This window comes from Ziziphus jujuba, chromosome 8, assembly GCF_031755915.1.
Source record: "Ziziphus jujuba cultivar Dongzao chromosome 8, ASM3175591v1".
Lineage (NCBI taxonomy): Eukaryota > Viridiplantae > Streptophyta > Magnoliopsida > Rosales > Rhamnaceae > Ziziphus > Ziziphus jujuba.
In genome coordinates this window covers 6083790-6141013 of record NC_083386.1, presented here as the reverse complement: position 1 = coordinate 6141013, position 57224 = coordinate 6083790, and the positions used below count along the sequence as shown (strand labels likewise).

At 31.7% G+C, this 57224-nt stretch overlaps 7 protein-coding genes across 11 annotated transcripts; 4 read left to right on the top strand and 3 right to left on the bottom strand.

Moving 5' to 3' along the window:
• Window positions 1–6983: 6983 nt before the first annotated feature.
• LOC107412925 (putative calcium-transporting ATPase 13, plasma membrane-type) lies at window positions 6984–10282 on the top strand. Its single transcript, XM_025071478.3, has one exon. The coding sequence runs from the start codon at window positions 7141–7143 to the stop codon at window positions 10162–10164; it is 3024 nt and encodes a 1007-aa protein (XP_024927246.3). The 5' UTR covers window positions 6984–7140; the 3' UTR covers window positions 10165–10282.
• A 517-nt stretch (window positions 10283–10799) lies between these two features.
• LOC107412939 (peptide-N4-(N-acetyl-beta-glucosaminyl)asparagine amidase A) lies at window positions 10800–13205 on the bottom strand. The gene has a single exon (XM_048470236.2). It carries the CDS (start codon window positions 12830–12832, stop codon window positions 11006–11008), a length of 1827 nt encoding a protein of 608 aa, XP_048326193.2. The 5' UTR covers window positions 12833–13205; the 3' UTR covers window positions 10800–11005.
• Window positions 13206–16814: 3609 nt separating this feature from the next.
• Window positions 16815–19622, bottom strand: LOC107412924 (peptide-N4-(N-acetyl-beta-glucosaminyl)asparagine amidase A-like). The gene has a single exon (XM_016020753.4). The coding sequence runs from the start codon at window positions 18743–18745 to the stop codon at window positions 16955–16957; it is 1791 nt and encodes a 596-aa protein (XP_015876239.3). The 5' UTR covers window positions 18746–19622; the 3' UTR covers window positions 16815–16954.
• A 126-nt stretch (window positions 19623–19748) lies between these two features.
• LOC107412934 (uncharacterized) lies at window positions 19749–23281 on the bottom strand. The gene is made up of 8 exons (XM_016020773.4): window positions 22767–23281; window positions 22346–22480; window positions 21820–22011; window positions 21510–21571; window positions 21233–21390; window positions 20750–20898; window positions 20419–20562; window positions 19749–20030 (listed from the first exon to the last, which is right to left on the bottom strand). Exons 1-8 carry the CDS (start codon window positions 23109–23111, stop codon window positions 19836–19838), a joined length of 1380 nt encoding a protein of 459 aa, XP_015876259.3. The 5' UTR covers window positions 23112–23281; the 3' UTR covers window positions 19749–19835.
• A 2314-nt stretch (window positions 23282–25595) lies between these two features.
• On the top strand, window positions 25596–29505 carry LOC107412931 (uncharacterized). The gene is made up of 3 exons (XM_016020768.4): window positions 25596–25856; window positions 25968–26116; window positions 27425–29505. The coding sequence occupies exons 1-3, from the start codon at window positions 25756–25758 to the stop codon at window positions 29059–29061; spliced, it is 1887 nt and encodes a 628-aa protein (XP_015876254.2). The 5' UTR covers window positions 25596–25755; the 3' UTR covers window positions 29062–29505.
• Window positions 29506–32578: 3073 nt separating this feature from the next.
• LOC107412942 (ABSCISIC ACID-INSENSITIVE 5-like protein 2) lies at window positions 32579–38850 on the top strand. Of its 4 annotated transcripts, none has more exons than XM_048470273.2 (5): window positions 32600–32736; window positions 33247–33335; window positions 33661–34734; window positions 34824–34895; window positions 38483–38850. In XM_048470273.2, the coding sequence occupies exons 3-5, from the start codon at window positions 33922–33924 to the stop codon at window positions 38561–38563; spliced, it is 966 nt and encodes a 321-aa protein (XP_048326230.1). In that variant the 5' UTR covers window positions 32600–32736; window positions 33247–33335; window positions 33661–33921; the 3' UTR covers window positions 38564–38850. The 4 variants fall into 4 exon arrangements, with proteins under 4 accessions (XP_048326228.1, XP_048326229.1, XP_048326230.1 ...); XM_048470274.2 differs by having other exon boundaries at window positions 33656–34734; XM_048470271.2 differs by lacking the exon at window positions 33247–33335 and having other exon boundaries at window positions 32579–32736; window positions 33656–34734.
• Window positions 38851–49625: 10775 nt separating this feature from the next.
• Window positions 49626–56060, top strand: LOC107412930 (protein ZINC INDUCED FACILITATOR-LIKE 1-like). Of its 2 annotated transcripts, XM_025072119.3 has the most exons (17): window positions 49629–50023; window positions 50746–50786; window positions 51594–51654; window positions 51768–51870; window positions 51965–52067; window positions 52167–52220; window positions 52304–52366; window positions 53008–53057; window positions 53219–53294; window positions 53484–53693; window positions 53790–53877; window positions 54052–54137; window positions 54228–54335; window positions 54570–54614; window positions 54701–54789; window positions 55078–55121; window positions 55682–56060. In XM_025072119.3, exons 1-17 carry the CDS (start codon window positions 49876–49878, stop codon window positions 55765–55767), a joined length of 1455 nt encoding a protein of 484 aa, XP_024927887.3. In that variant the 5' UTR covers window positions 49629–49875; the 3' UTR covers window positions 55768–56060. The 2 variants fall into 2 exon arrangements, with proteins under 2 accessions (XP_048326211.2, XP_024927887.3); XM_048470254.2 differs by lacking the exons at window positions 53008–53057; window positions 53219–53294 and having other exon boundaries at window positions 49626–50023.
• Window positions 56061–57224: the final 1164 nt, after the last annotated feature.

Below are 57224 nucleotides of genomic sequence, written 5' to 3'. Positions count from 1 at the left end.
TTTTAGAAAAAAATTATCAATTCATAATTTCTAGATCCTCAAAAGTAAGCATTTCAATAATGAATATTGTTAAAATTGTGTTTATTATTTAACAAATTCTAATTATTATTGTTATTATTCTTATTAATATTCTTATTATTTATATTATTATTAATATTGTTATTATTATTATAATTAATATTATTATTATTGTTATTTTTTTTCTAATTTATTATTGTTATTATATTTATTATCGTTATTAGTATTAATTTTGTTATTATTATTATTAATATTGTTATTATGGTTATTATTTTTCTTCTTATTATTGTTATTATTATTATTATCATGTTGTCATTATTTATATTATTATTAATATTGTTATTATTTATATTATTTTTAATATTGTTATTATTGTTATTATTATCATGATTGTTATGAATATTGTTATTATTGTTGATGTTATTATTTTTATTAATGTAGTCATTATTATTTCTATTATTAATATTATTATTAATCTTGTTATGATTGTTGTTTATTATTATTATTAATATTATTATTATTGTTATTTTTCTTCTAATTATTATTCTTATTATATTTATTATCGTTATTAGTATTAATGTTGTTATTATTGTTATTAATATTGTTATTATGGTTATTATTATTCTTCTTACTATTGTTATTATTATTACTATCATGTTGTCATTATTTATATTATTATTAATATTGTTATTATTATCATGATTATTATTAATGTTGTTATTATTGTTGATGTTATTATTTTTATTAATGTAGTCATTATTATTTCTATTATTAATATTATTATTAATCTTGTTATGATTGTTGTTTATTATTATTATTGTTATTTTTCTTCTAAATATTATTCTTATTATATTTATTATCGTTATTAGTATTAATGTTGATATTATTGTTATTAATATTGTTATTATGGTTATTATTATTCTTCTTACTATTGTTATTATTATTATTATCATGTTGTTATTATTTATATTATTATTAATATTGTTATTATTATCATGATTATTATTAATGTTGTTATTATTGTTGATGTTATTATTTTTATTAATGTGCTTATTATTATTTCTATTATTAATATTATTATTAACGTTGTTATTATTGTTGTTTATTATTATTATTAATATTATTATTATTATTATTTTTCTTCTAATTATTATTCTTATTATATTTATTATCGTTATTAGTATTAATATTGTTATTATTGTTATTCTTATTATTATTGAAATTATTATTACTTTTATTATTTTTTTACTTGTTATTATTATTATTATTTTTCTTATTCCTATTGTTGTTCTTAATATTATTATTAACTTAATAATTATGTATGATTATTAAAAGTAAAAATGGAAAGTAGTAGCGGAAAACCAGATCCAGCTTGGTCACATTGTATTCCAATTGAAGGTAACAAGTATGGTACAATTTGCAAATATTGTAACCATAAAATGCAAAGTGGTGGAATAACAAGATTAAAGTATCATTTAGCACATTCCGATCCAAAAAGTAATGTCAAGAAGTGCCCCAATGTACCTCCAGAAGTGAAGAAAGAGATTTACCATTATTTGAGGAAGAAAGAACATGCAAAATTGAAGAAAAAGACAATGGAGGAAGACATTCGTAATGAATTACGGGGTAACTTAGCTCTATATCGAAGTAATTATGATGATGGTGACGATGATGATGATGATGATAATGATGATATATGTATATATCCAGCAGATATGCATCCTGATGAAAGAGACTCATATAAAGCTGCAGTCCGTGCATCTAAACAAGATAGATGGGAAGAAGAACAACGAAGGAACTTTGTTAAGCCTAGAGGTCAAGGATCAGGATCTTCTCGAAAGGGTGGTAGTCAACCATGTGCTCAATTTCGTCGTGCAACAAGTGTGAGGGAGCCCATTCGTAGACAACAATCTCAACAATTTTCTCCAGTTGCACTTGCACCTTCGTTGTATAAGTCATCCGGTGCAAAACAAAAAAATATAAAAGATGTGTTGACAAAAAGTGGTATGAAAAACACATTGGGAAGGCTAGTAGCAAAGTTCTTTATTTATGATAATGTCTCACCTGCAAAGGCAAAATCGCACCATTTCAAAAACATGATCGTTGGTGCTCAACAATCAGGTATGGGAGTTCAAATTCCATCTCCATATGAAATTAAGGAAAAATATCTAGACATGGAATATAAAGAGATGCAACAGCATATTGAAAAGTTTAAAGAAAGCTGGAAGACATATGGTTGTACAATTATGTGCGATGGATGGACAGGACCAACTAAGCTGTCAATATTGAATTTTATGGTCGATTGCAAAGGGTCATCAGTGTTTCTTAAGTCAGTTGATGCCTCAGATAAAATAAAAAACTATAAGTATATATACAAACTTTTGGAGAATGTTATCAATGAAGTGGGCAAGAACAATGTTGTGCAGGTAGTCACGAATAACGGTTCTGCATTCATAAAGGCTGGTAAGAAATTGATGACACAGTACAACTTGTATTGGACACCATGTGCTGCGCATTGTATTGATCTTATATTTGAGGATATTGGAAAGCATGAAAGTATTGCAAGGATCATTCAGCATGCAAGAATGATAACCAATTATATTTATAATCATAATTGGTTACTTTCTTTAATGCGAGATATATGCAAAGGAGACATCGTTCGACCAGGAGCAACAAGGTTTGCAACAAACTATATTGCTTTAAATAGTCTCCTTAAAAAGAAAGCTTCTCTAAAACAAGTCTTTACAAGCGATGCATGGGCTGAGCATCAATTGAGTCGAACAAAAGCAGGTAAAGAAGTGGAGAAACCTATCCTTGATAATCATTTTTGGGATTCTGTTACTCACGTTGTTAATTTGTATGGGCCATTATATAATATTTTGCAAATTGTTGATGCTGAGTTCATACCTACGATGCCAATATTGTATGATTGTTTTCAAAAAATGAGATATGCAATCAATAACCAAAGAGGAATTCAGTGGGTGATGGGCATCATAAATGCTCGATGGGATAATACACTTTCTCATCCTCTCCATATGGCTAGTAATTTTATGTCAATTACTTATTATTAATTAATATTTTGTCTTATAATTTATATATTAGATTTACTTTTTATTATTATTTTGTAGCATACTTTCTGAATCCACGGTTCCAGTATAAAGAATGAATTGGCACTGATTCAGATCTTGTACAAGCTGTTCATGATGTCGTTGCAGCATTATATACAAATTCGGATCGTATATCTCAATTTGAAAATGAAGTAAGATTTTGTTTATTATTATTTTTTAACTAACATACTAATAATATTTTTTATAATTTTTTTCATTTTTACATATAGATAATATGCTTTAGAGATGCACGAAAAGGGTTTGGTGATCGTGCAGCAATTGCCACCCGGGCAAAAATGATACCTGGTATGTGCATTTCAATTACTTGTTATAAAAAAATGTGCTTAATATCAAAAATTTTATTAATAATTAAAATTTTTTTAAAATTTAATATATTTTGATTTATAATGTTGAAATATACAGCTGAATGGTAGATAATGTATGGTAATAGCACCCCAACACTCAGAAAATTGGCAATGCATATTTTGTCACAAACTGTATCATCATCCGCATGCGAGCGTAATTGGAGCACCTTCGCTTTAATATACACAAAACAACGAAATAGACTCGCATATGAAAAACTTCAGAAATTGGTTTTTTGCTACTATAATATGAAATTGCGGATACGTGATATGGAATTAGCAAATCCGCAATTAGATTCTGATTATTTGGATCTTCTTGAAATTGGAGCTGACCCTGGTGAAGATGAAGATAATCCTATTATCCAATGGGTTAAGAATTCACACTTAGATGGTGAGGAAGGCAATCCAGATCCTCGAGTCGCAATGCATGCTTCACAATTAGGGATAAATGTTGAGAATGTTATTGCTGAAGAAGTTATGAGCAGTGATAGTAGAGGAAATTATTCGTTTGAAGTAGTGACAAGGCCTTCAACTAGACGATTTAGTCCTCATGTAGAAACATTTGGTGGTAGTTATTCTCAACGAAATGAATATGAGGATGAAGATGATGATGATGTTGTTGATCTTGATGATGATGATGATGATGACGACGACGACAACGATGACGGTGGCAGTGGTGGTGGTGGTGGCAATAGAGGAGGAGGATATAATATAGGTGGAGGTGGGAGTGGAACATACTATCGAGAACCAAGCCAACAACCATTAAGCTCATTTACTGGTGAAGATCAATATACACATGCAACACAGGATTTTGATCATGGAGCTCGAACAGCAGGCACTGGTTCAAGAAGGCATTATGGCACTTCGATGATGAATCAACATAATGAAGATTATCTTTCTAACTCTTTGGATGCAATGAGTTTAAATACACAAGTTAATTCTCAATCTGGAAATTCTGAGATTCCAATTGTGTATCCAATTGGTCAAATGAGCTCACATAATCCTCATAGAGATTACGATGTTGATATCTTCAATCATCCCATGTCTCAAAATGAATGTTACACTCCTCATTGGATAAATCCACACTATCCTCCACTTGGACAATTGGTTGGGATTGATAGAGAAAGATATACTTGGCACATCTACAATTACATGGAAAATTTCTCTAATATGATGAGTTGGAATGCCTATTGTTATACACGTGAAACATCAAGATATGATCATCAATTTGAAGAACCAAGGAATTCTTTTTGGTATTAATAATATATTAGGGATTATATTTGAGAATTTCTTGTATCTTACTATTATCTGTTAAATTTTCTATATTTTGGTGTGAATTAACTTTATATTTTATTCACTTATAAATAATTTATTATATTTATAGAATATTTTATGATTATTGTATTCTAATTATTGTATTCTTATATAATTTTATTATATTAATTATCTCATATAAAAAAAAATTATTTTCTAAATTAAAAATTTACAGTTTCCGTAACTTTACCGATATTTCCATTGATATCGACATTTTTATCAATATTTCCGTAAAATCATACCCTCGACATTTCCATCAACATCGATATTTTCTTCACTGCCAATAACTTTGGAAAAAGGTAATGGAGAGAAAGGAGACTGACCAAATATCGGAGTTGCCTGATCATCTCCTATGTCACATCCTCTCATTCAGACCAAAAAACGACGCCCTTTGGATGGGGCCTCTTCTCCAAAAAGTTGATGATACATGTAGTGTGGGTTCAGATTCAACCACCATTTATGTTTCTCAAAAAGTCTTTCCTTAGGTTCACTGGAGATTAGTGGCCAATAATGGTTGAAACACGTGGTTTTGGGACTTCTTTCATGGAGGTTCATTGAATGTTTTATCTTATTCATGAAGCTACCTTAATTTGTTACATCCAATTTAGTCTAAGCTCGGAATGAAGGCAGTCAATCGTCCATAATTTCCATGCAGTCTCCTAATTATTTATAAAATAAATAGCTTAATTTATACCCATAGCAACTTTACGATGAAAACTAGCCAAGAAAGAAAATGCAAAAATACAATGAAACCTATAATCCTTGAAATAACCAAAACTGGCGATTATTTTTAAAAATACACAATTTTCATTATGTTCCCTTGCAAAATGCAATATGGTGGAAATCTTAAATAGTTCTCTAAATCACTGCTTTTCAGTTTTTGTAAAGTGTAACTAAATCTTTTTGAGGCCGAAAATTTGGCAAAACCTTGCTTGCTTTCACAACTTAAATATAATACACTGAAATTAAAATTTTTTTCTTAAAAAAATAAAAGACAAAGGAACGTCCCAAACGAGGAAATTCAAAGGAATGAATTGTTTTAATATTAACGGGGTATGTAACAAATGTTCGGTACTCATCTATTATCTAACACTTTCATTCTATTTAATTTAGTTTGTTTTCTATTTGATACATTTCCAATGTTGCTCTACAACTTTGATAATAAAAAAATATGATGCTTATATGATAATATGTTAAAAGGCAAGGGTTTACGACCTCTAATCCTTTATTTGCATAAGAAAAAAACGACAAAATCAATAGCACAAAAACCATTCCTTTGCTTTTTTTTTTTTTTTTTCTTTTTCATGTTCTTTTTGTTTCTCTATTTGTTTTTTTTTTTCAATAATGCAATAAATACTACTGATAAATTTATTTATCAAATAACATTTATTAAAATATTATTATTTGATATATTTATATAATTAAATTTGAAAAAAAAATGATATAATTCGTGGACCACCTATCTTTATATGGTCATTCCACAAATTTTTAACATATGGTAAAAATTAATTGATATAATTTTAAAATAATTTATACGATTTAATGTTTTGATCTTTTATTATTTTTGGCATACGTGAAAAGTTTGTGAAAGAACAATATAGAAATAAATAGTTTAAAATCTATCTGATTTTATATAAGATAGATGAACTAAAAAGATTAGCATATTATTTATTATATTATTTAATAAATAAATTTTATGAATATTTTTGTAATTTAAATATTATTATTTTTAATTTTTTTTTATGACATGTATGATAATTAAGAAATTAAAGGATGAGATAACTCTTATGCAAGTGAACAACACCTATCGTTTTTGCTAAAAAAGTGTTAATAGCCTGGAAATTTTTTCAGAGGGAAAAAAAAACCTGGAATTAACGGTGTCACCTCGGTTCCAAACCGCGTGAGGCTGTGTAAAAAAGTTTTTTATTTTTATTTTTTGCTGGAAACGACTGGGTCAAAAAGTTTTTTTTTTTTTTTCCCAAACAAAAAATATGCTTCAATTCTGTCGGACCCGCAGATGTGAAGTCAAACTTCTTTCCGCTAAACTTTCTTTTTACACTGCACAACAAATAAATATTACATTTTACTTTCCCTTTTTATTAAATTTTCTTCCTTTTCCGCTTGGGCAATACCTTCGAGGAGACTTCTCTTCACCCAAAAAAAAAAAAAAAGAAAAAAAAAAAGAAAAAAAAGCATAACATTTTCCCTATAAATATGCATGCCTGCATGGTAATCTTCCCCATATTCTCATCAAAGTTTCTGTGTTTGTTTTTCTTTTCTTTTGGCGCAAATTTTCCCTATCGTTCACGAATTCTTTTTGTGGTGTTGTTTTTGCAAGCATGCGTGCTGGTGTTTTGCAAACAAACATAGTCCCAAGCAGACGGGAGCTTGGTTCACAAATACAAAAATGGCGTCCTGCTTTTGTTGCCATCTATTGTTCGAGAGCCCTGTTGTCTCTTTACCAACATTCAGGAGAAAGGGGCTTCAGTGGAATCGATCGAACAAGACTTGTTCAGCTTGTGAGGGAGAAGAATCTCGATGAGCTTCAGAAATTGGGAGGTGTTGATGGAGTAGCATTGGCCCTCAAAACTAGTACTGAGCATGGGATTTACTCCTCCTCCACTGATGGCCGATGCAAAGCTTTCGGTTCAAACACTTACAAGAAACCTCCTACAAAAGGGTTTTTGTATTTTGCATGGGAAGCTTTCCAAGATAGATCCAGGATCATCGTTTTGGTCTGCGGTGCACTTGCTCTTGGTTTGGGAATGATAGTCTATGGAGCTCAAGACGGTTGGCAAGATGGTTTAAGCATATTATTCTCCCTTTTTCTTTCCATCATCGTCGATGCAATATTTAACTACGAATTAAACCGACGGTTTGATAAGATGTCCAAAGTCAGCAACAGTCTCTATGTCGATGCTATGAGAGACGGAAGAAGGAAAGAGATTTCTGTTTTCGAAACCTTAGTGGGAGATGTGATTCATTTAAACACTGGAGACCAAGTTCCAGCAGATGGATTGTTCTTGGAAGAGAATTGTTTTCTGCAAGTGGATGAATCAAGCATAACAGGGGAGAGTGACCATATAGAAGTTAACCATGACCAAAATCCCTTCTTGTTCTCTGGTACTAATGTGGTCGTTGGCAATGGTCGAATGCTCGTCACTTCGGTCGGAATGAACACGAATTGGGGACGAATGCTAAGTAAACTTAACCGCGAATCGCGAGAGAAAACCCCATTACAAAATCGGCTAGACAGGCTGACCTCTTCGATATGTACGATTGGTATGGCAGCAGACGCATTAGTTGTTGCTCTGTTGTTAATTGGATACTTCACCGGGAAAACCCAAATCATAGATGAGAATGGAAACCAGGCCAGAGGGTTGGATTTTGTACTGCAGATTTTGGAAATTGCAGTTACCATTTTTGTGGCTGCTCTTCCAGAGGGTTTGCCATTGGCTGTTACGCTAACTCTCGTTTATCCATTGAAAGGGTTGATGGCCCAAAAGGCAATGGTGAGGAAGCTCTCCGCTTGTGAAACCATGGGCTCTGCCACCACCATTTGCACGGACAAAACGGGCACTCTCACCATGAATCAGATGAAAGTGACCAAATTCTGGCTCGGCAAAGACATGTCTGTGGAAGAAGTTGATTGCTGTGATTCCATTGCTCCAGCTGTCATAGAATTGCTTCGAGAAGGCATTGCTGTGAATACCACTGCAAGTATAAACAGGACGACTGGTTCAGAGTATGAAATCAAAGGTAGTCCTACAGAGAAAGCAATTCTTTCCTGGGCAATTGAGAGCATGAATTTGAATATGGAGGAAGTGAAAATGAGATGTTCGGTTCTTCACCATGAGATGTTCAATTCTGAGAAGAAACGAAGCGGGGTTTTGATGAAGAGGAAGATCGCAGACGACGATGGTACAGACCATGTCCATTGGAAAGGAGCTGCAGAGAAGGTTTTGTCTATGTGTTGTTGCTACCGCGATGCTTATGGTGTAATCAAAGTCATGGATTATAATCAGAAGGTGCAGTTCCAGAAAATCATTGAAGGTATGGCTGCGAGCAGCCTCCGTTGCATAGCTTTTGCACACAGCCAAGTTCCAGCAGAGGATTCTGATATTGAGCATAAAATGATAAAAGAAGATGGTTTAGTCCTGTTAGGACTAGTTGGAATTAAAGATCCATGTCGTCCAGGAGTCAAGAAAGCCGTTGAAGATTGCCAAAACGCCGGAGTTAATGTGAAGATGATCACCGGAGACAATATTTTCACAGCAAAAGCCATAGCCACAGAGTGTGGAATACTTCGCCCTGAAGACGAGAACAGGGAAGGAGCAGTGATTGAAGGTGAGGAGTTCCGAAACTACACTCCGGAAGAAAGAACGGAGAAAGTTGAGAAAATCTGTGTGATGGCCAGATCATCTCCATCTGATAAACTCCTCATGGTTGAATGCCTTAAAGAGAAAGGCCACGTTGTCGCCATCACCGGAGATGGCACGAACGATGCGCCGGCATTGAAAGAAGCCGATATTGGACTCTGCATGGGGATCCAAGGCACTGAAGCTGCAAAGGAAAGCTCAGATATCATCATCTTGGATGACAATTTCTCGTCGGTAGTCACAGTTCTTAAATGGGGTCGAGGCGTTTACAACAACGTACAGAAATTCATTCAGTTTCAGCTCACCGTCAACATTTCCCTTTTGGTTTTCAGCTTCATCGCAGTCGTTTCTGGTGGATGCACGCCATTCACAACAGTCCAGGTATTATGGTTGAACTTGATAATGGAGACACTTGGTGCGCTGGCTCTAGCCACTGGGGATCCCACCAAAGAGCTTATGAACAAAATTCCGGTGGAACGGACCGACCCTTTTATAATTAACATCATGTGGAGGAACATCTTACCTCAAGCTGCGTATCAGATTTGTCTAGTTCTGGCATTCGTTTTCAAAGGTGAATCAATCTTTCATGCAGACAATGTGTTAAACACCACTTTGGTTTTCAACACTTTTGTACTCTACCAAGTTTTCAATGAATTCAATGCAAGGAAGATGGAGAAGAAGAATGTGTTCGAAGGGGTTCACAGGAACAAAATTTTTGTGGGAATCATTGCCATAACCATTGTTCTTCAGGTGGTTGTGGTGGAATTTCTGAATAACTTTGCATCCACAGAAAGGTTGAGCTTGCAGCAATGGGGGATATGTATTGGAATTGCTTCCATGACTTGGCCTATTGGTTGGGTTGTGAAGTGCCTTCCTGTTCCAGAGAAGCCATTTTTAAGCCATCTGATAACAGAAAAGATCGTCACATTAATGAAAAGAATAAGAATTGAGTCAATTAAGTGTTTAGCTTTTGTAAAACATTGATTTAGTCAACGGAGTTTGCTTTTCTTGTTCCACTTTATTTGACCATTTGTTTTATGTATACTGGGAAAAAATTTGCTAATGATTATACAAATAAACTAATGTCTTTTCATAGTTTCTATTTTCTTATCTTTTGAAGGTGAAAAAAAAAAAAAAAAAAAATTCTAGTTTCTGTTTCTTTTTCTGTTTTCTTATCTTGTGACTTTCTCGCTCCGTCATATTTCACTACGAACAAATTGTTCATTGATATTAGTTATCCAAAACATCTCAAGGACTTTTTTGCAGTTTTATGTTTTCAAAAGCAAAATTACTTGCTTTTCGAATTGTTTTAAAAAAACAACTACCAAACACCTTTATTGATCTTTTGAAAACAAAGTTTTTAGTTTTTTGTTTTTAATTTTTAATTTTTAATTTTTTGTTTTTTTTTTTTTTTTCCCCCGGGGGGGGGGGGGGGGTTGGGGGGAGGAAAAAAAAACTCTTTTTAAGTTATTTGGCCAAACGGCTTAGTTACTGTTTAATAATAAGAGTAATTAATTAAAAAGAAGCTAATTAGCTGCAAAATCACAGTGCAAATGAAAAGATCTCTTTTAATTCGAGGATTAATTATCTTGTTATGTAATAAGCAAACCAACAAGACACTACTCATCACCACTTCAAAAACGAACTAGAATTATTTGCACACATAAATAAAATTCTAAAACACTTTCCACAAAATAATCATCATACATTGTAAAAACACTTGCAATTATTTCTGGGCCACTGTTCACTTGCAGGAATCCTCTAGTAACATCTTAGAAATGGAGAAATTGTATAAAGCATATGGCAATCCAATCCAAGATGACTATTAATGATAAACTCCCTCATTATCTACTAAATCCAAAGAAGATTGTTTCCTTTTCTTGCAAGTATTTCTCACTTTATCATAAAGAATGGTGTAGTTTGAGCTGCTTATATCTCTAGAGTAACATAATCCATCTCCAGCATATTTATACACTTGTTGTGTACTCCCCAATCCACCAGCTAGAACATTATTTTTAATCACTATATAACCTTGGCCACTCTGCAGATTTTTCAAAGATGTCTTTGACTTTGAGAATCCAAAATCAGCATTATTTCTAGATTTCTCATTAAATCCCAAAGTAAGATTAGCAGCAGATAAAACAGTTCCATTTTCCTGACTCAGATAATTAGAATACAAGAAAAGAGAAAATATTTTGTCTGATTTCTTTGAGTGAAGATGTTCTGATGGAATCTTGGCTTGAACCAAGTCATTGAAATGGATAACCTGATTCACCATCTGTTCACTCCCATTGCTTTTCATCACCATTAAATTTCTGTAAGAAAAGTCTTGAACATATTTGGTTGTGATGTTTCCATAGGAGGACCTAACCCAACCGGTTGATAACACAGACCTGCTTACACTTGTTGAAAACTTTCCATCCAAACCATTGAATTTATAGTTCAGGGAAACAGCAAGGGGCAAAGTGGTGTGCTTTAATAGCTTTCCTTCAGTTTTTTCACTCTTTTTGTCCAACCAAAGATGCAAATTTGCATCAATATACCAAACATTCAAGGCATTTGTGACATGAAAACCAATGTTATGGATTTTCCCATCTAAAATCTTCTCCAAAAATGGTGTGATTTCTATGTCATAAGAAGGGAGATTGTATGAGCCAATAGCAGTAATGGGTCTCCATAAGAGGGGATTAACTCCTCCTGTGTAAATCACAGTAAAAGGCCAAATAGCACCAACGGTTTCACCATCAAGACTCACCGTAACCTCCCTATAAGGCCCATTTCCGGGCGTGTCAGTGAGGTTGTTTGCAGCAATGTACTCGTTCGGATAATTTGAATACCAAAACTCATCATTTTCATGAAATGAAACATAGACCTCCACAACAGCCCTATAGACATTCTTGGGAATTTTGAATTCATTCAATGGGGTATAACTTGCATTCTCAAGCTTAAACCATAAACCATCGTTCAATGGAAGTTTTCGAGAAATGGGCAGTATCAAATCGGCCCAGGAATTGTGTCCAGTAACCAATTTTTTCCCTTTTTTTTGGACATGATTATTGAAATGTTCTTCAGCAGGATAGAAATAAATAATTAAATCAACATGGTAAATCCCAGTATAAGTACTGTCCAAAAGATTTCCAAGATAAACAGCAAGTGTTTGATTCTTCAAAAGCAATGGATAATACCTTGTGATGTCCTTCTCAACACTCCAAACAATCCCAGTAGCTCTTGGTTCTGCAGTGCAGCTACGAAGAAGCTCAACCCCACCAAGCCAAATTCCAAAAATCCTATCAAATTGCTTGCCTTTACAAGTTGCTTTCCATTCAAGGACAATCTTGGAAAATTTTTTATGAGACGAACAATGTGAAGGAGGGGTGTAGTTTGCAAGAACTGGTGGCTTTCCATATGTGAATCCAAAATCATGGTGGAGAACAAGGTGGGAACAGCGTTTGGTTTTTGGAAGATTGATGGGTTTGGTTACTTCAAAGAAACGAGTTGGTGGGGTGTCATTGGTGGTAGGTGTTTGGTGGGCGAGAAAATGTGGCCTGAGGTGGTTGAGTTTGTGAAAATTGGCTGTGGAAAATGGAAGTTGATGAAGGAGGAGGGAGAAGAAGAACAACAACAACAACGGAGGGAAGGCAAAGGAATCCATGAATTGTTGTTCTGTTCTTGAAGCGTTTGTATGTTTCTTTGCTTTGCTATAAATTGAAGCTAACGAGGAAGATTTTGTTTATTGTTTCGTTGGCATAGAAACCAACGTTCATTTTCACACCTTTTTTTTTAATTTTTTATTTTTAAAAAAATTTTGATTAGGAATCTTTAATTTTGCATTTAAAATGCAAAATCTTTCTTTAAACAAATAGAGATAATTATTGTCTAGCAAAATATGTCTGTATGTGGTTGACCAAAAAGACAGACAACTGATGTATAGAGAAAATGTTCTTACCATTGGTAAAGTATGTAATTTTTTTTCCATTTTATGTGAACCAAGAAAAGAAAATTGCGGCCCCTATTAATTAGGATTAAAACTTATTTTGTTAATCCTTTTTTTTTTTTTTTTTTTGGGTACATATGCGTACTATATATAGTTTTTTTTTTTTTTTTTTTTTAACAAGCTTACCATATATAGTTAAACCCCATCCTCTTAGTTGGAACCAAATTAAATTCTTTATTCTCATTAAGGAAGTGAAATGTAAAATATGAAGTGAAAGCACAAAAGGGTGGGTGAGGGGAGAAGAGAGGGGGGCGGGGTAGGGATGTCAATTTGCCCGCCCATCCCCGAAACCGCGGTGCACCGCCCCTAACGAGGCAGTTTTTCCCCGTAAAAACGGGGTGACGGGGTGGGCTTGGGCTTACTCTCTTAGACCCGAAGGGGGGATGGGCCGAGATCGGGTATTAAAGACCCCGGCCCGAACCCGACCCGTATATATTACCTTTTTTTTTTTAATATTTTTTTTAATATTTTGAAAATTAAAATTAAACTTATTCGATTGGTTATGGGTTGAAATTAATGGTATGAAAAATTAAATTTTATATTTTTTTGTATTTAATAATTTTTATATTTATTGTTAACTAATTAATCTCATTTTTGTTAGCTTCATCTTCTTCACCGTATGTTGAAGTTTGTTCTTCTACTATGAGTGACATAGAAATTGATAAGGAGGTAAATTGAATTTATTTATAACAAAAAATGTTTATATTAAATTGTTTAAAATTTTTTGATATTATTTAATATTTTTGTCTATTTTTGTAGCAATCAACTCTTACGGAACATTCTTTTATGGAGACTTAAGGAAATGAGAAGTAAAACTTTATTATGTGTGCATGTGTATTTTTATAAATTTTATGTTTATGTATTTGGATTATATTATATTGTATTTTTTGAGAATGTATGTTATTAAAATTATAAATTTGAACTTTGATATCTTTTATTGTATTTTTATTATATTTTTGGTCATTTTATTTATATTTTGCTTATAGAAGAAATTTTTTTAATATAAATTTATCAAAAAAAATTATATTAATTATATGAAAAAATACAAATGGGGAAACCGTCCCCGCCCCGCTTCTAAAAAAACGGGAAAAATTGCGGGGATGGGATGAAAAATCCCATACGGGGATGGGGACGGGATTTTAAAAACCAGCCCCATCCCGCCCCGTTGACATCCCTAGGGCGCGGGGGGGGGGAGTGTTTTGGAAAGAAGGTGTTTCCAAATTGATTGATTTGCTCTCAAAATTTCATTGATATTGTTCCTTTCAAGAAAAATATATATATATATATATATATATCATTGATACTCTTATTGCAAAGACTAGCTAAAAAATAGTTGGAATTACTTTATTTTTTGGGGTCACAAGATGGAATTAATCTATTTTATTAATTGGAATTACCAATAAGACGTGGATGAAAACCGAACTGCATGAGTCCTGATACTGAGAGCTTAGATACTGTGAATGAGCTTTCAACTGTAGATTACTTGTACTGCAAGGCAAGCAAGTTTTCTTCATAGCAGACTTATTAAAACCAAAACAAACAATTAAAAAAAATTCAAAATTCAAAATTCAAAATTAAAAGATGGCCATCCTCTGCTCCACTTCCAATGTTTCACTTTTTTTTCTGATACATTTCAAAACAAAATATTTATTTTATTTTATAGTCATTTTTATAAATTTTATGTAACGATATAAATTATGATTATATTGATTTTATAATATTTAATTGAAATACCGAAATTATGCAATACTTGTCATAATTTTGTCAAAAATAAAAAGGAACCAAAAAGTTTATTAGATATGCAAGTCATCATTGAGGTGGTTCATTGTGTTTTATATTTTCTACACAATCATACAAATTCCTGGCAACCAAACAAACATGCCATAAGGCATAAACATTCTTGGAACAATCCTAAGTTTTTGTTTAAACTCTTTTTTTCTAATTCTTGTTGCTGTTGCAACCCAGAACTCAAAACAACAAACAGAAACACGAACATGCACACCCATTTCTTTCTGACTTAATCAAACAAGAAGAGAAGAGTGATGAACAAAAGCACCTGAACTAGCTAACAGAGTTTGAATTACAAGTAAAACAAAAATGTCCCACGTCAGAGAATCAAGGATACCACAAAATCTAAAATCCTAATGTCAAAATTAAAATGAGTCCAATCTACTATATCATAGCAAGATAATGAATTTAAAAAAAAGAATAGCATCAGGGTTTTAATTGCAGATAAATAAAATCTGAAAAGAACATAGAACATGAGCACCAAAGTTTTACCTCCTGCTTCTTATCTTTAGCTCTTTATATCCCCTTTTATGCCATAAAAAATGACATATACAAGTATGGTACACTCTGTTTATTATGCTTTCATCAATTAGCATCTGTCTTCTTCATTGTAAAACCTCTAGGTTCCATTAGAGCATCTGTATCATAATAGCTAAGCTTGATATAATAAAATGGTGACTATAGCAAAGACAGAGACAGAGGAAACAGAACACTTGAAAGAGTGGCTAGTTCATAATGGTCTGTTTCCTTCAATCTCAATCTCTACTAGCTTTGATCAGTGAAGAAGTAAAAGACAACCAAATACTTATTCATATCCTTGATCTGTTAGCCTTACATAGGCTCTTGTTCATAAAGAGAATCTTATTTAATATGTGCCTACTCAAGTGGATTGAATAGGATTTTGCATGTTAGACGAAACCTACCCACCATTACCATTTTCTTCCCTCAACAAAAGAACTAAAAGCCTATCATGTATTAGCTTAAGACAATAGGAGTTTTGGTAGGTTTAAAACTCTATAAGTTGGAGAAAGATGGCTGTCAATTTCATTTCTTTAATTCTGAACCCCAAAAAAAAAAAAAAAAAAAAAAAATCACTTCTTTAATGGGCTTTTGGTGATTAATTTGCTGAAAAAAAAAAAAAAAAAGAACAAAACAAAACTGACTCAGCTACATGCTTGCATAATGGTAATGAAGGGTATGTCTATTGGACATTCCAAATACATTAAATTTTATAAACCAAACAAGTTTTGGAAAAACAAAACAAAACGAAAAAAAAAAAAAAAAAAAAGAAAAAGAAAAAGAAAAAAGGAAACATTTAAATACATACCTTGTTCGTAACGCTAACACCTGTATTGGAGTTATTTACCAAAAAATACACCAGCATTGGAGTCTATGCAACACACCTTATAAAACACAAATCAACCTAGGCAAATTTGGCGCAATCCCACTTTTTGGGCCAAACCCAAATTAAAGAAAATATTTCGTGAATGGAGAAAATATTCTTACCATTGATAAAATAAGTGTTTTTTTTTTTTTTTTTTTTTGGTTTTATACAGATGGTTACTTTACCTAGTTAAATCCTCTCCATCATGTGGAATTACATTGAATTCGTTATTTCTTATTAAAGAAGTGAATTACATGTACATGATAGATGCTCTGTACATTGTAATTATTAGAGTAGGTTTCAAAATCACTTCAATATTTTGTATCTTTCACAATGATAATTCTTCTTCATATAGACACATTTAATTATTTATTTATAATATAAAATTATCTAAAAATAAGTCTCCACTTGTTTTTTTGTTATATAAAATTTACGAGGAAAAAAGAAGAGAAAGGGAATCAAACACAATAAAATTAAATTTATGTTTTATTCTTTTCTTTACATTGAAGTTCCCAAACTGGAAATTCTCTGGAAAAATCTAATTGTAAAACAGTTCCTCTAAAGAGAATATAAAGAAACAACCAAGATGCTAAAAACTTCAGCATGAACTACACAATCTCATTCAGCGTGGAAAGCCAAAGCCTACCTAATCCAGAACCCAAAACAGATACTGTTTTTATGCTGCATTTATTCCTCACATAATCATAAACTATTCTATAATTTGAGCTGCTAATATTTCTGAAATAACACAATTTTCCATCATCAAAATCATACACTTGCTGCGTATTCGCCCCTGCACCAACCACTGAACCACTCTTTACAGCTCTATAACCCAGGCCATTCTGCAAATTTTCCAGAGAGCTCTTCCATGGTCCATCAGACTTCTTCTCCTTCAATCCCAACGTAACTTTTACCACAGAGATATAAGCATCATCACCTTGATCCAAGACGCCCAAGGACAAGACAAGGAGAAAAGTCTTATGAGATTTGGTCAAGTAAAGGAATGAGGATGGGAAATGGGCATGAACAGCATCATTAAAATGAATGGTCTGATTCACTATCTGGGTATTACCATCACTACCCATCACCATTGAATTACTGTAGCATAGATTTTGAAATGAATGGGTCTTCATATTCCCATAGGAGGACTTAACCCATCCAGATGATGAAATGGACCTTCTTGCTTTTGTTAAAAATGTAGCATTTAAATCCTTGAAATCTGAAACCAAGGAAAGAACAAAGGGTAAACTGATGTGCCTCAAAAGCTTCCCCTGTGTTCTGGGGATCTGTTTGTCCAGCCAGAGATGCAGATTTGCATCTATGAACCACACATTCAATGCATTTGTAACATTGAACCCAAACTTATGGATCTTTCCATCTAAGATATTCCCCAAAAATGGAGTAATTTCAATGTCATAAGAAGGGAGGTTGAAAGACCCAATACCAGTAATGGGTCTCCACAAGAGGGGATCAACACCTCCAGTATAAATCACAGTAAATGGCCATATAGCACCAACTATTGCACCATCAAGACTGACCACAACCTCTCTAAAAGGACCATTCCCAGGTGTATCAGTAAGGTTATTTTCAACAATGTACTCGTTGGGTGGATTCGAATACCAGAATTCATCATTTTCATGGAAAGAAACATACACTTCCAGCACAGCCCTATAAGCATTTCTGGGAATTTTGAATTCCTTGAATTGGGTTTCATTGGAATTCTTAATTTCAAACCACAACCCATCATTCAAGGGAAGATTTTGAGAAATGGGCAAGATCAAATCTGCCCAGAAATTATACCCAGGTATCAAATTCTCCGGATTATTGACACCCTTTTCAGCAGGATAAAAATACATTGTTATATCCACATGGTAAACCCCAGTATACGTTCTATCCACAATATTTCCAAGAAATACAGCAAGTGTTTGATTGGTCATGAGCAAGGAGTAATACCTTGTAATGTCCTTCTCAACAGTCCAAACAATCCCACTAGCAGTCGGCTCTGCTGTGCAGCTCCGGAGAAGCTCGACCCCGCCCAGCCAAACTCCAAAAATTCGATCAAATTGCAATCCTTTGCAAGTTGCTTTCCACTCCAGCACAATTTTGGAGAAAACTTGAGATGGGCAGTGCAAAGGAGGGTTGTAGTTTGCAAAGACTGGTGGTTTGCCATATGTGAATCCGAAATCATGCCTGAGTATGAGGTATGAGCAAGGTTTAGATCTGGGTAGTTCAATGGGTTTGGTTACCTCAAAGAATGGAGTTGGTGCAGTGTAATTGAAAGTTCCTATGTGTTGAGAGAGAAGTTGTGGTCTTAAGAGTTTGATTTTATGGACATTGGCAATGGAAAAGGATGGATAGAGGAGAAAAATAGAGAGGACAAAGAAGATAGAACAAGCCATAAATGGTGGGTTATGTATGGCTTATTTTCAGGTTTGCTCTAAACAAAACTCTTTTATCATGTCCTTGGAGTAGAGAACAATGCTGATTTGGTAAAGAAATAGACAGATTCTAAATGAAATTCCGGAGAGAAAGAGATTCAGAACTTGTTTTCAAAGTGAAGGGTTAAAAGAAGCGAAGTGAGTAGGTGAAGGGAATTTGCCGGATTAGTTATCACATTTCATATTTAAGAAGAGGACAAAATATATGAGGAAATGGTTGCAATAATGACTTTAGAACTTCTAAATCGGGTACCAACTTAAATCAACAAATTTTAAATAATCTACTTGTTTTATTCTTCTTCAAATTAAATAAAGTTAAATCTTAATTTTGTGAGTAAGTGTTGTTTCAACATCCAACTGTAGTTATGCACCTTCAAAAATAATATTTTACCTGTTTACGGCTTCTAAGAGTAAGATTATATATGTGACAAACTTACCTCATATATAAAATATCAAAACGAAGTCAAGATTAAATTTTTAACTCCAGTTTTGACAAATAAGCTTGGGTAAGTTGAATCAAGACTGAGTATTTAAACACTAGATTGCCCAAATTATCTCATCATAGCTATAACTTAACCTTACCTCCTAATCAACCCATACATATCTAAGAAATAATTTACCTTTCATATTTTAATAATAATTTTTAATATAATGATTTAAAAAGTCCATTGAAGTGATCAAGTTGATTGCACCTCTCATCGAACTTCTACTACAAATCAAACAAGTCAGTTGTGGATTATTTTCTCCTAGAATGTGCCTTATCATCATTGGGACTGTACGCAATATTCAGACGTGAAAAATCCAAGCTGGGAAAAGATGAGATGGGCAAGATGGTTTGAGATAGAAAATGGATGCATCGAAAGGGGTTACATTGTTTGAACTCCATGTGATTTATAATAAAATAGGTCACCATAAGTTATATCTATTTTTACAATCTACAAATAAGATAAGGTACCATTAGCACTCCATCAGAAATATCATCAATTATCTTCAATCAATATTCAAGCAAAAAAATATAAATCTGTAATCAATGACAAATGTTACAAATGCTTTAATTTTTTACACCAGGATTCAGGGTTCGGTTTAAAATTGAAATTTGACCAGAGTCACCATTCAACAAGAATACCTCTAAAGGGACATATGGAGAGCCTACAGATGATCCAAACCTGTAAGTTGGTTGAACTATTTTGCTGCCTTTACTACATGGAATGGTCCGAAGCCGAGGTCCAGTTCTCATCTGCCAGATCTGCACCACATGATCAAGGGAGGAAACAAACTCAGTGGTGGCAGAGTGCAAACAGAGTGAGATCATGTACCAAGTGGTAAAATTATTCGCAAGAATTTGACAAAGTTCAGTTTCAAAAGGAAGGACAGGCTAGAGAAGAATCAGTCCATCAATAATGGACGGATTGAAACTTGTAGAAACCGAGGGGGAAAAAAAATATTTTCTTTCGTTAACTACTAAAAACTTTAAACTAAAAGATGGTCACTACCAGATGAGTACTTAGTTACTCAAATCAAGACATACCCTTAACTCAAGATCAATGTTGATGTAAGATCAGAGTAAAAATAACTTAAAATCCAGCTCAATCATCAGAAAATTAAGTACTTATGTTGAAAGAGCTTAAATATACCTCAAGAATTCCTTTTCGAGGAGCATGTATAACCAAACACAGGCAATAGTCACTCTTGAGAGGCTCATGAAAAGTAGAACTAGACCCTGCAGCATCTCTATTGACTAGCATCTCCATGAATAAGCAGCTAGCATCACGATATCCCTGCAAAACAATTTTAAGTTCACCATCACAAGAGAGAAAATGGACATGAGTCATCTAGGAAATAAAGGGGGGGTGGAAGGGGTTAAAGGAAAGGAACTTAAGAGGGGAAAAAAAAAAAAAAAAAAAAAGACACCCGGGGTCCGGGGTATGGGGGAGCAAACAAAATTTAGAGATTCTTGGACTAAACCTTCCATAACCGCACCACCACAAGTGCTTGAGTGTCTAAGAGCAATATACGACCTAGCGAATCTGTTATTGCTGCCAATGTACCACTAGGAGACAAGGTGAGCTTCTCACCCTTTCTTGGGTAATCCTTCAAAGATGTCAGTTGAGACGCTGTTGGAAATCATGATACAAGTCAACCAAGAGGATATCATTTTACAGTTAAGTAGGGTATATAACAACCCTAATGTAATCAAGGATATAATGACTTAGAAGTTATAAGCATTAAGTATGCAAGTTCATTAAATGTTTGCATATACGCTTTATTGTATGGGAAAATAAACATGCATCAAGGAGGTTTATAGAAGTATATATAATAAGAAATCAAAACTGACAAGTTATAATATAATTCATCAGCACTCCCCACTTTCTTTCTTGTGTTCTACCAAAGAATATCATATATCAGTTAGCAAGAAAATTATTGAAAACCAAAAAGCATGATAGTCACCTCGAGCAAATGGTTGAATCTTCACATCTGATTTTGTTGGTGATGTTTGTTCACTCCGCCATATCATTTTAGAAAAAGAAGCTATCGTTGAAAATGTTGCAGGAACAACTTTGGATAAGATAGCTCCCACTAGAGACCTACTTTTGTCCTCTGAAAGCCTATAGTATGAAGTAATTCAGTAAATAATATATCAAAACGAACAAAATACAGTAAATGACAACCCCATAAGAGGGACAAATAACACAAATCAGAAAGTATCCTTACACAGCAAACTAACCTGAAGGCTGAGATCACAGCATCCTGTCCAACAGTGATTGCACAATAATAGCGTTGACTTGACTGCCCAACAATAAAAGCAGCTGAATTCAAAACCAGAATACCTTCAGAAAACTACCATCATTTTATGTGAAAAAAGAATCAAAAGAATGACAAATAGAACCCACAAATGTTCAAAGCCAACATGAAAATGAGAAACATATGATAGCCGGAAAATTCAGGAGCATAATACCACCATCAGTTAACTAACATAATCTTTGTTAATCATACAAATCAATACTTCAACAAAATCAAGAAGCCCTTAAGCATACCTGGACTTCCATCAAAGGTGGAGGCATTATCCCACTAATTGCTGCATCAGCACAAGTCCCATGCTTGCTAACATTCCACAACTGGTAAGGCAATCTTCTATAAGAATTTCCCACATCATCTGAATCACGCTTTCTTGATTTTTGTTCCCAAAACCGAGAATATGATTCTTGGAACCATTGTTGCAACATGCTCTACATGCAAAGAATGTTAAGCATATCATTTAGATCAGAACCAAAATATATTTCTAACTCGCTCTAAGTAACACCTAAAAAGGAAACCTAAAGCAGAAAAGACCAAAAACTACTTAACTCTGGCAAACATGATATATTACCTACTAAAATTGATGAAAAAACATGCTATTTCAACATTAATTCTAAAACCTAGTAGCGAAAAATATAGCACATACCTTAAACCCACCAGCAACATAAAACATACTTACACTGATCATAAAGCATGGGCGGGTTTTGTAAAAAGACAAGGTTCCAACATAAACTCTCAAACCTAGCGGAAAACTATAACACATACCTTAATCTCAGAACCATCAAAACGGGCAATTACACCCAGCATAACAACGCAAACCTCCTCCGAGGATGTTTCTTGGATCAAATCTCTGTTTGTACCACGAACTCTCAACTTCAGAATCCTTCCAGGATGTATCATCTGTAAGGACAAAACATTATAAATTCCAAGCTATTTAATCATCTGATTTACAGACTTCAACTTAAAAGGAATACAAAATGTCAACATTGATCACAATGGTTAAACAAAAATGGAACCTTCAATCAATTTTTCAAACAGCATTACATAAAAATCATTTTTCCACCAAGAATTAAAAGCAAAAACAGAATTGCATAAACACATATAGCATAATTCAATTTTCAACCATATTCCAATAAGATTACCACAAATGAAACAGCATTACCAAATATGTGAAAAAAGGACGAACCTGTTTGTGAATCAATTCACCAGTCAAAGAGTAAATCAGCAAATACCCAGAAGAGGTCCCGACCACAATCACCCGAATATCATCGAACACCAACCACTCAATAGCTGAGATGTACTCGGCCTCGATCGGAGACAATTCGGGTCTGATTTTGACCCGGGAGCCATCCGAATCGGACCAGCCGATCATCAGAATTAGAATTCGGTTGGCGAGAGCGAGAGAGTGAGTGTCGAGGGCGCATATGAGGTTGGGATTGTCGACGAGCCAGCCTTCCTTCCCAGCGCCGAGTTCGCTCAGATCTTCGCAAGCTATGCAGCCCAACTCGGTCGTGTAAACTCGCTTCGCCATTTGGGTTTTTAGATAATTTTTTTCAATTGGCCATTCATAAAGATCGAAACTTTGTGGGAGACAGAGCGATCGGAGTACGTTAAATCAACGATGAAGAAGAAGAAGAAGAAGAAGAAGAACAGAAACATTAATCGAACGCCATCAAAAGCAAGTGCCTAACGCAACGTTTCGATCACGGTAAAAATATCAAGTGCCTTCTCTAAATTGCTGAAACGCATCGTTTCAGTTTAAGAAAAATTTAAAATACACACACACACACACATATATTTCTTTCTTTTTTAACCAATCAACGCAACACAATTTTCAAACTTACCATTCAAAGTTGAATAATGCTAGAGATGCCCATACCATACATCTAAGTGATGAAATGTCATATAAAGTGACAGTAATGTTGTTATTTTATTGGTAAAAAGAGCAACAGAGAGTTTTATTGTAAAAAACAATATGATAAGAATCTAATGTTAAATTTCATTTAAAATGAGCAGTTTTATATCGATACAAACAGATCCATTCTATAAATATATTTTGTGAAAAAATATCTGCGTCGAAGCAAAATTGACCTTTCAAAATAAAATTTGGCATTAGGTTTTCATTTTATGAAAAGAAATGAAAAGAATTTGATCCTTTCTGTAGCAAAACTGAAGCAATATAATTTAAATATATATAAGCAAAATTTTCAAACTATAACAATAATAAAGGATTTGATGTCTCTAATATTATTCTATATTTAATTAGACTTACATTTTTTTAAAATTCATTTATAATATATATAAGTTTTATTAGTTTAGTATGCTTTTGTCACACCATTTTTATTGACCTTTTAATATTTTTAATATTATTATAGAATTTTTTTCTGTTTTCAAAAATAGAAATTTGTTTTCTAAAACATTGACAAAGTGTTTGGTAAGTTTTTTTTTGAAACAATCTTCAACACAAAAAAAATTGAAAACAACAAAAATTGTCATAAATTGTTTTCAAAAAATAAAAATAATTGGATGAACAAGTTGTTGTACTTAAAATATTATACCAAATCTGGTCGAAGAAGCCTGAACAGATAATTGTTTTTAGGGACTTGATATTTATAAACATATGTATGGAAGAAATATAAATATCTGAGGATATAGAGTCAAATTAACAAGCATACTATATAAATTAAAAGCTACAAGGTACAAATACCCTGATTTGACTGCTATGTTATTTTGGGAGTCAATGATCCACTGACTTTAGTCCACTATTCACTAACTTTTATTATCAATTGTTGTCTTTCTTCTGCAGGTATGGAGTTGTAGATTCAAAAATTTAATCAAGTATTAAATGTTGAAGTTGCTCAGAATGATTATCAAGTTTTGCACTCCATAGGTAGGAACATGTAATAAAAACTATATTTGGAAGCTAACTAAAATAAAAACATCATACCAAACAATAAAAATATATTAGCATAAGAAAATAAAAATAAATGGTTGATTTTGTTTTTATTGGTTTTCTTTTTTTTTTTTGGGCTATGGAAAGGCTTTTTGTATGGCATGGATACTAAATAAATTGAAAATGTTTGATATTTGTTTTATAATTACAAAATTAAAAAAAAAATTCAAATATCTTCTATAATAATAGACGATTCTTGTAAATTATAACGAATTGATTTTAACCAACTTTATTAGACAATTCTCAATATTTATTTGGGGATCATGCTTTAGTACAGGTCCTTAGAAGAGGAATAAGAAGAAGAAGATGATGATGATGATGATGATGATGATTCGCGAATACTTTTACAATTCAGATTTTTCAAGGACAAACGTACAAAATTTAAGAAGAAGAGGAATTTTTTATTTTATTTAAAAAAAAAAAAAAAAAAAGAGAAGAAGAAGAAGATGATGATGATGATGATGATGATTGCTGAATACTTTTACAATTCAAGATTTTTCAAGGAAAAAAGTACAAAATTTATGATCAAGAATTTTTTTATTTTATTTTTTAACAAAAAAAAAGGAGAAGAAGAAGAAGATGATGATGATGATGATGATGATGATGATTGCTGAATACTTTTACAATTCAAGATTTTTCAAGGAAAAAAGTACAAAATTTATGATCAACTTGATAATAAAACCTAAAGATGAATACAATATAAATTACATAAATATGTTTCACCCTTTATTGAAAAATAGAAAATCAATTGACTATAAACTTTTAAGACATTTCTTCCCTTTTTGTTTTTTTTTTTTTTAAAATAATTTACTTTGGTCGGTTACTTTCTAACAAAATGGACTTTCTGTTTTTATCATTATTGTGAATGTCAAATCAAATTTTCCACAAAAGCATCGAAATTATATTTTTCTCTAAAAAAAGATTTAGCTTTACTTGGTTTACAAATATTTTAATTTATTGGACTATGTAAAATATAAAATATATATTTATATAATATAAAAAAGAAAAAGAAAAAGACCACCATATAATTTGCGTTCCCTCTTTCGTAATTATATGAGTTTCGCCATTTGTCATCGCAAAGATCGAAGCTTTGAGCTGTCAAGCTAAAGATGAAAAATCAGCTTCATAAGCCTGCCTTTTTTCTGTTTTCTAATAGTTAAACGCAACGTTTCGTATATCATCATCATCATTAATTATTATTATTATTATATGAACTATAAAAATGTTTAATACAAATACAAACCCATTTCCTTCCCTCTCTCTCTCTCTCTCTGCATCTCTCAACAAATCCCAAATGAGTCTCAGTCTGTCATCTCCAACTAGGCAAGTGCTCTCTCTCTCTCTCTCTCTCTTTCTCTCTCTCTCTCTTCCATTCTCTTCGGTGCTCCTTCTATAGTTGTTGTTTATGAATCTGAAATTTGGGTTTGTTTGCAGTGCGTGCATTTCTCTGGACTGGAAGTCTTCGAGCTTCTTCAGACCTCGGGAGCCAACTTCTACTGGTCTCCATGGATTCTTAGAGGTTTCTTCTAAATCCAAAACCGACCTCAAGAAATTCTCTCTATCATGCTTCTCATCAGCTTCCGGTATGTTTCTTTATCAAACTTGTATTTTTTTTTTTTTTTTAATTTGAAAATTTCGAAGACCCCTCTGTTAATTTTGCCCAGAAATTTTTTTTTTTTTTTCCCTCAGCAATGTCAAAGTTGAACTCGGTTTAAATGCCCAACTGCCCATTTTGTTTTTGTCAAAACGCTGTTAAAAATGGATGAAATTTTTATCATTTGCTTTTTAGTAAAGAATTTTTGGTTCCAAAAATCCATTCCTTAAAGCCGTGTATAGGAGGAATAAGAACGCCAATATCTTCTTTCATGCGGCCTTTGAGTAATTTATATCTATAAAATAATGATTCAGCAATATATGTATATATGAAAAAAATTGTTATGACTTTGAGATGCTGAGCCTTTTTTACTGAGTTTTCTATATTTTGATTTTGATATGCAAATATGAGAGAAGAATCCAAATTATTGCAAGCTTCTTTCTCCACAATATGTGTTCCACTTATTCCTCCTCTGCTCACAGGTCTGGCTTAGAGAATGAATCTTTGAAACCCAAACCAACTTTAGTGAATGGTACATGTGGTTGTCACGTGACAACTTCCATCCTTTTTGACAGTTTTGACATATAGAATGGGCAATGGGACAGTTACGAAGTTGAAGTTTGATATTGTTGAGGGAAAAATAAAATTAAGGGGGAACTTGATAAACAGATGAAAGTTCAAGGGGTATCTTTGTAATTTTGCCTAATTATTATATGAAAATTTTGAAACGGGCTCTCCATTTTTTTTGTTTTTTGGGTAATTTCGTGTAGTTTCTCAAGTTATGTTTTTATGATAATATTTGTAGTTTTTGGATAAAATGTGAATCAATATGTAAGATCACTATCCAGTTTTTTTTCATTTACTTTTAGTTTTGCGAGCAAAATATTGGACAGTAAATGAAAATGGATGGAAAAGCATTGGACTATAAAGTAAAGGAAGTTTGGAAGCTAGATTTTGAGCCACCTTAGGACGTATGAGGAAAAAAGCTGAATTTAGTGAAATGGTATGTGTAGAAGCTTAATATAGCTTCTTTGTATGTTAGAGAGTAAGAACGGTGGAAAATTTATGAACTTGAAGGTTACTTTATTGTTAGTAGTTGAGACCTATTTGCTACATGAATATGTTTCTCTGTGTTATTTGTGGTAGCAGTGTCTTGAGGCTGTGCTTGGAAGTGTCAATGTGTAATAAGAGTTGCCAATTTTTCTGGAACTGTAATGCTTTTTAATTTGCTGACTGATGCAGTTTACTTTTCGTGTTTGCATTCCATTTATTCTCATTTTATTTATTTATTGCTCAGGTCCATTCTTGGGTAGGGGAGTGAGAGACGCATCCCAACAGCGTGACCTCCGGACATATGCCGGCCGGAGCAAGAAGAAGGCAGGTGGCAGTTCTTCCTCAGGTCGTATTGAGGGAAATGCTGAGTTTCGGCGGGAGGTGAAGCGCAATGCTCGCCTGAAGAGCAAGAAGCTTGCTGAGTCCCTCTTCTACCGCCTCAAGAACCCAAATCGGAGCCATGCTGATAACTTCACTGAAGATGAGCTCCAGCAAATTGGTCTTGGATATGACCGATTGGTGCGGTTCATGGAAAAGGATGACCCCAATATACGCCACCCTTATGATTGGTACAAATATGGTGAATTTGGACCATACTCATGGCGTGGAGTGGTTCTTGGGGATCCAATTCGTGGTCGGTTCTCAGATGAGCGGGTGGCAATGATCAGTGAAGTTCGGGATGCTGAAGAGTGGGAAAAGATTGAGCAATTCGAAATGGCACAAAATTTTGGGAAGAGATTGCAACAATTAGATAGGAGTAAATTTAGGCACTTCTGGGTGTTTGTGAGGCACCCAAGGTGGAGAGTTTCAGAATTGCCATGGGAGCAGTGGACTTTGGTCTGTGAGGTGGTGTTGGAAGCTGGGAAACAGAGATTGGATAAATGGAATTTGATGGGTAGGCTTGGGAATCTGACAAGGTCATTGATAACTAAGTGTGCAGCATGGATGAGACCTGATATTATATATGTGAAACGTCCTGTTTATCAGTGTAGATTTGAGCCACAAGATAATTTTTTCAAGGTATTGATTCCATTTCTGGATCCAAGTACAGAGCAAGATTATCTGTTTGAGTTGGAGAATGATGATGGAAGTGTTGAATTGTGTACATATTTTGGTGGATTATGTAAGATTGTTAAGGTGAATCCCAAGGCGTTTGTGGATGATGTGGTTAAGGCTTACGAGAAGCTGAGTGATGAGAACAAGTCCAAGTGCTTGGGGTTCTTGCTGAAAAATCATCCTGTTCAGTTGTTGCATCCATATACCAAGGAGTGGAAGGCCAAGTTGGAGGAGTTGGAATTGGGTTGTGATGCCCCGGATAGTGATGAAGATCATGATGGCAATACTGAATTTGTGGATTGGATAGAGGAAGATGAGGACACTGGTGAGGATGATGAAGGTAATGATGATGAAGAGCAAGATGATGTGGTTATGGACATGGAAGATGATGAAGATGATGGATTAGGTGTACGAGAAGAAGATAGTGAAGAAGAAGATGAGAAATATTGGGAAGAGGAATTTCAAAAGGCACTGAGTAGCTCGGAAGCAATGGAAAAGCTAGTGAAACAGAGTGTAGATTTGTCTACAGAGCACTATAAAAAACAGCTGAGGACAATGGAAAAGGAAGTAGAAGAGAGAAAAACGTCACATGATGGGAATAAAACCACCATGAGAGGAAAGCGGGCAAAAGTGAGTCCTGAAGAGTGGAAGATAGCAGGTATTGGTCCATGGGGGAGAAGGATTAAGAAGAGTAGGATTCCTCCAGAGCTATTTTTACGAGCAGCAGTTAGACCTTTCACTTACAGAAATCTTGTGAAGGAAATTGTTTTGATGAGGCATGCAATTTTGGACGGTGATATTGCTAGGGATGATTTAAATAAATAGGTGTTTATAATAGAATTTGACATAGCACATGTTTGGTTTGGTCAAGTTCTCTCTCTGTCTTGCACCAAGATACCTATTACATGTGTCTAATTCACATTTCAGATACCTCAACTCTATTTTTATTATTTTATCAATAAGAAACCCCATAAAACCAAGAGTAAACAGCGATGGCAATTCAAAAATCAATAGATCATCACCAAACTGCAGAGTCTTTGGCGTGAAGCTGTGGGAAAGATGTGAACATGGTTGTCATTGCATCAAGAAGTTTTCAATTTTGTTTTTCCACATGTGTTTGGTCTTCTAAAAGTGATGGTACAGACAAATCCTTTTTTTGACAATTCTTATTGTTTGCCTGTACAAAGTGTTTTAGACTTGTATCATCATGACTACAAATCTTTTTGGTGTCTGCTTCTTATCCATCTATGATTTTCAATTTTCAGCTGATATAGTTATACTTTTAAGTACTAATGCGCTTTCCTTTCGGTGAGCCTTGAGTTACGCTGCTAACATTAATTTACAATACAGATTGACCTTAGGTGGGAAGGAGGGCTGGAGATCTTGCTTGTAAGAAATGCATATGTTCTTCCATATGAGATAATCTTTTAATTACTTGGTTGCAAATCGTCTCTTTTTTTTTTTTTCTCTTTTTTTTTTTTTTTTAATAAATTTCTTTGTCTCTTTTGCCTGTAAATTCCAAGGATATGGTTCATGATATGAATGGCATCAAGGAATATTTACAAAACCTTGTAATTTCACAGTTATGAAAGTCACAGGTTAGGCATATGTCATCAGTCGGATGTAAATTCCCTGGAATCTAAGCCTCTTTTCCAGTTTGGGAAGAAGGATGTTTATAAGTTCCACTGTTAGAGAGAATGTGCCTGCATGAGGTTGACATGAGAGAAATGCTGCCAAGCTCAGCTGCAGCCTTTAGAAAGGAGATGCCTTTCTTTTTCTTTTCCTTTCCTCAGGGTTGAAATATGCCTTTTATAGCCATAAGCATGCTTCAACAAAAATCGCTTGCTAGGTTTCTGCTGCCACTGAAGGATGAAACTGCAGCTTCATGTGACTGCTTAATTAATAAATTGATATTAGTACTGCCGACGTAAATAGTACAAACTTTTGAATTAATAGTACGACTTTTGCACTGCAATAAACCTCCTTAAACCAAGTGATTTTAGTTTTACAGTGTTATTCTTTTGTCTTATGACTTTAATTTGAAGTGCAGATTTGCAGGTTTGCACTATCTCCTTTTTTTATATATAATTTTTCGTTTTTAATTATTTTCACTTGGGTCTGTTTGGTTTATGGTAGTGGTAAAGTTTTGTGAGTTGGTTTCCATTGAAGTTTATTTAGGTAGAATTGGTTTTCCTTTTTTTTATTTCTTTACCTTACACTCGTTTGGTTTGTGATAAAGTAGTCAACTTTTGAAGGAATTAGTTTTACGAGAGTTCGTTGATTTTCAAAGAATTAGTTTTCCTTTTTAGTGTTTGTTTGAAAAAAAGATTGTCATTATGTGTTAATTCTGTCCAAATTGTACTTATGTGGGAATTAAAGGTTTTTTTTTTTTTTTTTTTTTTTTGGGGGGGGGGGGGGGGGGGGGGGGCATATGATAACTTGGGTAGCTCGAAGACAATTCAAGTGTTTATTGTCATCTAGATCATCATCAATACAAATTTTGAGTTTGTTTTTTGCTTCTTACAGAATTTGAATTTGTTGATGTGTTTAAATTAAAAGACACCAAATTCATGTTTATTAATTTTGATCATAGACTCGAACCATAATCATTTCGATTTTACAAGTTAAACTAATTTACAAAGGGCTTGAAAAAGTTTTAAGGCAGAGGTCTCTTCCATAGAAATGTGCTTCCAATAGTCCTGATAATATATATTTCATAATGGATAAAAGACTATTTTAGCAAACAAAGCACAATTTAATCGTCCTACCAACTTTTTTCTAAAAGGAAAAAAAAAATATTAAACTATTTTTTAACCTTACTTATACCAATTAATGTAGTTCTGATATGTATTAAAGAATCAATCATTAGACACACAGCCAAAAATAAAAATAAAAATCTGATATATGAGATTTTACTATAATTATACTGACATCATAATTATATTATATTTTGCTATGTCTTTTATATATTTAAAAAAAAAAAAATCACACCAACAAATATTGTTGGGACGGCATTCCATTCCCATCATAATGTATCCACCTTTTTCTCTTCCCTTTTTTATTTTTATTTTTTTATTTTTAAATTTCATGTCAAGTCGCTTTTGTCCTTGCAGAATTGAATATATAATAAATTGAAAGAACCCAAACCTACCTAGAGCTTGAGGGTGACAAGTGTCAAAATTTGAGGATGATTGAGAAAATATTTTCTCTGGGATATTTTGTAGGGTATATATCCCACTTCTAGAGGATCCCCCACCACTATTTGACAAAAGTCTGGTCAGTTAAGAGAGGTCTTGGTCCATGCAGACAAAACTTCCCTTGCTTTCCCTCCTTCATCACACAAAACACCCAATTTTTTTACGGTTTTTTTTTTTTTTTTAATACCCTTTCCATTTTTGATGCTATCTCCTTCCCAAAGTCAAAATTTTATTACTAACGAAATATTTTAATACATTTATTATAATATTACTCATAAAATTGAAATTTCCAAATCTTTGTATCACAACTTTAAATGTAAAGAAAAATTATTACTTTTTTCTATAGATGATAATTACAATTTTTTTATATTAAAATTTTAATTTAAAAATAATTAAATACAACCAATTAGTATTTATTGTATCATCAATGACTGCTACGATAATAAAAGATGATAACAAATAATAAAATTATGTGACAAAATAATATTATTTAAAAATCCAGATACACAATATTAATAATAATTATCATTATAATTATAAATTTTAGAGCTAGAGTTATTATAAGAATTGAATATTTCTCGCAATTTTATTTTGTGTTTTATTAAAAGAATTAAAAAAAATTTGAATTGATCCATGTGTGAAAACAATTTGTCCTTATTCCTTATGTAAAAACATTTTGAATTGTTTTCTCTCAATTAGATATGTTTTCAGTAGTACCTTGTATGTTAGAATTTTATTTTTAAAGTTTCAATTATTGAATGGTTATTTAAAAAATAGTACGGAAATAAAGTAATTTTAAATAAAAAGAAAAAAAAAATCATTAATTTTAAAATTTCATTTCAATAAAATAAAAAAGACAATGAGCATTGCTTGAACAAGACAATTTATAATATAATATATTTTACATTGATAATATATGACAAAGCCACATACCAAAACTTCGACAATTGGCCTATTACATTTTACAACATTTATAAATAAAATATATATATATATATATTATTATAATGAGTAAAGAATTCAAATTTAAACATATTAATATATTATGAAGTAGATATAATAAAAAATTAATTTTGGCATTTTTTGGACTTGTAGAAATTTCTTATTGAGTTACAACTTATATTATATACATCTATACATACACCACCATCTCTCTCTCTATATATATAAATACACGCTCGCTGCTGCTGATGATTTCCACCTGAGACAGTCTCTCTCTCTCCTCTCTAAGAACCAAACTCCCTACTTTTTAAGCTTAATCCTCCTCATGCGCCTGTAGATTCAGATCGGATTTTACCTCAAAGTGAGTGCCTTTACCCTCTTATTTTCTTTCTCTTCCATTTCTCTCACACACCCACTAACCTCTCACCCTGTTTTTCCCCTTTTTTTTTTTTTTTTAAAAAAAAAAAAAAAATCTCTCAATGTTTACCTGTTTTCTAATTTCCCACTGACGTTTGTCTATGAAGTGGGTTACTGATCTTTGCCTTCTTTTTTGAAGGAAAAGAATATATATATTATTTATTTGCTTTGGTTCTGGAATTAAAAAGATTGATTTTTTTTTTTTTTTTTTTTTTGGTTGCATGCAAATCTTCTTTTGATTGTTTTTGGTTCTGGTGAGGTAATGCCATGCGATTTTGTTTTGTTGATTTGTAAAGTGTAGCATTCATTTTTTTTTTTTTTTCATCTTTTGATACATTGCTCTAAATTTTATTGGAAAATGGGCTTTTTTTCTCTTATTTTATTTTTCTCAGTGGAAAAAGATTTAAAAGTGGGATTTTGATGGGGATTTTTGAGCATTCTTATTTGGGTTTAGGGTTTGGTGGCGTTTGCTCAATTGCGGGCTGAAGCTCTGTCCTGTGCACTTGCATGCAACAAACTGGAGCTTTTTAACCCTTGTTCATGGTCTGTTCTGACAACCAATGTCCTTCATCTTCCATTACCATTTTGTAATATGGCTCATTCGCCAGCCGTGTTGGGATATATTTTTGTTTCATTGGCTTTGAGGATCTGATTTATAATGGGTTTTATAATTTTGTTTTTAATATTTTTGAAATTAGTGAAGGTTGCTGGTTATTGGGTTCAGTTTGCAGATTGGTTTTATGGTGGCTCTTCTTCTCCACTATGTTCTAGCTTATGGCTTTCTTTTAGTTTTATGGGTTTTCATTGTGGAATTAAGTGGCAATTTTATGGGCATATTTAATAACTGTTTCTTTTTTAAATAGTGCAGGGATTTTAAATGTTCTACAACTGGAGGTTATCTGTTCATATTTCCTCTTTCTGCTTGGTCTTTATGTTATCTTGAGGAATAAGCAATTTGGGTTCCTTTAAAGTCCTGAGCATTTTAAGAGTCGCAGAACTTGAACTTTCAATTACACTTTCTTAGACTTCTTATTTTTGGGCTGAGTTAAAAGATTGTCTCTCGTGACTTTCAGCCTTATGTGATCAAAATAGTTAGTTTATCAATGAACATATCAAGTTCGAGTTGGTGATGGGGATTCCAACAATGGGGTCTCAAGGTGGGGATGGTAGTAATGGCAAACAATCACAATTCCAATCATTGGCACGGCAGAACTCAATGTACAGTCTCACACTTGATGAGGTTCAAAATCATTTGGGTGACTTGGGAAAGCCACTTAGCAGCATGAACCTGGATGAACTTCTTAAAAATGTATGGACTGCCGAAGCCAACCAATCCATTGGTATGGACGCTGAGAGCACAGCACTGGCCAATCAAACCGCTCTCCAGCGTCAGGCAAGCCTGTCATTAACTGGTGCATTAAGCAAGAAGACAGTCGATGAGGTTTGGAGAGATATCCAACAAAGCAAAAATAATGAGGAAAGGAAGTCTCGAGAAAGGCAGCCTACTCTGGGAGAGATGACTTTGGAGGATTTCTTGGTGAAAGCCGGAGTTGTTGCTGAAGCGTCTTCGGATAAAAAAGGAGCTGGTCCGGTTGTTGGAGTTGATGCAAATATAGCATCACAGTTCCCCCAGCAGGGACAATGGATGCAGTACTCACAACCACAATATCAGGTTCCACAACAAAGTATGATAGGGGTTTATATGCCAAGCCAGCCTATGCCACAACCGCTACATGTTGGGGGTGGGGCTGTAATGGATGTTACTTATGCAGACAACCAACTTGCACTGCCCTCTCCTCTAATGGGAGCTCTCTCAGATACACAAACACCTGGAAGGAAAAGGGGCCCTCCAGAGGATATTATTGAGAAGACTGTTGAGAGGAGGCAAAAGCGAATGATAAAGAACCGGGAATCTGCTGCGCGTTCACGAGCAAGGAAGCAGGTTAAGTTTCCGTCATTTTGGTTGTTTAGAATCTGCCATTTTTACCTCTTTATCTCTGAATCTGACAAGCTGCTTGGCTATATGAACAGGCTTATACAAATGAACTAGAAAACAAAGTTTCACGACTGGAAGAGGAAAATGAAAGGCTGAGGAAACAGAGGGTTAGGCTTTCTTTCCTGATGTTGTTATGATTTTTCTTCATTTCCTTTGATCTTCTTGAAAACACCTTTCAGTGTTTAAATTATAGCAGTAGTGGGTTTTCTTATGTGAGATTTTAATCAAAATTATAGAAACAAAAAAGCAAGTTCTGGAAGTGAACTTTTTTCTCTCATTGTATAGGGGAGTAAAGTAGGACAGGAATAATTTTTTGCTTTTTATTTTACATATTTCTTTTGCAATTTTCTCCCCTTCTCTTGGGTAATGGTGGGCTGCTATTTAGGTTTAAATGTTTCTGCCTTTTTAACCATCACTTTATATTTTTGAACCTGTATTAAGTTGATAGCCAGTGACTATCTAAGCATTTTCTGCATAACTGGGTGTTAATTTTAAAGTCTCCTAGCTTTTACTGCATGTTCTTTAGATAATTCCTTCCTCTTATGAGGACTCTATCCTACCCCTTTCGCTTTTGCTTTTTTGTCCAAAGGATCTTGTTACCTTCTGCTTCATTTTACGTTTATTTTTCCTTTATTTCTTTGTCTTTGAAATCTAACAATGCATGTATTTTTGTACTTGTGACCATACACATGTATTTTTACATATCAGTGTATGCATCTGTGGCACTGATCTGCTGATTATATTTCTTTTAGAATTTTGTTCTCACTTGCGCATTGAAGTTGGGATATGTCAACTAATTATTAGCTTTGTACATAATGTATATGTGGACTTTCTATGTTATTTTCTTTTAGATTTTGTAGTTGCATAACTGCTTGTTTATGTATTATAAGTTTTCAGTGTTGAGTTTTATAAATTTTCCAGTTTGGACATTTAGACACATCCAATTAATGCATAATAGCAATTTTCTAGTTGAATATCCTTTACCATTTCTCATTTGCCTTGAAAATTTGAAGATGCTTCTCTGAGAGTTCGCATTACCAATTTGTATATTTCTAGACACCTATCTAATATTGGTTATGGTGATTTATGCCATATGTATATGATGTAGCCATGAACCAGATATGAGATATGTTGGCATTAATGAGTTTGGTTTGTAATATTGCAACTTTTAACGTTAATTGTGGATGGTTATAATCAACTGTTGATCTCTTGAAGACTTCTGATGAGTCAGAAAAATCAATTGGAGTGTATCAATTTGTTATCTATAGGTTTTTTTGATTTAAGATAATTTTGTCCTTGTGAAAATTGTCAAAACTGAAGCCAACATATGAGAGCCAACAGCAGTGGTTGGGTATTGATGAAATTGATGCATAAAATGACTAATTCTGGGGATGCAATGTGATGTTTATCAGAAAAATAATATGTCTTAAAGGTTTTCAAAGCAATCTACCTTACATCAATATTCTTGTCCAAGATTGTACACCCGTGAAATAAGGGCAGTTTAAGTATTTTGCATACCTTAGTCTTAGATGCTAGTATATATTTATTGTATATCCATTTCATGAATAATATGTATATTGAACATTGTTTCTCTCTTTCTAAATGACATCAGTACCAGGGTTTCTGTTCTAAGCACTGCTGCCAGCAGTGTGCTTCCTTTCTCAGCCAGCCCTGCTGCAGCTTCTTTCCTTCTGCCCTCCATTCCTCAGCCAGCCCCTCCTGCAGCACTTTTATTTCTTCTCCACAAGCTAGTAGCCTTTTTGTTTTTGTTTGTTTATATTAGGTTTCCTTCTCCCTTGCATCCAGTCATCACCTTTTTTTCCTCAGCCAGCCCCTGCATCAACTGTTTTCCTTCGTCCTCACATCCCGCTGTGCCCCTTTTCCTTTGTATCTTTGCTTCTGTTAACTTTATGTGCTGCAAACCTGCCCTAGACCTTGCCTACTGTTATTTCTCTTCTGTACCTGTTGTTGATTCCACAATTGTCTGTTTCAAACTATGGCAGGTTTTATGTGGATTGTACATTTTTCAAGAATGATCTGTGTTCTACGAGCATGAATTTTGGTTTAGTTAGATGTGATTAAACAATTTAAAAAGCTTTGGAGATTAAACCTTTTACATTTAAGAAATATTATAATAATCAAGAATAGTTAGTCATTACTTTCTCATGAATCATTGACTTAATCTTTCAAAAACTGGATTATGTACAAGAATCTTTAGTTATAGGAATGATTGTTGCCTTGCAGTAAATATGATGGGATTGACTGTATTAGTTATGAAGTGTGATAGAGCTGTGTTTTCAGATAGAACTAGCAGTGGAATTATTGTTTTTAATAATGTTAGATTTAGACTTAATATCAAGAATCAGGTGTTTAGTTCTTAATTTTTGTGCACAATATAAGGTGTGGTATTCTTCCCTGAAAAAATTGTTGAAAGAAGTTGAGTTTGCTTTTGGCTTGATTTATAGTATGAAAAGTCATGCAGAGAAACATTATCTTTAGAGAGTTAGAGCTTTTTCTTATTGCTTGAATAAAGAGGCATTGATGTGCAATTTTAAGGTATTTCTGTACTGGAAGGTTAGAACTTTTGGCTATGATGATTCAGAGTTACCAAAAATAATCATTTTCATTGTCTATTTGATCATTCATTTGGGTGGAAACATCAAGGAAAGTGTAGTGGGCTAGATGAAGTAAAGAAAGTGAGTGGAATTGGAGCTTTATGTAGCTTATGCTGAAATTGAGATTTGAAGCTTGGGATTGTGACACTTAACATAGCTTCCTTTTTCAGATTGCAAGGCAAGCGAGATTAGTAAGATTCTAAAGTGCTGCCAGTCTTGCTAGTCTCTGCAGTATCTGGCTCTAAAGTTTGTCTGCTAGATTATTATATGCTACATGTAAAGTTTTGCATGTTAGATTATCCTTTCCCTATCCTGATATATAAGAACAGTGGAGGTGTTTTATTCTTGCTTAATATAGCAACCTGTTTGAAAGGAAATAAAGCTTGTGTGGTATAGGTGCAGTGGATCTTATTTTTCTAAAGTTTCTACAATATTATCAAGCAGGAAGTTTCTCTCCTTTTATTTGTCTGTTTAGACCAAAAACCTTACTCTCTTTTATACATAAACTATTTCTTGCAGGACTTCATTTGTTTGTGAAATAGGTAAAGAAGATGACTAAGTGTTTAAGTAGGACAGCGTCATACGTAAAAGTGTTGACCAGTTGCTTGTGAGTAAGGTTTCTGAGATTTAAATAGAGCACTGTTTAGTGGTTTGCCCTTGCTAAAAGTATTGGGAATGTAGGGGAGATAAGATTTTGGACTATTCTTAGTGTGTTGAAGATGCATCTATGTTATGCAGACTGCGTATCTGTTGCTGTACACATTTTCCAGTTAATTGAAATTCAGACTCAACTGTGGCATTAAGTTGATGTCTTTTTATTACCATTATCAGTGTTCTTGATGTTTATATTGGTGTTGTGCATGTTTTTTTCTGTCGATGTTTTTCCACATGTTTAGTTCATTATTCTGTATCATCATCTAGTCCCGAGTCGAAAACCTGTTTCATGTGTTTGAAAAAGTTATAATCTTGACACCATAATATGAAAGAAAAGAATACTGAGGAACTCTCTTTCCGTCTGTGAAAGGATTTCCGTTGTGTAATATGTTACTCATAATAACCATTTGCATTCTTATTTACAGGAGCTGGAGAAGATGTTGCCGTGTGCACCGCCTCCTGAGCCAAAGTATCAACTTCGCAGAACAACATCAGCTCCATTCTGACATCTTTGTATCTGTATTTGTGGGAATGAAATCTGTAGATAAGATGCTAACGGGGCTGCTGCATTTTTAGGTGGAAATGAGCGCTATCTGCCTCCATGGAAACAGTTGTATGTTGCAATTTGTTGCTGATAGTTGGCTTCTCCATGTCTTGCGATTTTGCTTGGTTCCCTTTTGCCGCAAAATGGTATTAGAAATTTTCAGTGGATAATTGTACTTCCTTGTTGCCTCTTTTTAAGATTTGTCCAAAAGGTCTTAGTTGAGTTTTTCTAATGATGTTTAGTAGGTAAGGCTGCTGTTTGTTCTTGGCTAATCATTTTGAATTCGGTTTTTAACCATCCAATCTCTATCACAAACCCATAAAAAAAAAAAAATTATATTTATATATGTATATATATATATAAATAAAAAAAAGGAAGAACATCTAAAATGCAAACCAAACCAGATACAGTAATAAGAAGAACAAGAAAAGAAAAGAAAGGAAAAAGAATTTGGAAATAACAAAACATTTATCATATAATTGTAAAACTTGGTGATGTGAAAACAATTAAGTGTAGTCCAATCACTTTTAAGTCAAGCCCAGTTTTATTAGAATTTAAAGTGGTCAAAACCAGCTAAACAAGCAAGCCCTGAACAATCGTCAAGAATGACAAGAAATATGGGTCGTGTTTAAAGCCTCTGGGGCAGTTGGGATGGAAAATGTCATACCCATATGTTGCCTCAGCCTAGGCGCCAGGGCAAAGGTTCCAGTCTGTGGGCCTCTGGCCAACTAAAGAATGAATAAATAAAGAAGTGAGGTTTTATTTATAAGGTTGCCTTTTACTCTTTGCTACTAATATTTTATTAAAATTCCAAAAATGTCCCTTATCGCACTCCTCCAAATCTCGTCAAACAATTGGTAGGGGGTTAAAAAATAAATGTGACCAAGAAAACTCAAATCCAATAGCTTCCATATAATCAAAGTTTGTAGATTATGAAAACAATAGAGGCATGGGTACATATAATAATGCACTTCATGATGGCTTTAACGGTTGGTTTTCAGATTTTTTTTTTTTTTTCGTTTTTGAGCAATTAAGCCACCCCACTAAGATATAATTAACTTTAAAATCCGTTTAATATAACTGCTAAAAGTAGAATTTAATATGTAGAGATTTATATAATAAATTTTTTTGAAAAAAATTTTTTATTAAAAAGTTAATAAGTGTTTAATTGTAAATAATAAGACTGTATTAAATGCTCAATGAGTTTTTATAAAAACTTAAAAAGCTATCTTACATGCTCATTGAATTTCCATATAAATTTAAAAAAAAAAATATTTTTAGAAAAGTATAAAATTTGAACTTCTTTAAAAGGGCTTAAAAAAGTTATTTTTTTGTTAATAAGTACTTGTTGACTTTTATCAAATATTTTTATTTTTTAATAAAAAAGTTTTTGATCTTTAAGTATAGCTTTTGCTTGAAAAAAAAAAACTTTGCCAAACAAACATTTAGAGTTATCAAATAAGGTTTATGGGTAAAATGATTATATTTGAGCATAATCAAACTTTTTGTTTAGGCATAAAAGTGAAATTGATTTTCAATGTCCAAGCCATGTTTACTTCTGGTTAGCCAAAACATAATTAGATAGTTTCGGTTGTATGAAAATAAACATTTTACTTTTGTTTGGTTTAGAGTCTTTTTTCTTTTCCTTTTTTTTTTTTTCGGGGTAAATTGTTAGGTTTTGTAGCTTTTTTTTTTTTTTTTTGGGGATAAATTGCTCGGTTGGAATCTATTAAACATTGAAAAATGTTTAATAATATAAAAATTTCAAAATTAGATAAGGATATTTTTGAAACTTCATATAAATGCAGTGTAAAAAGTAATAAGAGTGTGCAAGTAGAAACTCCCAAAAATATATATATATATATATATACATATATATACACACATATATAGGGGTAGTTTTTAGTTAAAACAGCTTTCCCTCTACAATTAAATTCACATTCACTCCTTTGCCCATAACAATCATCTTTTGAGTCGGAAAATTCAAGAACCAGGGGGGAATTTCCATATGCAAAAATTTGAATTTGGATATTAGAGGAAATAATAGGTGTAATATCAAGTGTGGGAACATTTTTCCCAACTTAAAGATATGCAAGTTTTTTTCCTGACTTGTAGTCAAGGCCCTCGACCTTGAGATAGAAAATTTTCCAAAACCATATTTGAGTCGTCTTCAACCTCTAGACGTATTGCGTTTCATAGTTTTTGTTATTTTTTTAAATTTCAACTATATTTAAGGTATGCAAAAATGCCTAACACACTAACATACACAAATTTCGTATGGTCATAACAAAGAAAAGTGAAATTATGTTGCTAGACCTCGGGGTTGAGTTTGGTGCTTTCTGTTGCTCAACACAAGTTCGAAAATAGAAGCCAAAATGAAAATCTACTTTGCTTTGTATTATTTAAGTTTTAAAGTGTTTAAGGGAGCCAACCACGAAGAAAATGATAATGGTAAGGTAAATGGAAGAGTGAATATTTGTTTTTGAATGGTGGGTATTATAAAGTTGAAAAAAATAAAAGGGTAATGCGAAAAGGTTTACAATTTTTCAAAAAAAAAAAAAAAAAAAAACTTTAATGCACTTTAAATTTTTTCCCAAAAAAATAAGATTGTACTTTAAATTTTGGGTCCACAATCCGATGCCAGAATGGTAGTCTCGATTAGGAAAACAGGTCCAGTACTTCCTGTGCTGGTCCAGTCTTTTTTCTTATTTTATTTTATTTATTTATTATTATTATTATTAGTTTATTTTATTTTATTTTTTTGTCAGAACATTGGTCCAGTCCTTTTCGACACTCCTGATTCACGAGGTCGAAGTCCAATCAAAACTAAAAAATGATAATAATAACAATAATAATACTAATACTAATAATAATAATAATAATAATAATATCCATCTGAATGTACAAAAAGTCAAACGTACATAGAAAAAGAAAAATTTATTGAAAAAATATTAGCTACCTCTTCGATAAACATAAGTTTTTTTTTTTTTTTTTTTTGTTATTATTATTTTTGTAATTGAAAAACGATAGCAAAGTCAATAAAATATACAGATCGTCCAACATGTCTAGAACACATAATCTCGAGTGATTGCGTATTATAAATCTGTGATTTTTTGTTTTAAATTCTTTTTTCCAACTACTGACTTAATAATCATAGACTTTGTATTTGTTTAATAGTTAATAGCCAGTCTCAATTAACAATTGAAGTGTCTTTGAGTACTCGAATGACGTTAGTTGAATAAATACATAATTTATTTTATATATATATATATAACTTTAATTAATTTTACTGTTCGTATTCTTCTTTTTATCAAAACTTTAATAGATTTTACTGTAGACCCACAATGCTCAACTGAATATATTCATACATTTCTCTGAATGACATTTAGTTCTTTTAAGTACATCGTTTCTCTGAACAACGTTCAGTTCATTGTCTTCTGAAAACAAGTGGAAATTGTTTTGGAATTATAAGGAGGCTAACGGTTTGGCAGACCGTATAGCCAAGAAAGCTCTTTATGTATTTTGATTGAAATAATTCCTGTTTTGTCTCCCTTCCAAGAATATTTTGAATATTTTGGCATATGAGATGCTTAGCACCAGCTTAGTTTTGTAATCCTCCTCTTTTATAGGTTTTTGCAATGAATTATGCTTTTCATATAATAAAAAAAAATGTACATCAAATTCGGTTCTTTGTTTAAAAAAAATAAATAAATAAAATAAAATTCAAACTCTACCTATATATATATATATATATATATATATATATATATATATATATATATATATATATATTTATTTATTTTTAAAACTCTATATTGGGTACAGCTAATCTTCTTCTTTTCAGCGAAAAAATAGCTAATCTTCTTCTATTCAAGTTGACTATAATATATAAACTGTCCAAAAAGTGAATGAAATCATGAATTTAACTAATTTTCAATTTTGCCTTCTACACTTTAAAAAATTAGTCCACGGCTGGCCTATTGTTTTCTAAATATTAATTATTAAATTTAACTATTTATCATCATTAATTATTATATTCAGTAGAATTTTTTCTTAATATGATAATTAGTAATTAGATGTATTTAATTTTTTAATACTAAAAATTCCATGTATAAATTAAACTTTAATGAGAACCAATTAAATAGCCATATAACATGTTAGTCCCATTGATAATCCAGCATGACAAAAGCATTTTTCATTTAAAAAAAAAAATTAAAATCATTAGGATGATTATGGAAAAGTTAATTAATAAATAAAAGCTAGTCATTTAAAATTTATTAAATAAAAGTTCATCAATTGTTAGAGATTTAAACAGAAATGAGTTTGACTCTAAACAATGTGGAAAAAGAGGTCCACTTTTTACGTTAATTTTTGAAATAAGAAAAGTTTTTATTTATTTATTTATTTTTTTGGAACAAAAATATATTAAGAGAAGGTTAACATTTTTTTCGGACGTTTATTTCTATATTAAAAAAGAGTAGGACAAATAAAAAAAACATAGTGGAAATGCTCTTAAAAGAGAAAATATATATATATATATATATATATATATATATATATAAAATTTGGAGTGGCAAAATTAAATTTTAATTTGTCATGTGTTTTTAAAGTTGGAATACAATTAATTGAAAAGACAATTATAATGTCAAGCCATGCCGCTTTCCCTCTCTGTAGCAAACATCCATATCATATTCGGAAACCAGACAATTAATTTTGGTCCATTCACCCCACAATTATTAATGTGATAGTATTCTAGATAACATAGCTGTGGAAAGAAATATTTAGCCAACCACCACGCAATTATTATTATTAGTAGTTAATATTTTGTCTATAATTCACAAAAGATATGATTGATCTTCATTAATGAGCTTCACCTATAAAATCTAGTTTGAGATATAAATTTTTAATAGGTTTGTATGCTAGTGATTCATTTCTAATATAGGGTTCTTGTTTTAAAAAGTTAATATTAATTTAAATGTAATTATACATGGTCATTAATAATAACAAATACCAATATCATTTTAAAACAAAGGTCAATAAGTAATCAATTTTTGTTTAGCCTAAATTTGGTAATGAATAAAAAAACTAATCAAACTTTTTGCATAAAATAAGTATTTTATTCATTTATTCAAAAAAAATAAATAAAAATAAAGCTTATTTACAGTGTGATCATTTTATGCATGCTGTAGAAAACACTTATAAGATAATTGGTCCAGTTAATTTCTGAGCTATATTTATAGTTGCACTTTCATTTTTAAATTTTTAGGGCACTTTAATTTTAAATTTTAATTTTTGATGTACTTTAGTTTCTAACCAATTTTTTTTATCTATTTTTTAACAGTTTTATAATATACAACGTATTTGGGCAACATGCAAGAATCTTATGGGAATTGATTTTCTAATTTTATTTTCTTGTTACACTTATGTTTTAAAACCACTAAAAAATAATGTCAACACCAAAATTATTACAGTAAATGTATTATATATTTTAAAACTGTTAAAAATTAAAATAAACAATAATTTAGAGATTAAAATGCATTAGAATATAAAGTTTATGAACTAAAATGCCAAAAAAAAAGTTCAAAAATTAAACTACAAATATAACTAATAATGCAATTACCCTGTATTATACGGTCCGTGTCTCAATTTGTTTACAGTAACTCGTGTTCAGTCCTCATCGCCAATTTTACCCAAAAAACAGACAATCCTCCCCATCAATGTCCCAAAAAACCAAAAAAGAAAAAGAAAAAGTGTATTCAATTATTTGAATTTATTATGAGCCACAAAAATTTTATACAAATTTTGTGACATAAAGCACGTGATTAAATAATATGTCAGCAGTCGACAGACTCTCTCTCTCTCTCTCTCTTTTTTTTTTTAATTATTATATATACAAATTTATTAGGAAAATACGTATTCTACCTTGTCAATATCATTCCAGTATAATATAAATACGTATTACATTTTTATATCCTAATTTATAAAGTTTTTCGACTTAGATTCTTAATTTTTAAAAGTTGCATCTAGATTTTTAATTTTTATATTTGTTATAAATTTATCTAATATCTAATTTTGATAAATATTAATGTAATTCTTATTTAAAAATATATTTTTTGTGTTAAAGCAATTAATTACATTTTTATATCCTGACTTATAAGGTTTTCAATTTAAATTTTTAATTTTAAAAAGTTGCATTTAGATTTTTAATTTTAAAATTTATTATAAATTGATTTAATATCTAAATTTAATCAAATAAATTGATAACAATTACATATATATTTATCAAGTCTTGTTTATAGAACGATTAACAAATTGTTTAATCAAAATTCAAAATTAGGTCAATTTGCAAATAAATTCAAAAAAAAAATTAAGGACTATTTTTTTTTTCCCGCTGAAAGGGCTAAAATTGTTATATATATATATATATACGGAAATTCTATGGTGAGGGTGGTCCGAATGCGGACCGCAATATTAGTGATGGTTTTTCATAATATTAACGACGGTTTTTTAGAAAATCATGCGGACCGCAATATTAGTGATGGTTTTTCATAATATTAACGACGATTTTTTAGAAAATCATCATCAATACTATGAAAAACCGTCACCAATACTGTAGTCTGCATAAGAACCATCCGCACCATAGACGGATTGTATATATATATATATATATGATATTGCATAAGAAATTAAATCTAAAAAGAAGTTTTAAATTTATGGGAAAAAAAAATGCAAAGACATATACACAAACTTTATGAATAAAAGTGGTGTTATGGTTTGGTGTAATTTATCCATATTATATATAAACAATCAAATGCTTTGTTTTATATTTAATTTAAATTTATGTATATGTGTATTTAAAAGTATAATTCCCAATTAAATGCTGCTTGCTTGTTGTTAATACAAAATTTAATAACTTTTAGACTTGCGGTTATGCCAATAATCTAGTTGATGATAATTTTCATATCCCAGATATGATAAAGCCTGAGCTAGAATTGCTTTCCTCATAAGCTAGATTTGCTTTCCTCAGTTTATAAAAAAAAACAAAAAATTGCTAGGCTGGCCTCGAGACTAAATGATTTAAGTCTTCCAGATGTACAAATTTCAACTTTTGAAAGAAAAAGTATGTGCTACTTTTTGTCATCTCAAAAACTAGCGACAAGAAAACAAAAAATATATATATATATTTTTCAGAAATATTTTTATTTATTTATTTTCATTTGGTAACTATTGTTTTTCAAAAGTTGTTGAGCGATATTGGCTCTTTGTCGGCCAAATGAACTGGCTGACCAACAAAATGGTTTCTTTGTAAGTCAAATGAACTTGTAGACCAACAATATGGTTTCGAAACGTTTTTATAATTGAACTTGTTTTTATATTTTATATTTCTATTGATTTCGACTTTTACTTGTTTTTATATTTTATATTTCTATTGATTTCGACTTTATATTGATCGACTGCATTCTCTTCTGAATAAACACCTGTAAAAAAATCTGTTATCCACCAAAAATATATATTTATAAATCTGTTCACAAAATCAAACGTCACTCTTTTCTTTATTTATAAGATTTTAAAAGATTAATATATGTTTTGGAATCCACAGGAAAAAAAGCAAAAAGAAAAATGACAGGTTTAATTAATTTTTTTACAATTAAAACAGGAAGAAAACATTACAATAATATTTACAGATCGATGGTCTGTTCTTTTCTTTGTTTTTTTTTTTTTTTTCCCAATAAAGTATTTTTATGGTAATCTTTTTTTCTTTTTTTCTGGATAAAGTAACAGATGGTCTGTCAGGAAAAGGAAGATGAGCAGAAAAAATTATGAAGAGATAAGGAAGAAGATTTTTTTTCTTTTCTTTTTTCCTTTTTTGGGTATTAGATGTGAGGGAGAAGATAGTGACTGAAGATGGGACACTATCTATATCATTATACGATAGCAAACTTTCATTGGGACTTATTTGGTTTTGTAATTACAATTATATTTATATTTTGAAAAAAATTATAATTTTAAATTTTATTTATTAATTTTTAATAGTTAATTTTATAAGATAAAAGTTCTAATTATACTTTTAAAGTATTTTAATTATAAAATATTAATTTTTAATATTTTTATGACCTTTAATTGAAAAAAATAATAAATTGACTTTTTGAATAAATATAAAATCTAAAAGTTTAAATATAATTATAATAAAATTAAATGGGTTTAAATGAATTTGCTCTCATATAATAATATAGTTTTTTAATTAAAATGAAAAAAAAAATCAAAAACCAATTAAAAAAATTTAAAAATAGCAATAACAAATTGTCAAATTTTAAAAATAGCAATTGCAAAAACCATTTAAAATATAGTTTTTTTTTAGATACAATCAAATTTTATTAGAGCATTTCTAATAATATTTTGTTATTACTATTTGACATGAGCTTTCCCGAATAAAAATACCAATATCAACAAATGTTTGCATTTGCACTTTAATTGATAAGTGTCAAAAAATAACACTGGTAATTTGTAAATTTTATTAAGATCTACGTAGATCCACTTTTTATCGATAAGAAATAATATGTTTTTCCAAAAAATGAAACAATTCAATAAAAGGTAATAGAATCCCACATATCTTATTGTAGTGTGATCCAATATCAAAAACTGACAATGCCAAATTGTTGGCATTGCTAAAATTTAACATCCTTCATTATGTTGAGGCATATCATTCTGCATCATTGTCCAAATAAAAGCATAAACCAAATTTTAGTGCTAAAATAAATCAATGGTAATTAATTATATACAGATTAATAATGACAATATAGTACCACCATTGAACACACAGTTATAAAATTGTATTTAGCATTTAAAATACAGCTATTAATTCATCATATCATTTGAATTAATTAATCTGCGAGGATGAAAAAAAGAAAAAAAGAAAAAGAAAAAAGGAGTAATACCTGATAAACATACTCTTTTAACTTTTCTTTTTTAGATTTTTATAATAGCATACTTTTTAACCATTTTTTTTTAGATTTTTATAATGTAGACATCGTAAATATCTTAAATCCTAATTTTAATATTATATGTATCATATCTTAAAGTATGATTTATTTGTCAATTTATATATACACAAAGTAAAGTCACTTTTTAGTAACTGCAAATGTTAAATTTTATAAATGCTATTTTTCACCTAATTTGATATCAATTTTATATAAATTTTTAACAGTGAATTTTATTATGATAAAGTTTACGCGTTTTTCAGGTTCACGTCATTTATTAATATTCATTGTAATTTTTAATTGTATTTTAATTGATAAAAACAAAATTGAGCGGGACCATGGAATTCTCTGTACCTATGCTTTTTACCTGTCACAGAATTGCATATATATATATATATATATATATATTTTTTGGTCACGGCAAATTCTGATATATATATATATATATATTGTGATATTATTTAGAAAATAAAATAGAGTAAATAAAGTTTTGATAAATATAAAAAAAAGATGATAGATAAAAATATGATATATAATTGTGATTAAAGTTAATATAAAGGAAGAATAAAAATTTGATTAAATAAAAATTATATTTGAAAATACTATTTTTTAATATAAGTACTTGAAAAATTTAAGCTAAAAATTTAACATTGTCATTGACTTTAATCATATTTATGTTATATGTTAAATTTTAAAATGTTATTTGTCATTATAGATGCTTTAAATGGAGAATATTATCCAAATAGTATGTCATTTAAAATATTCTTAAAAAAATTGTTTTAAATTTTATTTTTCATTTTCACTAAAAAAAAAAAAAATGTTCACACCAAAACCAAAAGGCATTTTCGCCGTCTTGCTATTTTTAGGACCCGAAAAATTACTTCTTTTTGTGCCTTAAATGCAATGATTATTACGACCCACCCAAAAAAAAAAAAGAAGAAAAAGAAAAATACTTTATTTATTTTTATTTATTTATGGTTGGTTGGTTGTTTGGTTGTTTGGTTGTTTTGTTTTTGGAAGGACAAATGAAAAAATAAAAACAATGAGAAAGGTGAAAAACAGAGTGGTAATCATGTGTTGTTCCCCTGGTTTGACTCATAGTTTTGGATTTTGGTTTCGTGTAATGATACTTATTTTGTTTAGCTCCTGTTCCGTTTTGAGGAATAAGAATGTGGGACAGAGAAGGTACCAGTCGTGGAAGTGAAATATTAAATTATTATCGCCACCATCGTAGACCTTATCATCTAACCCAACTACTCAATCAAACAATCAATCAAAGACTCATCAGTTTTTTTGTCTGAGCTCATTAATGGCCAGTGTCCTTTTACAGATCATTTCCAATTTTTTTCTTTTTTTGGGTGACGTCACTTCTTATTCAATACATGTGTATACTATATAATATCATATTATAATATAATTATAAGAAAAGCTCTAGAGCATCCTATGTTTTTATCTGTAAGATATCGTTTTGGATTTGGATTTGGACTTTTATATATGTAAGTATTATTTAAATTTATATTCTATATTTATAGCTATTGTATGTGGCATGTCATCGACCATGTAAATTCATGAAACTTGTTTTTTTTCAATCTTTCGAAAACAGAAAAATTTTATTAAGACACGAAAAGGACATGATAGAAGTATAGAACTGAGTTTATATCGTAAAAGAATTTTTAAGCGTATTTTGAGCAAACTTACAAGATGGTGGTGATAATAATAATAATAATACTACAAATTCATTCTTAGGAAAGTTCATGATGGTATTTTCAATTTGCTGTACGTCTTTGCTTTACTTCGTTGCCTGCTGCCATTGCTTATCTGCCACCGGTTCTGTTAAATTATGATTGGCTGACGCATTGAATGATGCTAGTTATAGAGAAAATAAAAAATATATTTGATATGTATTATTATTATTATTATTATTTTTTTGGCTTAAAATATGTATTATTATTATTATTGGTACGTTTTTTTACTTTTTTTTTTTTCACTATATATAACTTTCTAGAATAGACGAATATGGGAAAAAATTAAAACAAACAAATATGTTCATATACAGTTAGGACCACCTTTTATTAGCTATAGTTTCACCAGATTAAGTTGGGACTTCATAAAGGACGAGCAAGGTGTCTCTGTGTTTGTCTGCCATGCTTCACTGGCTATGCTTAGTGGATGCTTTACTAAAATCCATTTAATGGTGAAGCAATAATAGAGTTTCTTCCATCTTTATCTTCTCTCAATATAAACAAGAAATCTGTGAAATTATTGAAAACCCAAGAAGTAAATTAAAAAAAAAAAAATGGCGGAAGAGAGTAGGGAGAGGCTGCTAAAGAAGGTGGTTTACTATGAGAATTGCCCAGGTTGTAAGGTGGATCAGTACAAAGAGACACAACGTGGTTTACCAATTCGAGACCTTCTCTTCATTGGGATTGTTGTGTTGTGTAATGGTATGCTTTTTCTTATTCTTCTACTGTTTATTATTTATTTATTTATTTCGTTTTTGGCATTCCAAAGCATTGTCGAATGTTGATCATGTTGATTTTTTGTTTGATTTATTGCATCTGTGAGTGTGTATTTTGTTCTCTGCTACATGTTTTCTACTTGTTAGATTACTGGTGGATGAATTTCATGCTGCACTTGGAAAGTTGGCAGAGGTTGACAAGGAAGTGGCAAAAGAATATGATGGAAAACACTTTTACATTCTTCCATCTTCTTGACACTCTGTTATTGATAGACATGTTTTGAAGTAGGATTGAATGAAGATCCAACAAACATCTTAACTTTTATTCAGTTTTGTTCTTCTTTTTGAAGTGTCACTTCTAGCTCTGTTTCTTCTTCTTCTCCTTCTTCTTCTTAAATCTTTTTTTTTTTAAAGTTATTTTATTTTATTTTATCTGTAAAAGATTAGCCATTGATTGTTGTCCTTTTTTCCCTTCCAAACAGAATTTAATTGTGCATCACAATGATATTTTTTGTCATTTGGTACTTTTTACTTAGATCAATATGATTTTTACCATATTTTTAAAGCAATTCGTTTAAGAAATGATCTCTTCTTCATTTCTTGCTTGAATCATACATGTGCGGGACCACTGTTATAAACTATGATCTTTATGATTTTCTCGGCATATTAATTGTTTATGACTGACTGTCTTACTCGATTTGTTTGCAGTGCTGCCAATATCATCTCTGTTTCCATTTCTTTATTACATGGTAAGTGTGTATTTTATTTCCGGGTGTTATTTTCTTCATTATACTCATTTGTAGATAGCTTCCAATATTTCTACCATTTTCCATGCCATTGATGGAATTTTTGCACTGTTATTTCAGTCTTTGGCATGTTTATAAGTTTTGAAAACAGAGTAGATCGTTTATGGAGGACTTATCATCAATCTCTAACCTTGTTTCTGTTTTCTGTCTCCTAGACTTGTGGTCATAGCTATCATATTCTAATGTACATCCACTTTGCTTGTGATCGAGGGAAACTTTGTGATCATCAACATGAAAGTTGTATTTTCAGTATGCCACATGCTAACTTGCAGTCAGACTGCTCTAGCAGTGCTACAGTCATTAGTGGCTTGTTTCTGCTTAAGATAAAATTGATGGGGAAAAAAGAATTAGCTTCTTGAACATTTTAGGATTTTCTGACAATGTCTTGTATCTGCTACTGAATCCTTCCTTCTATTAGTTGTTGGATTACTGAATCTCAATTCTCTACCGTGCTTTCAACCTCTCTGCAAGTTTCTTGTCTTTTACAAACTTCTAGTTTCTTGGACGATGCATCTGTGGCAAGGATATGTGGAAATTTTTTGCATATAAATAAGATTTCATAGGATAATCATATGATTGTTATACTTTAGTTGCTGTTTGTTCTGCTGCATTCTTGTACCATGAATACTTTATCAAGTACGAGAGTCTCTGCAGGGTTCATTGACCTCTAAAAAGATAATCAATAGTATCCTGAAACGAACTGTTTTTTTTTTTTTTATTTTTTTTATTTTTTAAATTACTTTTTTGCAGATTAGAGATTTTCATATTGCAGAAAGGGAGGAAGATATTAGCTTCTATGGTGGTTTTGTAGGTAAGATTATCTGTTAGTAATTATCTTTAGATTTTTCTTATTTTCTTGAATAATCTTTTCTTTTGGTGGTAATTTAAAGACTGTCGCTAACATATTCTTACAAATTTTTGAAGGGTGTTCGTTCATGGTTGGCAGAGCTTTGACTTCTATTTTCTGGGGAGTAGTGGCTGATCGCTATGGTCGAAAACCTGTCATAATGATCGGGACTATTGTCGTGTTAGTACCTACTTATATTCCCATTCAGCTGAAGATTCATTAAGTGAAACTAACTGCGGTTGGATTCTAAAAGAATCTTGGTTGTTCATTTCAGGGTTGTTTTCAACACTCTGTTTGGCCTTAGTGTAAACTTTTGGATGGCCATTGTTACAAGGTTTCTTCTAGGAAGCTTGAATGGTTTACTTGGACCAATAAAGGTATCTACCATATTGTTCTGTATGCTTAGTTGATTGTTCCTCTGCTACTTGTTTCCTCTAGTTCTTTGCCATGCATGATCCAACTTCCTTTATGGTCAGGCATATGCAAGTGAAATATTCCGGGAAGAGTACCAAGCTCTGGGCCTTGCAACTGTGAGCTTTCTTGGCCTGTGGTATGAGCATTTTCTCAAATTTGTACCTTATTATTAATGTTAAGAATTACGTATTGATTTCAGGTTAGTACAGCATGGGGCATAGGGTTGATAATTGGCCCAGCTATTGGGGGCTACTTGGCTCAGGTACTTTTATTTCTGGTCCTTAATTTAAAGAGAGGGAATGTTATATAAACTTGAAATTTCATGCTTCCACGAGCTAACAATATCAAGCATCCTTTTTTGTTTTTTGTTTTTTTGTTTTTTTGTTTTTTTTTTTTTTGGGGTTCAAATTTGTGCAGTTCTTGGGATGTTTTTCTGAGACTTACAAAGTGTTTATAATGACAATTTTAAGTTGACAAAACCTTTTGACATAAAAAATTGTTTGGTAGAAGCCAAGAATTAACTGCTTCGAACAGCAATTTAAATTTCATTTCTGATAGGAAATACTATAAGCAAAATGAACTCGTTATTATAGCTGCTTGCTAAATAATGTTATGATGTACACACAAGTGAAGAAGAGGATATAATATACTATGCGTACATCACAATAATTTGCAAAGGATGAAGTTATAGCACTTCAGCTCCAACCTTCACATGGTGAATCTGGTTGTTCTCTTTCACCATAACAACCTGTGATTATCATGGTTAAATTGAAAATTTTTCTAAAGTTTTCACAATTTGAAAGAATTTCCCGAGTATTCTGTGTGTAAGTGTGTGTGTGTTCTCTTCCGCATTTATGCTTGCAATGTCTTAATTTGATGTTTCTGGGCAATCTTGTCCTTCAGCCTGCAGAGAAGTTTCCAAATCTCTTTTCAAAAAATTCATTGTTTGGAAGGTAAACAAGATTCAAATTCTTTTTTTTCTTTTTTTTTTCCTTTTTATATATATATATATATATATATAATTATTATTGTTCATTTATTTATTTCTGTTTATTTTGGCATTCTTCTACTTATGGATGTACCATGATGTGCCAAATTTGTAATTTTCGTGTAGGTTCCCATACTTCTTGCCTTGCTTATGTATATCACTTATGGCATTGGGAGTAACTATTGTTACCATATGGCTTCCGGTACATAACTTGATTTATTTCTGTAATGATTGTAGATATTCTTCATTTCATTTGAAATAATTGTTTTTGTCTTCTTACTAGCAGATTAATGAAATCCTTCTTTCCTTGTCTTAAACGATAAAATTTATGCTACATTGCTTAGATCCAAATGTAATTAACTTTCTTACCTCCTAATCTACATTACTGCAGGAAACATTACACAAGCACCATGAAAATAGCAGACCAAGTGCTGATTCTGAGGAAACATTGGATGCATATTATGTTTCTGATACAAAGAAAACAAACCAAAAAGCTGAAGCAGAGAAAACTTCTAAGAAAAGCCTCCTTAGGAATTGGCCCTTAATGTCTGCAATCATTGTTTATTGTTTTTTCTCACTCCATGACATGGCATATTCAGAGGTACTTTTCATAATTTGTTGGCAATTTATTATTCCTAATGTCTTCTTTTCTGTCCTGAAGTTATGGGTTTCTTTTTTAATTGCCTTGTCTCTACAGATTTTCTCTTTATGGGCCACAAGTCCTCGAAAACTTGGGGGGTTAAGTTATACAACCGACCAGGTTGGTGAAGTTCTTGCAGTCAGTGGTAAGTATTTGATGTTTAACAAGTTACATGATGGCAACATATTACCCAACTTATCAAAAAACAAACTGAATACAAAGTTTGTAATTTATTTTACTGAATACAAAGTTTGTAATTTATTTACTTATCATTTTTCTATGCACGCCTTAAGTTTCTGACATCTTATCAAACTTCCAGGTTTTAGTCTTCTTATCTTCCAAAGTTTTCTATATCCACCCGTAGAAAAGGCCATTGGTGCCATAGCAACTGCTCGCATTGCAGGGGTGAGCTGCTTGTAGCATCTGTGCATCGCCTATTAACTCTCGTAATATTATTAGTCTTTGCTGATTTGGGGTGAAACTTTTCACATACAGGTTTTATCTATACCTTTGTTGACAAGTTACCCCTATATTGCATTGTTGTCGGGATTCACTCTTACCTGGGTGCTAAATTTGGCATCTCTAGTAAAGAACGTCTTATCTGTGAGTACACATCCAACTTAAAGATTTCTGTTGTTCATTCTGTACTCTATTGGCTCATTATACATAGTTGACTGGTGGTAACTTATCGATAAAGGATAAGCAAATATATCTTCTTCATTTTCAATATGAAAGTAATTTTATGCTTTAGACGCCTTAATTTGCAGAACTGCATTCTTTCTTTCTCTAGCTAACTATCTTTTTGTTTTGTTTTGTTTCTTCTTTTTTGTAACTCAGACCTCCATTATAACGGGCTTATTCCTCCTGCAAAACAGAGCTGTGGTAAAGTTTGTCTTTTGGTTTGTGATATTTAATAAGCCTTAACTAAAAGTTGTGTTAATTCAACTTGACCATGTATTCTACACCAGGAACAAGACCAAAGAGGTGCTGCTAATGGTATTTCGATGACTATGATGTCTGTGTTCAAAGCAATTGGCCCAGCTGCAGGCGGTGCAATGTATATTTGCTTTTCCTCTCTCTCTCTCTCTCTCTCTCTCTCTCTCTCTCTCTCTATAACAAAAAGCTCACCTAAAATCGTTAAGTTACTGGCAAACAAAGTACAACCTGGAATTAAATTTCAACCAACATATTCGTAGAGCAATTCAGATGTTCAATATATGTGCTGTTTATACTACTTCTACAATCTGCCTAGTCAAGTTAGGTTGTTGCCATTGCTCTTTGCACTTTAATTCTTGAGTTGCTGTTTTTTTCTCACCTTTGTCATTTGTAATCTTCCTCTCAACAGTTTGTCATGGGCACAAAAGCGTCAACATGCTTCTTTTCTCCCAGGTATGCTATTTTAACTGATTTTCTCATCTTGAATTCTCATTTGACAAGCACATTTTGTTTGTATGTGCATGTGGGACAATCTTTACAGGTTCTTTCCCTCCTTTGGTAACTCCAAACTACATTAGTTATCAAATGGAAATGCACAAAGTGAAAAACTGGTTAATCATTTTTCCATCAATTAATGAAACACAAGACTGCTGTAAAGGAGTTAAAATCAAAGCTTCTTCCTTCTAGCTATTTTTCTTCCAAAATATGTATGACCCTCCTCTTACTATCACTCTGTCACGGCTGTAGCAAAGTCAAATCTCGTTTAGACACTTTACATATTTCTCATACACTTTTCGAGGTGGCTGGGGCACCTAGTCCACATGGTGTCACAAATTTGATAATGTTCATCTAAAATATGCATAGTTAAGATTTATGTGACACTCAGAAGATGGATAGTCTTTTGAGTTTTGATTTAGAGTGTTGTTCAAGGTTACTGTGTCTTATTAGAATTTGGAATTTGAATTCACATTTTGTTCGATTACAAATTCACCAGCTAATTAATTTTAATGCAGGCGACCACCTAGTTTTCTTCATCCTGAATGTAATCGAAGCACTTGGAGTGCTGATGACATTTAAACCGTTTCTTGCAGCAAAATAATGTCCATCAAGATATATCTAAGCTTCTTGAGAATAATTATAATATATATATATATATATATATTATTTAATGTCATCAAGAATTTACCGTTTCCAATCTCCTTGGAGGCCTATCTTTTTGTGCTGCATTCTTATTTACCATTTCCCCCCTTTTTTTTTAAATTTTTTAAATCACCATGATATAAAAATTTGAAGTGTGTTGTCGTGTTCAGCAATATATTATTGAATCCTTGTTTTTGGACTGTACTGTCTCACAAATTTTTAATGGAAAAATTTTGTTCATTTATCTGTTGCTACGTGTTTTGTATTTATTATACTTTTGCAATAAAGTTGAAAGGATGCGGTACGAACATCCAATAAAAACATGCCATATTTAAAACTTCAATAGGTCATATTAAAGGTCCAAGTCTTCAATTTTCCACTTTCCACATTTTTATTTTTTTCATTTTAATTGATTATCCCATAAAGAATTCCAAATTAATATGCCTTAAAAAAAAAAAAGAAAAAAAAACAAATTTTGACCATCCAGAAATTATTTTGGGTACCATGCTTGCACTTAGAAAAGAAGAAGAAAATTATAAAAAAAAAACAATGAAGGCATTTATATCCTCTTTTTGTTTCAACAGCTTTTGCAATAAATGAGAACACTCATCCATTTTAAGGCATGAACATAGATGTAACATTTAAGTAAAATTTGCTATTTTCATCTAAAACATGTATAATTAACATGCTAAAAATTATAAACTTTTCTTTTTTTTTTTCCATACATGAATATAAAATGTGAAATGATCATTTTTGTTAAATCACCATATGGTATAATAATTTGAAGTGTGTTGACGTGTTTGGTAGAAGTGAAGTGTATTGACATATTCGGTATATATATACATATATATATATATATATAATTATTGCAATTATTGAATCCTTCCTTTGGACAGTACTGTTTGTATTGTGGTTGCTTTTTCTGGGTGAAATCTTTGTACTTTAGTCGGCCAAATATCTTATCACAAAAGTTCATATGCTATGAGGAAAGAGAAAATGTCTCAGAGTTTTATGATGAAAAAAAGCCATTCATTTATATATCGGTATTTTTTTGTATTTATTATACTTTGGCAATAATGACTAATGATGTGGTACGAAACATCCAATAAAAGGATGCCAAATTTAAAAATTTCACTAGTCATATTATAAAGGAATCAATATCGTTTAGCTTCTGCTTTCCAATTTCCCACCTTCCACCAGTTTTTTTTTTTTTTTTGGTTCATTTTCATTGATTATCAAAGAGAAAACAAATTATAATTATCCATAAATTATTTTTAACACTATACTTTAAAAAAAAAAAAGGAAGAAAATTAACTAAAAAACAGTGAAGGCATTTGGATCCCTCTTTTCGTTCCAACTACTTTTGCAATAAATGAGAACACTCGCTCATATGCTCATGTCAAGCTTACTTTTTGT

Coding starts and splice junctions, on each gene's coding strand:
- LOC107412931 (XM_016020768.4), top strand. CDS start 25,756: ATGTTTAATACAAATACAAACCCATTTCCTTCCCTCTCTCTCTCTCTC. Junction 25,857..25,967: donor AGTCTGTCATCTCCAACTAG/GCAAGTGCTCTC, acceptor GTTTGTTTGCAG/TGCGTGCATTTCTCTGGACT. Junction 26,117..27,424: donor ATGCTTCTCATCAGCTTCCG/GTATGTTTCTTT, acceptor TTTATTGCTCAG/GTCCATTCTTGGGTAGGGGA.
- LOC107412934 (XM_016020773.4), bottom strand. CDS start 23,111: ATGGCGAAGCGAGTTTACACGACCGAGTTGGGCTGCATAGCTTGCGAA. Junction 21,391..21,509: donor GCTGTGATCTCAGCCTTCAG/GTTAGTTTGCTG, acceptor TTCATACTATAG/GCTTTCAGAGGACAAAAGTA. Junction 20,563..20,749: donor TGGTGGTGCGGTTATGGAAG/GTTTAGTCCAAG, acceptor ATTGTTTTGCAG/GGATATCGTGATGCTAGCTG.
- LOC107412930 (XM_025072119.3), top strand. CDS start 49,876: ATGGCGGAAGAGAGTAGGGAGAGGCTGCTAAAGAAGGTGGTTTACTAT. Junction 51,871..51,964: donor ATGATCGGGACTATTGTCGT/GTTAGTACCTAC, acceptor TGTTCATTTCAG/GGTTGTTTTCAACACTCTGT. Junction 52,221..52,303: donor AAGCTCTGGGCCTTGCAACT/GTGAGCTTTCTT, acceptor TATTGATTTCAG/GTTAGTACAGCATGGGGCAT.
- LOC107412942 (XM_048470271.2), top strand. CDS start 33,922: ATGGGGATTCCAACAATGGGGTCTCAAGGTGGGGATGGTAGTAATGGC. Junction 34,735..34,823: donor GTTCACGAGCAAGGAAGCAG/GTTAAGTTTCCG, acceptor CTATATGAACAG/GCTTATACAAATGAACTAGA. Junction 34,896..38,482: donor AAAGGCTGAGGAAACAGAGG/GTTAGGCTTTCT, acceptor TCTTATTTACAG/GAGCTGGAGAAGATGTTGCC.
- LOC107412924 (XM_016020753.4), bottom strand. CDS start 18,745: ATGGCTTGTTCTATCTTCTTTGTCCTCTCTATTTTTCTCCTCTATCCA.
- LOC107412925 (XM_025071478.3), top strand. CDS start 7,141: ATGCGTGCTGGTGTTTTGCAAACAAACATAGTCCCAAGCAGACGGGAG.
- LOC107412939 (XM_048470236.2), bottom strand. CDS start 12,832: ATGGATTCCTTTGCCTTCCCTCCGTTGTTGTTGTTGTTCTTCTTCTCC.